General features: G+C 38.7%; 2 long non-coding RNA genes across 3 annotated transcripts; one reads left to right on the top strand and one right to left on the bottom strand.

Moving 5' to 3' along the window:
* Window positions 1-14,144: 14,144 nt before the first annotated feature.
* LOC141411505 (uncharacterized) lies at window positions 14,145-20,465 on the bottom strand. The gene is made up of 2 exons (XR_012436306.1): window positions 20,300-20,465; window positions 14,145-14,605 (listed from the first exon to the last, which is right to left on the bottom strand). It is a non-coding gene; the product is annotated as an uncharacterized lncRNA (long non-coding RNA).
* On the top strand, window positions 19,127-59,558 carry LOC141411504 (uncharacterized). Of its 2 annotated transcripts, XR_012436304.1 has the most exons (10): window positions 19,127-19,413; window positions 19,527-19,584; window positions 20,716-20,855; window positions 32,988-33,064; window positions 36,712-39,942; window positions 43,269-43,328; window positions 43,444-43,489; window positions 45,610-45,750; window positions 52,141-52,241; window positions 58,552-59,558. It is a non-coding gene; the product is annotated as an uncharacterized lncRNA (long non-coding RNA). The 2 variants fall into 2 exon arrangements; XR_012436305.1 differs by lacking the exon at window positions 32,988-33,064.
* Window positions 59,559-72,089: the final 12,531 nt, after the last annotated feature.

Raw genomic sequence — 72,089 nt, 5'->3', positions numbered from 1 at the left:
ATCTAACCACTGAAAACCTGAGCTCATTAAAGTGAATTTACTAGTGATACTGAGTTCAATACCAGACTCTTAGTTTTCTGCCTGTCCTGAGCTGCCTAAGGATTTATTTCTATTTTACCTATTGGTCCATGGAAAGAAAAAAAGACTTATGCAAGAAAGAGGGGTGGAATTTATCATCTAACAGTGGGATGTTGTCTGGGATAGATTTTACTCCTTGCCTCCTTCTTTCCTTTGAAAGTAGATTGTAAAACATTCCATATTACCAAGAATAATTCTAGATTTGATTTTTAAGAAAGAATACAATTTGAATTTGCTTAGAAAAATGAAGGACATTACAGGATTTAATTAATTTATTCATGAAATATGCAGTGGGTGTCTACTATATGTAAGGCACTGTTCTTAATGCTGGAGATTTGTGAGTAAACCAAAGCTTAGAGAAATCCTTGCTCTCATAGGACTAATACTATCCTTTTTCACCAGAAAGGGCAGGGTTAAGACTCAACTTCTGAAACCAGGGCCTCAGATCTCTTCATATCTTCCTTCATTGTTCTGTGTGCTTACCCCTATGTTTGTCACTGTGCTCCTTATGGATCAGACTCCCTGACATATTGGGGAACTTGGCTGCAAATAGCATCCAGACCATTTGATAGGTTTTCCTTCTGCTTCCCTCCCTTTTTAGTGTGAAAAACCCTGTAACCGGTCAGTCTGGGGTCACGTGATTGGGTTATGTGCTTATTTCTGACCTGTAGCTATGGCCTGCCAGAGTGGTGACTCTACAGCTTGCTACTCATTCTTCAATGTTAGGTTTTCATGAAGAGAAGTACTTTCAAAGAAGGGGGAATCCATTACCCGAGGAACGCAGTAGTGCTGGGCAAATAAAGCATCAGTCTATTTTGACATTCTTTTATGATACATACAATGCTTCCTTTTGTATTTGTATTCGCCAAGATATGATTTATGTTCCCAGACATATTCCCCAAATCCTTGAGGTCAGAGATTATTTCATTCATCTGTGTCTATTCAATTTAGGTAGCATGACACCTTGTTTATAATAGATATTTAATAAATGAGTGCCAAATTAATAAATGGCTTTGAGTTGTCAAAATTTCTGTACCATCTAGGAACACACCAAGAATTACAATAGAAGCTAATATTTATTGAGCACTTACCCTGTGTCAGGGTTCTGTTAACTACTTTATATCAATATCATTTAATCTGAGTAACAATTCTATGCTGAAAATATATTTTTAAATGATTATTTTCACATTTTGGTAAGGTTAATTAAATTTGTTCTAAGTTACACTCTTCTATGTTAACACCTCTTGCTCCGCTTTGTTTTTTATCAACATAGTTTAATGAGAAGATGAGTTTAATGCCATTCTTTATTCCTTACTAATTTATCATAGGACTAAGAGAGTTTAAAGAAAGATATGTATAATATGACTCCACATACAACACACACACACCACCAAATGGATGTGTTCAAATGTGTATATTCTAGAGACAAGGGATTAGAGAACTCATAGTAAATTAGTAGGCTACAGGAAGAACTAGCTTTGGGGCTAAAGGTCGAAGAAACTGCAGGCACTTATAAATATTTTAATTTTTAGCAGAATGAATTTATTCAAATGTTACTATGTATTTCAAACACCACGGGAGAGCCTGGCATGGTGGCGACAACATTTAGAAGACTGAGGAAGAAGGAGCTTGAGTTTAAGACCTGCCTGGGCTACACAGTCAGATCTTGTCTCAAAAACAAAACAGCTGGTTATGGGGCTACATACCTGTAATCCCAGCTACTTGGGAGGCAGGTGCAGGAGTTCAAGGCCACTCTGGGCAAAGTTAGTGAGACCCCATGTCAGAAACAAAAGTTTAGGGGTGTGGTTCAAGAGGCAGAGTGCTTCCCTAGCATTCACAGAGCTCTAGGTTCAGTCCCTAGTGCTGCAAAAGAGAGAGGAGAGAGAGAGAGAGAGAGAGAAAGAGAGAGAGAGAGAGAGAGAGAAGAGAGAGAGTGAGAGAGAGAAAAGAGAAAGAGAGATTTCAAGCTTTGTAAAAGTTTGTTAATGGGAACATTTACAGGAAGACAGTAGGACCTATATTAACAAGAATTACTCAAGAGTCAGGATAAAGTGTAGAAAGCAATACCAGTCTTACATTCCAATGTTGAAATAACCAATCAAAGGAAACGTGTAAAATATATTTTCCTCTGCCAGACAATATAGATTTGTCATTTGTTAGCATTTGTTCCCTCCTTGGAGAATTTGTAACCCAGGGGAACAGATGAGCATCCTTAGGAAATTCGAAATGTTCATTTTTGGCATTCACTTGAGCATGTCCTAACTAAAGCCATCTGTACAGACTTAACCTGGATAGTTATTATTATTTCTTACTGAGAAAGCACATATGTTATTTAAGGCATATTTTCCTTCAATTTTCAGTTTAATTTATTAACTACCCACTAGCTTCTCTTACTGGCATGGGTCTGTAGCTTTCTCTAGTATTTCTGGAAAATTTTATCTAATTTCCTCATTTGCTCCAATTTCTACTTCTCAAAGCTTTTTTCTCACATTGGTTTTTGGTACAATGTTTGCACTAGGTTTTCCAAGTGTGCCTTTAGGAATATTGACAAAGATGCCTCATAATGAATCAAATTTAAAAAAAACAAATAAATACATTTATTGACTTAGTTTGGCCTTTTCTGGCTTCAACTCAACACTCAGCAGTCCTACTTGGCTTTAAAAAACCACCTGATGATTCAAAGCCTCACTGAGGTAAACTGGAATCATTAAAATGAATAATAATAAAAAAAACTCTTGAGGTTTTCCCCATCTGTTTTCTTAGCTATATTATACAGCTTTAATCCATAATGAAGACCTGGACTTATCCACTTCCTCAGGCAAGGTCAAACTTGGTGATACCTCTGTTTGCATAGGAGGCTGTGAACTGGACCATGGTTTCCTCCCAGCCTGGGAGGTTCTGTCTCCAGCTGTGAATTTTTGCAAGTGTCTCACATTTCCTTTTGCAGTACAATCCTTCATTTCATGTTGGCTCCACTGTGTGAAAATCGAAGTAGGCAAACACCACAGGATTCTAATAAGTTTCTCACTTTTGCAAGCAGTGTGACTTTTCTTAGTGTGGAACAAGATAGCAGAATGAAACTAAACAACAAACATATTTCCAGCAACAAAATCTGTAAAACTATGCAATGTAAGCTTCAGCTCGAGAGGCCTTAATTTAGCGCACTTGAGAAAATTATCTCTTGCTTCCTGTGGCATTGGAGCCACACCCCCAGCCCAAATTTATTTCTTTGTTGCTGTCTCTCTTAATCTCTAAGAAGGCCCCTGGGTTTCAGGTAGAAAAAAATATTTGAAAACATGGTGAAGATGAAGCAGGATACAGCAGGGAAATTGAGGCTTGGGAAACATCAGCAAGAAATTTACAAATAAGTATGGTACTAATTGTTAGGGTGAACAGTAATGGCAGCCATATTAGGACCAGAGCCCCTTCCATTAGCAGGTGGCTTACCGGAAACTCCCCACTGAATTCCAAAGAATGACAAAGGGATAGTTGTTAACCTTTATCTGTAGGCCCCAAAGACAATGGAGCAAGCAAGTGACCTGAACACAGCTTATCTTCCCTAGTTGCCCAGCAACAGCATTCCTTAGTGACCCACAAGACAAATGTCCTACCCAGAAACCTTTCTGGTACTTTTCCATCAGCTCCCCTTATATCTACCCCAAGCTTGTACGCAGCAGCGGGTTCTACTTCTCTTGCTGGAATCTCCCTCCATAGGTTCCTTCTCTCAAATAAAGCTTGTCCTCACATTAAACCATCTCACGTCTACACTTGTGTGCCTTTTTTCAGCCTAACACTAATGAAAAACTTAATTAAAAACCATATAAATACTGCTTTCTATGCTCAAAGCTGTATACTCCCTCAACAAACTGCAACATTTACTGAACATAAAAAAAAGGGGGGGAGAGGGCACGAAATGCAGTTTTCTCCCTCTGACCTTGCCCACTTGCCCAAAAATAATTAGCATGCTCTGAGAACTGAGTGAAGATATCGTAAAGAAACACACTTTTTCTGGGAAATAGCTCTTGGAGAAATGACTCCTCTGAGCACACAAAGTATCCGCAAAGGAAAATACTTATCACAACGATAGACACTGTCAGGACCTGTCCTTTGTTTATAGGGGTGTTTGAACATCTAGGTCATAGTGACCCAAATTTGGTGAGTGGCCAGCCTTTGAATCTTTAGTCCCAATTGGTAAGACAATGTAACAGCAAAAGCAACTAATTATACCAGGCGACAAAGGGAAGCACTTTTCCTAAGGTAAATTCAAGCAAACCCCCAACCCACTTTTTCCCCGTACACCCTTGAAGTTAAAACACTCATTGCACCTGTTATCAGATGTGCCCTCACCCATATCTGGGTTGTATACTATGTATCTATCTTTCCTTTGCCTTGCTTTACTAGTAAAATTCTTGGTCTCTACCTCTATGTGTCCTAAAATTCTCTCCATTTTTTTTTTTTTTTTGGCTCCATCATGAACTTGGTACCCAAGGGCCAGGCAGAAGCCTCCACCCTTTTGAAGACCTTCTGGAGTATCACAGGTACTGATAACAAAAGAGACCTAAGTTGAATGTCTGTGTATGTACTGTGAAATGATGGGCCACCTATCACCTAAATCAGAGGAACTGAGAAACTGACATAAACATCATTCCTGACCACCTTTTCCTTCTTAGCACTCACATGGTTCATGGATGTCAGGCAAAGGATGAACAAAATGAACAAAGGGACGTGTTTCATAAGGATGTGTATTTTTAGCAAGCTTTCTTCCCAAAGAACAGGCTCATTTAACTGTTACCTTATAAAAGAGTGAGAGTCAATGATCACTGAATGAAGATTCAAAGAAATGTTATTACATTTAGTGAATGAAGGGAGATGCAAAAATATACTAATGGAGCCAGGTGTTGTGTATATTCTGGGAGTTCACATGGAGTGTATACAATATCTAAAAATATCTGGGCAAGAATATTACCATCTGAAGTACAATGAACTTTCTTACACTAAGCAATCCCAGGCAGTACTTCTAGAAAAATGATAGCACTTTATTTTCAAATGAGAAGTGGCCAGGAAGGTCTGCTGCTTGTCCCTTCTTTGGGAAGCTTTTTCTGCTTCCATATGGCCAAATCTGGCATGTAGTGAAAGGGTCCAACAACTAATTGAGAGTCACACAACAAAACAAAGGAAGAAATTTAGTCACAGAATGTTTTCACTCCTGTTTCACCATAAAGCTAGCGTTCCAGATTGGGGCAGCAAAACAAGGTGACCTAAGGCTCACCTGTGAAGAAGGGGAGGCAGGGTGGAAGGAGAAGCAGTTTGATGATTATTCTGGGAGTTTCAGAACCAACTCCTCCTCCCCCAAATCTCATTTTTCACTCAGGACATGGCCATAAAAGGAGCCAATCAACGTGCATTAGTCCAATACCTCTTTAGCACATAAAATTGGGTATAACTTTACTCACGTAAATAAAAACCCCTGGACATCACTGAGTTGGTGGCAACCCACTCAGTACCCCTCCCTTCCCATGGGAGCTTTCACTCCTTCACTTAATAAACTGTGCTCTCTGCTCACCTTTTGTTGTCTGTGAAGTTCATTCTTTGGCTTCATGAGGCAAGCACCCAGAATGCTGAACCTTGCTGCAGCTGACCTAAGACAGCAAGCTTGAGTGGGGTCTTTTGGTCCTACACAAGTCTCCTGTTACAGGGGGACTTTTGGTACTTTGTGTTTCCTTAATAACGCTCATCAAATTATCTTGATTTTTCTGGAGCATTGTTTACTCATATGCTTCTTCTTTTTTGAACTACTGGGGATTGAACCCAGGGCCTCGTGCTTGCTAGATAAGTTCTCTACCATTTGAGCCTCACCCCAGTCATTTTGCTTTTACTTTGTTTTCAGATGGGGTCTCCTAATTTTGCCTGGGTCAACCTCCACCCTTGATCCTCCTTCCTCGGCCTTGATCCTCGTACCTCCACCTTGATCCTCCTACCTCTGCCTTCAAGTAACTGGAATTAGAGGTGTGTGCCACCCTGCCTGGCGTTCACTCTTGTACTGTGTAATACGCTGCTCTAGGACTCAGACCCAACCATATCCTCTTTTTGCTGAGCGTGATGCCTGGCAGAGTTGAATGCTTAAAGTGTTTGTTGAAAAAAATAGACAAATAGTGACATGGCTTGTTGCCAAGTGCTAGATTCAGGACTCAGGACTCTGTTATCACCCGTGGAAAATCTTTTCACATTGGCCCCTGCTTCCTTTGTCTCTAAAATGACACAGTTGATTATCTGTAGTTTTCAATGGCTCAACCATTTTTTCAAATATATTAAGCAGATGAAAGAACTGTGTTAGTTGAGTCGGGGCAAACTGGCTCAGCTGGAACCCTAGTAACTCAGACAGATACCTTGAAAACCTTGCCTTTCTAAGGATAGTAGAACTGATCAATGCTTCTAAATTTGTGTATAGACGGTTGATAGAAAACGCTGTCTTTGTGCAGGCACATGCCTGAAATCCCAGCACTCAGGAAGTTAAGGCTGAAAGTTTGAGTTCAAAGCCAAGCCGGACTGCATGGTGACACCCTGTCTCTAACCTCCCCTGTCCACTCCCCCACAAAAAAAGAAAAAAACCCAAACTCCAAAACAAACTATGACAAAAGATCCCATTGCCTCTTGAATATTACTAATAAATGAAATGTTATTCTGAGATTTCAATTCAGTACTAAAGTGAATTCGGTATGAGTAAGGTCTAGTTCATATCATACGACTCTAAATAGTGATGGGTAAAATAACTCTTGCCTCTCCCCCTTAGGTAGAAATGGTGACTGTCACATGATTAAATGACTGGTGTTGTCCACTTGGAAGAGAAGCAGAAAGCTGAACCTCTTTTTACCAAAGATGTCAAAAAACAAAAGGGTTCCCGTTGCCTGGGAAGTATCCAGCTTGGCTCTCTACAGAGCAGATCAACTAACAGTTCTTCCATACTGGCTCACAGGAAAGGTTCTCAATTATAATGAGTCCAGTGCTCTTTGGATGTTTTTATTTTTTCTTGATGGAGGAAGAGGAACAAATTTGTAAGCAATAAAAATATACCTCTAGGCTAGGAGATGAATTTAATTGAGACCACTAGCAAAAGAGCCACTTTTGATACTTTTTGCTATTTTAGGGAGGCATTTTGTTCTTTTTGTTCCACTACTTTTATATAAATCTGACCCTGACAACCTCATCAACCTCACACTACTCATCCTTGTGTTTGTTGGCCTCCTTATTACTCCTTAAACACTCCAAACTATATCTACCAGGGCCTTTACACTTGCTATTCCTGCTACTCTTTACTTGCTCCTTCACTTTTCCCAAATTTCCATTCTAATGTCACCTTTCTAAATTTTCCCCACCATTCTGTTTCTTCATCCCCTTATTATCTTTTAACTCCTTTTTCTAATTTATTTCTCTATAGTATTGACCATTACAGATAATTATTATTTATGTATTAAATATGTATTATTTATTTCCCTCATCAGTATGCCAGCTCCACAAGGGCAGAGTCTCACTTATCACAATTCTCTTGGAATCTGGACTAGTACCTTCCACTGTTGTATGAAAGAAAGAAAGGGGGAGTGAGTGAATGCAGTCTCCAGCCTACATAGAATGACAGGTGATCTGAATGAATAAATGGTATCTGGTTGAAATAATACAATTTTGGTGATGAAGGGGAAAGAAAGCAGCTGTATATTAAGAGACATGGATTTTTTTGAAGACTCAGGAATATCTTGCTCAAATGGACTTTCTTTGCTGTCTGAGAATTAGCAGCATGAATGTTTTTGGGAAAGTATTATGGTGGTTATCGCATATTTCCTTCAAATAGTTAAAGAAAATTCTTTGAACCTTTTGTGTTTCTGTTGCTGTGTCATTCCAGTACCTGGGCAAACCACCGTTAGTGGGATTATTAGACGGGCTTGGTACCTGGCATTGTGCTTGGGCTATGGGGGACATGAGGACATCCAAGACAGCTCATATCCTCAGCGAGGTTTCAGTCTGTGGTCAGGACGTTGTAGAATCTAGGACAGCATATGTATGATTAAGAAGCAAGAGGAATACTGGAGTCTGACAATCTGGAGTGATTCGGGGGAGGAAAGTGTTACACACGTTAGCAAGTCTTGGGGAGCAGTTAGGATTTGCACCATGCTGTAAAGAAAGGGAAAGATGACCTGGAGAAATGAGTGCAATAGGTGTATGTTTACAGTGCAAAAGTGAACTGCCTGAGGTGCTTGAGAGCTGAGGATGGCAAGCTGCTTTGTCTTTGGCTACTTCATTTAAGTAGAAGCAATTGTCTATCTCTACTATAGGAAGGCCACATTTCACTGGGTCTCACCATCTGATTCCACTTCAACTCTTCAACTTTTTTGGTTAAGTCAGAGCATCTCCAGTTTGAGACATCATTTGCTCTTGAGTGAAGGTGCTACATACCACAGGTCCTACCCTTTGCTAGGTATGGACTGAGCACTTTCCTGTCTCAGGTGTGTGGTTGGCTCTGTCATCCATGTTTATTTTGGAACTTGCCTACCATTGGAAATTGTTTGACATGGAACATCACTGCTTTCCTATTTCCTCTCTCTAGGGAGGTGGCATGGGAACTACTCAGCCAGTGAAATTGCTCCATATAGGATGGTGTCTTAGTCCATTTAATGCTGTAACAAAATACCATATACTAGGTGGCCTGTGAAGAACAGAAATTTATTTCTTAAAGCTCTGAAGTCTGGTAAATCCAAGATCAAGGTGCCAGCAGATTGGATATCTGGTGATGTCTTGCTCGCTGGTGAATAAGTGGTGTACTGATTGGGGTAAGGCAACTTTCTGGGGTGTGTTTTATAAGGTCGCTAGTCCCATTCAGGAAGGCAGAACCCTCCTGACATAATTGTCTCCTATGCTCTTACCTTCTAACACTTTGGGATGAAGATGTCAACATATGAATTTAGGGGACATAAACATTCAGCTCATCAGCACATGGGGTGACAGTCTCTGAAAGTCAAAATTGCAGGGAGCGCTGAAGAGCTCCTGTCAGTTCCTGAATTGGGGCCTCATGAAAGGATCTAAAGCCAGCTGTCTCAAGCTCACTAGTCACATGGCTCTTTTACCTTGGAGAATTAAAGGTACTTTATTAGCTAGATGTTGCAATTTCTCTGATGAGGTTCTATGTGACAGATATTTCTTGAATTAAAAAATAATGTGCTGTACCTATTTGATGTTTCATCTTTTCAGTGAAACAATATTTATTTATTTACTTAATATTTACTTATTATTTTTGATCGTACTGGGATTTGAACTAAGCACTTCTTACTTGCGAGGCAGATACTCTACCACTTGAGTCACATCTCCAGCCCTTTTTTTTTTTTTGGCCCTACCCTGGCCTCAGACCACAGTCCTTCTACCTACGGCATCCCAAATAGCTGGGATTACAGATACCATAGCTTGTTGTTTTGAGATGGGGTTTTACTAACTTTTGCTGGGGCTGGACTCACACTGTACTCCTCCCAATCTCCGCTAACTGAGATTACAGGCTTGAGCCTCCACGTGCTTGGCCTCACTTTTTAAAGCAATGTGCACTACCCCTGCACATTGTCACCTGAGCTGTAAATTGGGTGAGTTAGGAGTAATTTTGGCTTTGGTGATGATGTTAGAAACAAAATGGATTTGGTTCCAGATTTTTACTGCTTCAAGAGGGATGCTCAGAGTATTCTGTTACATGTCCTGATTCTCCACCATCTTTTCACCCACAGAGGCCTTGCTGCTTACTGTGGCATCTTTGTGCCCTCTTTGTTCACTTTCTAGCTGCCCAAGGAGAACTGACTGATAGTCATGGAAGTCCAGCTTCTCTGAGCTCTTCTAAGTGCCACCAAAGGTGGTAGCAGATTGGATTGTGAGAGATTACACAGAATCATGCTCAGGGAAAGTCAGTGACTGAAATCATGATGGTGTATGGAATTTGCACTGGGGCAAACAGTGAAGCTCTAAGACCAAAGGGAACTCTTATTTGCTTCACACTATAGGAAACTGTTGCAGAAATTACTACTTTGGGGGAATAGTCACTTTAATTGAGTCTTTAAGAAGGGAATATTATTGTATGCCAGAATTTCATACTGAGACTTGTTTCTCTTTTCCTGAGAAATTTTCCTCCTTTATTTTCACAACATTCTCTTTCCGTTCACTTAGCCTCCTCCCTCTTGTCCCACAGTGGTCCTTGAGGACCTGCCACTGGGATGCACCTCTTCTCTTCCTATCCTCTCCCTCATCTTCTTTCATAGACTCACCTTTCAATCCTGAGATTCTATCTTTTATCCATGGATTCTGAAATCAGTTCCCCTCCCAAGCTGCAGCTGAGTGTTGACGCTGACCCCATGACATCTCTGTCAGCATGCCCTCTCATCTTACCTTTTCTTGTCTGTTTTTCTATATCAAGGTTTGTGGCTGCAGCTGGCTGAGTCTATGTCATCAGCATGTTTCATTTGGTGGGCACACTGTCTTTTGATTGTTTGATTTTGGACTTTTTTTTCCTTTTGGTGGGATTGGGGCTTGAACTCAGGCTTCCTGCTTGCAAAGAAGTCTCTGATTATCCAGTCCCTGATTATTTGATTTTAGAAATTGATTTTGAGTGTGCATCCTATATTTCATTGAAGTCTCCACCAATTCATGAAATTTAATACCTGCCACTCAGACCACTTATATTACATTCTTCACTCTGAAGACCTTTGAACTCATGAGGGTGTTTTTGGGTTTTTTTTCTCCCTGTTCTCTTTATTTCATATCCAAACAGGTCCCTAATCAATCTGTCCCATCTCTTCAGTACCTCCAAGTCCATGCCATCTTTTCCAGCTCCTTTTACCACTGAGTTACCTGTGGCTAATCCTTCTGAAAGCTACTTGAAGTGGTGGCACTTCCCTGAACTAACATTCTTAAACAGCTTCACAGTTTTACCAAACTAAGTGAATTCTCTTTATCTGAGCTCCCTTACTCAACCCTGCTACTATTTGTCTATTTAATGTAACTCACTCTTAAGCCCCAGAGGATTGCTCACCATTCCTTGGGTATAACATCATCTTTCTGCCTCTGTCCTTGCTCTGGTCTTTCCTCTCTAACCCTGTCTGTTCACATTCTGATTGTCCTTGAAGGCAGACTCATAAGCATGTAGGAGCATGGCAGACCAAAGGAAGGAAGGAACCAGGCCTTGGATAAGGTGGTAGGACAGTTGCAAAACTGAGAAGTCTAGGTCTGTTGTAAAGGGACCTAGTTTCCTTCAGGTAATTATTTCCAGGTTAGAATGCAGATCCCAAAGTTTTTATCTGATTTTGCAAGAGAAACGGAAATTCTAGATGTTTGTATACAACATTCCAAACTTTCAACATTGGCAACATTTACAGAAAATATTTAAAAATGTCCTGTGAACTGAACAAAACCCAGGCAGGGCCCCATTTAGCTGGCAGGTGCCCACTGGCAGTTCTGAATCCAGCCAGGTAGGAAGCTTTTCCTGCTTCTCCTTTCTTATGTGACTTCCTTTTTTTACAAAGCCTTCTGTGTCTTGCTGTGTCACACTTACCTGGCTTGTATGTAGGTGATTGCTCTGCTGTTTTACCTTACCTGTAGCCTCCCCGAAAACTGAAATTGGATCGGCTCAATTGTGTCTCAAGTTTTCCAGAAATTGGAACAGTGCTTTCCTACATTAGGCATATTTTACTAGGTCCATAAATATTCATTGTATAGCCCTAATTATTAGGGGTCAATAATGGGGCAGACTGGATATATCGTCTATTACTTTTGCCTTCTTTCCCAATCTTTTCTCCAATATTTTAAGGACCCATTCCTTTTTCATGGTTTTCTAAATCCCAAAGAGAGGCCTCTGTGACCTCTCCTCTCCTGAGTGCATATAAATTAACTTGCAGATACTACTCCTAGGGATATACTGGAAGTGAATGTAAACACTTTCACACCAATGTTTATTGCAGCACTGTTCATAATAGCTAAGTTATGGAAACAATGCAGATGCCCTACAAATGATGAATGGATTAAGACAATATGGGGGAATTTTATTCATCCATAAGGAAGAATGAAACCATGTGGTTTGAAGGTAAATGGATGCAATTGGAGGACATCATGTTCAGTGAAGTAAGCCAGGATCAGAAAGACAGAGATCACATTTTTTCTCTCATATGTGGGAGATAAGCATAATATAAATATAAAAATATTATGAAAAATAGGTCACACTAAGGGGAGGTCACTAATGGGAGAGGGAAAGTAAAAGAAGGAAGTTAAGAAAGTGTATTCACTATATTTAGTTTGTGTACTTTCTATATAAGAATGACTACAGAATTTTAAACCTATGGTGAAATCACCATAGGAAGGGAACTAAGGTAGAAAGAAGAAAAATAGAGTGGCTGATATGTATATAATACACATACACATGGAAATGTCATAATGAAACTCCCCAGATAACTATCTTAAATAAGCAAAAATGCTTTATTTCAAAAACTAAGAATAGAAAGGGAAAATAGGTACTGTCTGGAGGTTGGTACCAGTGGGATGGGTGAGGATATAAAGAAAGGGTATAGGAGGCTGAATGTAGTAGAAATATTATATTCTCCTGTATGAAAATGGAAAAATGAGACCTGTTGAAACTATTCCAGGAATGGGGGAAGGGGAATAAAGGAGAATGATGGAGGGGGTGAATGCAAATATAATATATTGAAAAAACTTTTGTAAATGTCACAATGTACCCCAAGTACAGCAATAATATGATAATAAAAGCCTAATAAAAATAAATGAACTTGCAGAAAAGTAATGCAGATGTTGGAAAGAAAAATGCATATGCTGGCTCCAGAAGGTCAAAGGACAAGTGCATGAGCTGGTGCTCTGGAGAGAAAGATCCTGCTCAGGAACAGGATTTCCTGCCCATTGTCTCACTGTAATCCTTTGTGTCCCTTAAAAGTGAAACCAAAGTGGCAGATCAGACACACAGTTCTTGGGTTTCCAAGTGTCAGGTTGGCAACTCATCCTAGTAGCCCAAATAAATAGACAGTGCAGAAGTGGTGAAGCGCGGAGAAAAGAGATTCAGTAATGTGGGATGGGCACACTGTGGGAAGAGGCAAAGGAAGCACTTCAGCCCATCTTCAGGATACAGACGTGGACTTGAAGTTTGCATAGAGGAAGAATTAGGATAGAGGTGGCTAAAAGTATGCATAATTATTAAACTGACCTGTCACAGATGTGACCTGGTTGATCATTATGGAGAGGTTCTGGAGAAGTGATCTCTGTCATCACTTGGGAAGGCACTCTGGTTAGAATAAGCACATCATTGTTGCCCAGTGGGTGTTCTGTTATGCAGAGGCTCTGCTGTTTCTTTCCTTCGGGACAGTTTCCATTTTTCATAGTAAAGATGATATTGGTCAGTCCTGTCATTTCTGGATTCCAGGGTGGTTGCAAGGTGACAGCAAAGAGGACATCTCAGAGAAAAGGACACATAAAAAATGGAGCCAGACATCCTAAGCTTCCATACTGCTCTCAGTTACTGTTTGCACATTTGCAGGCCCAAGGGAGCAATCAGCGCTTTTAGCAAAAGCAGTTTCTAAAGTTAACAGTTATAAAAGCCCATTGTACCCCTTGCAAAGATGGAGGTTTGAGACAGAAAAGTCTCCTCTATTTTCCTCAGGGTCTTTTGTGAATAAATCTATTTCCTGCCTCTAATTTCTGTCTCTTAGGTCTTTGGTAGAGTGGTATGAACCTTAGACTCTGGTGACAAAATTAGGTAACGAAAATGTACATGTGCTTCCTAATCTTCAACCTCACATCAAAATTTTGTACTTGCTTTCAACACACCCTCAGCCTTGGGAACAACCCCCTTCTCTAAGTAGAGATTCTACTCCTTGGGGAAATAATTCATACTCAGTTTTTCCTCAGGTCTACACACTTTTTCCAGTTCACTTGGATTCTGGATCCCTAATAGAGAAATATGGATTTGAAAAATCTATTTTTCATCTTTCTGTTGTAAAGAAAGGTTGCTTTGCCTTCCATAGTAAAAAATTTAAGGACAATGTCTTAAATATCAGTCTTAAAATGGGTATTTTATTATAGGCTTAGGTTTGAGATTTTTTTTTTGTTAGTCTTGGATATTTAATGCATTTTAGAATACTGAAATCCAGAACTAGAGGTATTTTGAGGTGAACCTAATAAGAATCCATTTTCTCTGCCTCTTTTGTTCTGTTTTTTATGAAAGGAAGAGTGAGAATATAAGGTCAAACTTGAGAGCTTGGTATTAACATTAAAATTCAGTGAAGTCTCATGTCTCATGAAGTACAGAAAAATGAAAGATTTCTGTTGCAAAGGAAAGAGCAGATGAAGAATGCTGTTCCTACAGGATGAATGGCTGAATGCAGCTTCTGAGCCTCACTTTCCATAGCCTGCCAAGACTGAGGAATGGAAATGCCAAACAGCCATCTTGTTTGCTTGGGCTGTGAGATTTCTCATGGTTACCCCAATGCCAAGGGTAACAGCTGAGGGAAGCCTGAAAAAAATGAAATGTGATTGATTATACTTGGGGAATATATCAAGGCTTGTTGAAGCTAGTATAAAAATAATTTAACATATAACAGACCCAGAACTAATCAGTGCAGGACTTAGGTCACATTGTATGAAATAACTGAGGTATTTATGATTAATTTTGTCTCTGGCTACATTCGCTAGTTTTACAGAACTCCCGGCCATAAATCTGGTTCTTAATGCTTGTTCACCCCTATTAGGAGAAAAAGACATGGCAAAATGAAGTTCTTTACAGTTTTGACCAAACCTATAATTCCTAATCTGTCTCTAACTTACTCACAGTGGTATTACAAGTTATAGAAAAGATGAAGTAAGTCAGGAAATATGCATTTGTAGATTTAGATGTGTACCCCAGTTACTGGAACTGAGAGAGGGTCTTTCTTCTACTCCAGGGCTCTTGGGGTGGACTATTTTCATTCCCAGCTTGGTATTTCCTATAGAGATCCTAATTCCTAGGGCCTCCTTAACAGTATTAAGTCTGTACGCTCTCTCTCTCTCTCTCTCTCTCTCTGGCATGCATGTGCACTGTTAAATAGTTATTAGGAATTTGGTTACTGCTCTCAGAAAGAAGAAAGCTAAAGCCCGTAACTGATATGTAGGTGATTTCTTCATCTTAATTGACCAGCCATGGTATAAATTACATTTTGTGAATGTAGAGGCTTTTGCATAAACTTCGAGTATATGTTGTATAGCCAACTCCCGTCTCCCAAGGTGCTTTACAGAGATTGAATTTTTAACATCTACTTCTTTTCTTTCTTTCCTTCCTTCCTTTCTCCCTCCCTCCCACTCTCCCTTCCTTCTCTCCCCTTTTTCTTTTATTTTTACAGAGCTGTCTCCTTCTGAACTATACCCTGGTGGTTAAAGAGGATTAGATGTGCATATCTTTCAATAGAAAGAATTATTTCAAGCACCCTTGGCATGTCTTTTTCTCATATAAGCAACAGTACTCTGACTGCCTGCAATAGACACCAATACTAGTTAACTTGAGCATAAAATGAGTTTATTGGAAGAACCGGAGTGGGATAACGGCACCATTTGTATTGCACATTGGGATGCTTGTGAAAACCCTTGATGCATAAGATTAAGAGCTCTGGGTGACACAATGAGGAGAGTTCCAGCCTGTACATGTGTCTATGGAGCTTCTCAGTGTGGACAGTGGAAAGTGGTCGTGGGGTTTCTCGTTTCATCTTCAGGAAAAGGAAGAAAGTGGTTATTCTTCTGTCCATCACATCTAATGTTGCAGAAGGCAGAGGCCCAGAATTATGCATGCAACCAGCCCTTACAAATACGCCCATGCCATCTGGATGCTCATTGGATGCAGCTTTCACCCTTCAAGGTTGCTCTTACACCTAGAAAACTAGATAGCATTTGTTGCCCTCAACTCAGAGAAACTAAAGCAGATACTTTAAAGTAACTGAGGCCAATATGAGAAGGGGACCAGGAACTACAGAAAAGGTTAGATCAAAAAGAATTAACCTAGAAGGTAACATACACGCACAGGAAATTAATGTGAGTCAACTCCCCGTATAGCTATCCTTACCTCAACTAGTAAAAACCCTTGGTCCTTCCTATTATTGCTTATACTCTCTCTTCAACAAAATTAGAGGTAAGGGCAAAATAGTTTCTGCTGGGTAGCAGGGTAACAAGAGGTAAGGGGGGGTAAGGGAGGGAGTGTGGGGGGTAAGGGAGGGGGCGGGAGAAAGGTGGGAGAAATGACCCATTGTATGCACATATGAATAAAATAAAAATTTTTAAAAAAGTTGCTCTTAGTATTCATTTTAACTCTTATTTGCAAAAAGAAGATGGAATTATAAGGATGGTTACATTGCAAACACAGTCTTCATGGATGTTCTGATTATCTATTACTGAATAACAAATTAACCTAGAACTTAATGGAAAACAGAACAGCCATTTATTATGCTCATAGATTCCATGGGTCAGTGTTTCAGACAGGGAATATCAGGAATGGTTTGCTTCTGTTCCACAATGTCTGGGGGTTCAGATAAAAGACTCCAAAAATGGAGGTGATTGACAGCTGGGAGCTAGAATCATCTGCAGGCTCTGTCACTCACAGGGTAGCTGATGGCTTTAACCTGGGTCTGTTGCCAGGGGTGGGGGTGTTGGAGAGAGAGCGAGATGACAGCTGTATTCTTTTTTCACATCTACCGTTTGAAGCTGACTACTATACAGGTATCACTTCTGAAGCATTCTGTTCATTGAGGCAGTGACAGAGGCCCACTTGGTTTCAAGTGGCAGGGAATCGATTTACCTTTTTTTTCACCCTTGTCAGTCATTTTTTTAATAAATTTTTTGTTATTATATTCATTATATGGGGGGGGGATTTGAAGTGACAATTCTGATTATAGATTTACCTCTTGATTGAGAAGTGGTAAGGTATAGAAGAACATTTGGAATCCAAAACATTGATGGAGTTATTTGTGGAAACACAATTTGCTACAGTCAGTTATCTGGCCACAACAATGAATAACGCTTCCATAAGTCTGTCCTTTTCCCTAAAGGACAGGGGCAGGGGATAATACAAGAGCAGCAGGTTCTGGGCCATGCTTACTTTCTTTAATTTTGAGGAGAGGGGTAGTGGGGATCAACCATGGGTCACACTTTTTCTCTCTCTCTGTCTCTCTCTTTCCCCTCCCCACTTCTCTCTCTCTTTCTTTTGGTAGTATTGGAGTTTGAACTCAGGGCCTCATGCTTGCTAGGCAGGTACTCTACATATTTTAGCCACTCTGCCAGCCTTAGAAGGCCAGATTTTTAGAGGTGGTTGAGGAGGTTTAAATCACATGCTTTCAGCAGAGTTGCCTCAGAGACTCAGGAAACTGAGGCATATATGATACAAAAGTGTAGAGACATCTAAATGAGGCAGGACATACTCTATGAAGCCTGATCATCGATACTCAGGCCACCCCTTCTGGGAAAGGACATGGTCTGAACAAGCAGGAGCTAATTCTTTGCTTAAATTACTGTTAATGGAAACTTTCTTCTGCCATGTTTCATGTGGGCCTGCCAGGTGTTGCTGTTACTTCAGCTTTTTAATGGAATTTACCATGTGAAAGAACTTTGTGGAGATTCCATTTGAAGTGGCATTTTAAGTGTTCCCGTGACTCAGATTCAGTGATAAAGATATTATTACTTCCGTTTAAATAGGATATTCTGCTGTCAGATTTTTCTTGATCATAATAACCTTCCAATATTTTAGTATTCAAACATTCAAAAAAACACTTAATAGGAATCAAAGACTCTCAGTGTCGGCCAGGACCTCAATGGACATGGAGCTCTGACAAGATGCTGGTTGTAAAAGTTGCATTGTTCCTCAAGAAATTTGGAGGGTTTACATCTCTGTGTTCATGTAATAGACTTAAGATGATTTACAAAATAGATCAAGCTTACTATGTTCTGCTTTCTAAAGGGAGGCTGATTGCCTCCCTCATCCACTCAGTATGGTCCATCTGACCTGGGAGCTGTTAGGAGTCAAGCAAAGAAAAGCCACTTAGCCTTGATGAAGCCATTCAGCAAAAGCACAAAAAGTCATAGCTTTTCTCTGATCTTTAAGCTCTTCACTTCTGATGTTATTTATTTATTTATTTTTGGTTGTTGTTGTTATGAACCCAGAGCAAGCACTCTATCACTGAACTACATCCCCAGCACACACTTCTGCTTTTTGTTCTGTCTGCTTTTTGTTCTGTCTGCTTTTTGTTCTGTCTGTGCTTTTTGTTCTGATACTAAAGTATCTCGGCCCACCCAGAGTATGAAGTCCAAAGTCATGACTGGGAAATTCTAAACCCTACTCAGCCTGGGCCCAGCCACCTTCTGTCCCATTCCCACCTCATCTCCATGGTGTCTAATTTCTAGTCTCACCAGATAGGTCTCTGCTCACACTTGTCTTTGGCAAACACGTCACCTATGTTAGTCTAAGCCTTTCCTGACTCACCTGCCTCCCTGTAGCAGTGGCTACCACCCCTCTCTGCCTGTTGAGAACCTTTCATTTAAAGATTAACATATCACTTCCTTTGTGAAGTCTTCCAATTTTTCTCATCAGAAGTAATCACTGTCCTCATTGGTGTCCATAACATTTAAATCAATAAACAAAGTCATAGTAGTCATTAGCCCCTCTATCTGTTTGATAATTAGTTCTATGTTTGTATTGGAGACTACAATGTTGGAAGTTGAAGGAATAGAAGGAATGCAACCCACAAACCTACCCTTTTCATTCAAATTTGTTATGCTGTCAGATTTTCTTTATTGGGATATGTGTATATAAATATATACACAAATGTATTTTTCCCCAAAAAGCCAATTAAATGTGTCAGAAATCATGACATTTTACTCCCAACTGCCTCAGCACACAGTGCTCGAAAATAAGAAAAACTGTCATTAATAACCATCACATTAGCTAACACCTAGGAAAATAGTAATTCTCTTGTGTCATCCAATCTACATTTCAGATTCAGTTTTCTCAACTGAGGGATGACCATGTTTGCATTCCTGTTTGTGTCTTGGTAGAGAATATATTCTGCTGAAATGAAGGATTGTGAGTCTTTCTCTCTTGAGAGCTGCTGATATTGTTAGGAGGATTTTTCCTACAGAAATTAGCTTTGGTTGTCTCTTTTTTCTTTCTTTCTCTTCACTCTGAATGGTGGGAATGAAGCTAAATGGTTTCATGTTGAGATAGGAATTTTAGGAAGACTTATTTGCAGTTTTGTTCTATTGCACAGCAATCCTGCTCACCTTTCTGAGGATTCTTGTGTTTTCCATAAGGTAATAGTACTGAAGGCTGTGACAATATAATCAATCCTAATCTGGGGATTTGTTGTTCAGCCAGTGGATTATGCTGAGATTTTATTTCTTGTATTTTCTTCTGTCGCCTCCAGGCTATTTTACTGATTGAAGTATTTTCATCGCAGTGGAATTCAAAGGAAAGGAAACTAAGTATGTATTTCCTTTTTTTTTTTTTTCTTTTAGCAGTGCTGGTCAGAGTTAATGGTAATTGAGTATCAGGCTAATTTTAAATTTGTGTACTATGAAAATTTTCCTTTCCCAGAATTGCCTTGTTCTCAATAGAGTAATGAGTTACTTTTGATAAATAAAATAATTAAGTAACTTAAGAAATGATTATTATACAGACTGTCAGTGAAGAAATTGCTACTAAGAGTAAGAATGGTGTCTGACACAAGTCAGAGATACCTTTCCAATTTCATATGTTGAAGAAGGCTGACAATTCCTTTTCGTGCTATTATTCCACTTTTAGTTTTCATGACTTTGTATAACAAATACTCAGCACTATATCCAAAATATATTAGAATTACTAAAAACATATATTTTTATATTCTCAGGTAACCTAGTGAAAAATGGATATTTTTAGTTGTGCTATTTGCAAAAGCAAAGCTCCCAATCAACCATTGAATCTACAACTTTCACCTTAGCTTACTTAGACATAAACTCCAGCACTAAAATACTACTGTATTTTGAGATTATCCAAGATACAGACAGTCCATCCCAGAAGAAATTAGTCATTTTTGACATTTATTCAATGCATAAAAGCAAACTGAATGCCTAAAATGACAAGAAAGGGAAATGGCAGTAGAAAGAAAATACTTAGTAAGAAGCCAGTTTTAAGACATTCAAAAATGAAACCAACACTTACCTCATCAAAGTACAGATGCATCAGAGAATGTATGTTTTATTATATTAACATGGCTTTATTTTTCAGTGTTCTTTGCAGAGCATGAAAATGCCATTAGTGTTTTGGTAACTTTTATACTGTGTATCTTCCTGTCTTGAGTTAAGCCCATGAAAACAAGCATTGTCTTGTTCTTACTGTGTTCCCAGTGTCTGGTAGAAGAAAGTCTGGCTCAGAGCTTATGCTGAATGAGGCTCTTTGAATACATGGATGAATGAGGCTTGTGTAGTCAGATACTTTTTATTAAGAACTTAATAATTAAATGACATACAGTTACATTAGTTAAGATAGTCTTTCAGTAGTGGCTCAGGTTCATTGTTGTTGAAAACTTATTTTTCTTATTTTAATGAGAATTTACCAAGATGTCTTTGTGTTTAAAGCTCCCAGAATTAGTTATGAAATTGAAAGCAGGCATCTAAGAACTCAGTCCTCTTAAGTTACCCTGTAAGTGAAAACTACGTGTTGACATTCCTGACCTTCCAAACTTCCAAGAAAACAGAGTTCATAGGAAGCTCAAGAGGTAGGACATTTCTGCTTAACTTTGTACTTTGAATTATTTTGAGTTATGACATTGTCTCTTTCTCCCATGCAATAAAAAGGGGTAAGGAATTGAACATCTCATGAATTCTGGGGCACAGACATTTCTCAGTTTTCCCTCAACTGAATCTTCATTATGGAGATTAATCATGAGGTCTGTGGCAGTTGGAACATAGGATTTATAACAAGTGCTCTGATCTTGGAGTAATGATCTTTGGATAATCCTATTATAGAGCCTTCCTACCTATAGTTTTCGTCATTAAAAAAGAACTGTAGAACTTGTGATGTCCTGAGATTTAAGGAAACTCAGGCTCAAGGCTATTGTCTTGTTTCTCTCTTGTGAGGATTCATAATACACTTTTTAATTCACAAGAAAAAGGAAGTCTAGATTGTTTATCTAAAACTCTCTGCTAGGAACACAAAACAAGATATATTGAGCTCTGCATGGTAGTCATAAAAATAAAATATTTCATATGAGTTTTGCTTTGAGTTTCTTACAAGAATATGGTTGGTCCTTTTAAAAATTCCATTCTTGCTTTTTTGACAGGGGCTGCTGATTTCTAGGGTCTTCCTCATCTTTCTTTATCTGAGTAGCTTCCTTATTCTTTCAGTGATGAGCTAGTTTGAATTATACCTCTTGGAGCTTGACCTTGCAAGTGATAGAAATAAGCTTGCTTTGCCCAGAGTCTTAATCTCATAGTGGAGGTCCTATTTTGAACCCAGATGAACATCAAATTGCTCCAACTTCAATGAAATATGGTCTTGTGAATGCCATTAGTTACAGGATCAATGAGGTCCAGAGAAAAGCCATGGCTTCTCCAATATCTATTTTTTTCACATTAAGCCTAAATAATGCTTTTAAAATGAAATTTCTTCCTACACCTTCATGGTCAAGGAAGTGCTGTCATAAATCTTCTATCTTAATGATGGCAATTTCCTTTTAACCCTCAATTATCTGATCCTTCTTTCTCCCTTCTTTCACCCAAATAGCATGCTCTTTTCCACCCCCTGCTTCTTTCAGGGGGTTCTGAGATTCTGAGTCTAAAAAAGAACCAGGATCTCCCGTTCATAACACTGTCTTCAAAATCACCCAGCTTTTCTCTGAAAACAGAAGGTAATTGGAGGGCAGGGTACTTTACCTTCTGTTCCCTATGAAAGGAAAATTTCTCTGTGTGCGTCTGCCTAGACCCACAGGATCAGATAGGGTACTCCTTGTCCAGTACCAGAGGCATGCTTGTCCCTTGGTTTCATGAAGAAAAGGAGAGCTCAAGTTTTAAAATTCTACTCAGACACTAAAGCAATGTATGGTCCAGCCAGATAAGCTTTGAGGATGACAAAGAAGTGCTTGTTCTCTCAAGGAAAGGAGGGAGAGAGAACAGGAGTCAGCATAGAGACCTTCCTGACTTTCTTATACATCTTTTTTATTTTTATTCACGCAAGAAGCAATGATGCTTATTCTGTGTGTAGCATGGCTCTGTTCCTTGTCACTCTAATTTAAGATGTTGAGCCTGCAGAAACTCTTCACAGCCACCCCAAATCTCCCTCCCACTTCCTTCACAAACATCAAGGGAGATGCTCGGCTTTGCTGTTTAAACCCCGTTTCTGCCACATACAAAGATCCCGGATGCTGATGATATTTTGAACCTTCTTGTCCAATAGTGCATGATTTCCCTTGGGGAATTAACTTGTCCCTTTTGTGGTCTGTCTTGGTGGGACATAAGTCTAAGTGCACCACCCTTTTCTCTAGTCAGGATAGGAATCTAACTTCTTCTTCTAGGATTTGAATTATTGAATTTGAGCAATGCGTGATGATAATAGTGGATCCTATTTATTCCTACTGATATTTGAGTAGCTGGGAATTTTCCTGGCTCTTGTCTGGTTTCCTGATTCTCTGTGGATTCAGGGAGCCACCAGTATCCTGTTTCCTTTTTCTGCAAAAGTTTGGCAGAGTTGGTGTCTGTACTCTGACCAAATTCTTTAGTTAGCTGTCTTTAACCCTCTCTGAGTCTTAGTTTCTGCATTTTTGAAATTGGAGAAATAATACCTGTGTGGGTGGGGTGTGGATCAAATGGGCTGGCACAGTAAAGAGCTTGGCCCAGTGCTGGCACATGGGAGGTGCACAATAAACGCTAGGTACTAGCTACTAGAATGATTGGCTCTTCTCACTTAAGAGCCCTGCCTTGGGGTGATCTATTTTGAGTCTCCCCACCTGAAGTACACTTTCCTCCTTCAGGGATGACCTGGAAACCTGGATTTATTAAGGAAAGACAGGCTCAGAGCAGAAAAAGTAGAAACTGAGTTTGAACCTCAGAGGCAGTAAGGAAGCTGACAGAGAAAGAAGAGAGTCAGGAGGAAGCATGGGGTTCATGGCATACACATCTGACTTAGTCTGCCTGGGCTAGCTGTGTGACTTTAAGAAAAAAGTGAAACCTGTCTATACCTTAGTTTTCTCATCTGTAAAATAGATGATGATAAGGGTACCATACTGGGGACATTAATAGATGAGAGCATATAGCACAGTGTGAGACTTGGGAGTGCTCAGTGCTTGTTAGGATCGTACTTGCTGCCACCTGAGAAATGGACATAAATTAAGGAAAATGGAGGAAAGGATTGGAAACATTCTGGGGCATTTGCAGAATTAAATACAGAGCAGACATAGGAACATGGGACAGGGCTGGACTGTCAGCACGAGTTCCTGGTTAATTCCTCTAGGGCCTGCTGCCCAAGTGACACCCTGAAAAGTGCAGTGGGCTTGCTGTACCTCTTTTCAAATGCACCATATCCTAAATGTCAAGTGATAGAAAAAATGAAACCCCAGATTATGTGAAAGCACTTCAGGCCCAGACACTGCTTTACCCTTTTGAAAAACCATGAACTTTGCATTCTTTTTCCTGTTTATCAAAAGTGAAATCACTGTTAGCAAAGGGCAAAGCATAAGCTGAGCCTGGAGAGACAGACAGAACCCCTGCAAAGCCTCAGCTTCTTTGAAATCCTTGCTCAAGGCCTAATCCCCATAGAGAAAAGTGATTTATTAGCTCTGAGATGGTGTAGGGAAATTCAGAATTCTGTACAATTTCTTTCATCCCAAAGGCCTCGACCAAACAAAAAGTTTTCATATTCTCTCTGTGATATTGCTAAGCCAGAGTCTCAGTGGTTGAAATGTTTTTGATTTGTTTTATGATGTTTTAAATGTAGTATGTACCTTGGGTGTTAGAAATACAGATGAAGGAGACAGATTTTGAAAAAATTTGTTTTAGAGTTCATAAATAATGAAGTAGATCCCATTAGTATGTAAATTCGGAATAATAATTTAGAAACATTTTTTGGGGTGGGAAACCTTGAAGTAAAATGTGTTATTAAATATCACATGTGGTGTCCTACTGAGTTAAACGCAATTTCCAAAAATGTAAAAGGGGTGATGATGATCACTTATCAACCTTAATCCATGCCATGTTAAGTGCATTACACATTTTAATTTGTCATCTCCTCCCTACAGCCCTGTGAAGTAGTTACTGTTGTGTCTGCATTTTAGGTATGGGTATGGAGGCACTGAGAGGTGTGGTAATTCACCTAAGATCACACAGCAGGTAAATGGCAGGAATGGGCATAAACTCAGGTCAGATAAGGCAGTACTCTGCACAGTATTTATAGCTTAGGGACACCAGACTCTGGAACGAGGAGACAAAGGAACTAAGAAGTGAAATGAATTTATTTAGTGCATACCACATGCCAAATCATACCATTCCCCTGTGTGTCCCAGCATACTTTTGAGGAACACAGCAGCGAATGTGATTCACAGAAGTAGCTTAACGTGACACAGTTAGCTGATACGGGAAGTAGAAAAGCTGGTGTTTGAACCAAGACATGCCAGACTCCACAGAATTTGCTTTTTTTATTAACATATAATAGTTATACAAGAGGATACATTGTGATGCTTACATATGTGCTTACAATATATCTTAATTAAAGTCAACCCTTCAATTGTTCTCCCTCCTTCCTCCTTAGAACAACGTCAGCAGTTTTCTTGTTCTATTTTCATATGCGTATGTGAAGGCAGCCACCATATTTGCCCTAAACTTTCCCTTTATTTATACCCCCACTACTACCCACCCTGGCAAAGGATCTGTTTTACCTACCCATCCTTCATTTTTCAGAAGTCTATATTGATAGTCCAAGCAGAGGTTTACTTTGTCATTTCAGACATGTATAATCAGATTATGCTTTAATCAGATTACCTCCCCTTATTAATCTTTATTGCCCCATTCCCCTATTAGTCAGTGGTTTACAGTGCATTATGTTCACACATGGATGGAATGTTTCAATATTTTTCAATTCTCTAACATTCTCTTTTCCTCTCCTACCTCCTATAGTCCCTTCAGACCCACGAATGCAATATTGTTCTTTATCTACCTACCTACCTATATATCTATCATCTATCTATCTCTAAAATATATGTATATAAGATCATATATGTATTAATGTGTGTATTTATCTTATAGGTCTAGCTTCCACATATGAGGGAGAACATGCAACCTTTGAACTTTTGAGCCTGGCTTACTTTGCTTAACATGATATTCTCCTGTTCCATCTATTTACCTGCAAATGACATAATTTCATCTTTGTGGCTGAATAATATTCCATTGTGTATATATACCATATTTTCTTGATCCATTCATCAGATGTGGGGCATCTAGGCTGTTTCCAAAGCTTGGTTATTGTGAACAGTGCTGTGATGAACATGGGTGTGCAAGTAGCTGTGTTCTTTCAGATACCTGCCCAGGAGTTATATGTGGTTTTTTGAGGAATCACCACACCACTTTCATAGTGGTTGCACTAATTTACATTCCTACTAACAGTGTATAAGTGTTCCCTTTTACCCGCATCCTTGTCAGCATTTGTTGTTATTTGTGCTATTGGTGATAACCATTCTGGAAGGAGTGAGGTGGAATCTCAATGCAATTTTGATTTGCATTTCTTTTATGGCCAGGATATTGAGCATTTCTTCATATAGTTATTGGCCATTGGTACTTCTTCTTTTGAGAATTGTCTGTTCATTTATTCACTGGGTTCTTGACTTTTTGGGAGTTTAGTTTTTTGAGCTTCTTATATATTCTGCTTATTAATTCCTTGTCAGATGTATAGCTGGCAAAGATTTTCTCTTATTCTAGAGGCTGAAAGTCGTCAGTCTAGTGACTGTTTTTTAAAAAGCAGAAGCAACCCATTTGTCAATCCTTTTTCTTAGCTGCTGAGCTATTGGAGTTCTACTCATAATGTTTGTTACTTATGCCTATGCATTCCAGTGTATTCTATATTTTATCCTGGAGTAGTCTCAGCATTTCAGATCTCACATTAAGATCTTTTTTTTTAATTTTATTTTTTTTCATTTTCCTTTTATTATTCATATGTGCATACAAGGCTTGGTTCATTTCTCCCCCCTGCCCCCACCCCCTCCCTTACCACCCACTCCGCTCCCTCCCTCTCCCCGCCCCCCTCACATTAAGATCTTATAGTAGTATAAGGCAAGAGAGTGGGATCTAGCTTCAATCTTATGCAGGTGGAAACCCACCACCATTTGTTGAAGAGCTATCTTTTTTCTCCAACACATGTTTTGGGGCTCCATTGTTGAAAATCAAATGACTGTAGCTGTGTGGGTTTATCAGGGTCCTCTATTCTATTCCATTGGTCTTCATGTCTGCTTTTGTGACAGTACCATGCTGTTTTCATTACTATAGCTCTGTAGTATAGCTTGAAATCAGGTATTATGACACCTACAGCATTGCTCTTTTGGCTCAGGATTGCTTTGGCTATTTGAGATCTTTTGTGCTTCGATATAAACATTAGGATTGACTTTTCTATCTCAAGAAGAATGTCATTGGAATTTTGATAAGGAGTGCATTGGATATAATGACTGCTTTCAGTAGTCTAGTCATTTTCACAATATTGATTCAGCCGATCCATGAACATGGGATGTTCTTTCATCTTCTAATGTCTTCATTGATGTCTTTTTTAGTGATTTTTGATTTTCATTGTATAGGTCTTTCACCTCCTTCATTAAGTTTGTTCCTATGTATTTTAATTTTTTTGAAGCTATTGTGATGTTATTGTTTTCCTGATTTCTTTCTAAAGAAATCATTGTTTGTGAATAGGAATGCTGATTTTATATATTGACTTTGTATCCTGCTATTTTGCTGAATATGTTTATGAGAACTAAGAAGTTTTTTTGGTTGAGTTTTTAGGATTTTTAGGTATAAGATTATATCATCTTCAAGTACAGACAATTCAACTTCTTCCTTCCTTATTTGAATCCCCTTTATTTTTTTTCCCCTGTCTTATTGCTCTAGCTAGTAATTCCAGCACTGTTCGATAAGAGTGAGAAGAATTGTAACCTTGTCTCATTTCTGGTTTTAGAGGAAGTGACTTCAGTTTTCTCCATTTACTATGATGTTGGTTTTAGGTTTGTTGTAGATATCCTTTATTATGTTGAAGTAGTTTCATTGTCTTCCTAGTTTCATCAGAGTTCTTGACAAGAAAGCATGTTGTATTTTGTCAAAAAAAATTTTCTGCATCTATTGAGATTATCTTGTGGTTTTTGTCCTTGCTTCTGTTTATATGCTATATTACATTAGTTGATTTGCATATGTTGAACCATCCCTGGATCCCAGGAATGAAACTGACTTGATCATATGTATGATCTTTTTGATATGTTGTTGAATTCAGTTTCCCAGTATTTTATTGAGAATTTCTGCATCTATGTTATATGGTTAACTGACACAGGAAATAGAGGGGCTGGTGTTTGAATCAAGGCATGTCAGATTCCATAGCATGTGCTTTATTCTTTAAAAAATTATATAATTTACTGAATAAAAATGACTATTATTTGTTATATATAGTATATCAGTTAATTGAATAAAGGACCCTGAGAAGTGGGGTCTTAGAGATGTGATCCAGACTGAAGTCATAAGGGCACAGTTTCTGAGATACTATTTTCTTGTAGTTTGGAATTAAGTCTATCCAAAGAGTTTTGATACAACCTTTTGAACAAACAAGTTGATAAAATTTCTCCTGATCAAACATGTACTTTTTAAAAAATGGCAAAGGTGAATACCTGAGTTTAAACCCTAGTACTGCCAAAAAAGAAAGAAAGAAAGAAAGAAAGAAAGGAAGGAAGGAAGGAAGGAAGGAAGGAAGGAAGGAAGGAAGGAAGGAAAGAAAAAGAAAGAAAGAAAGAAAGAAAGAAGGAAGGAAGGAAGGAAGGAAGGAAGGAAGGAAGAGAAGAGAAGAGAAGAGAAGAGAAGAGAAGAGAAGAGAAGAGAAAGAAGAGAAGAGAAGAGAAGAGAAGAGAAGAGAAGAGAAGAGAAGAGAAGAGAAGAGAGAAGAGAAAGAAAGAAAGAAAGAAAGAAAGAAAGAAAGAAAGAAAGAAAGAAAGAAAGAAAAGAAAAGAAAAGAAAAGAAAAGAAAAGAAAAGAAAAGAAATTTTAGGATCAGGCATGGTTGCCTGTGTCTGTAACTCCAGCTGCATGGGGGTAAAGATCAGGAGGTTCATGGTTTGAGGTCACTGAGCAAAAAATTAGTAAAAGCCCAGATCAACCAACATGACAAGCATGGTGGCACTTGTCTCTAATGCCAACATGGGAGACATAGATAGGAGGGTCATAATCCAGGCTGTTTCTAGGTAAAAAAATGCTAGACCTTATCCCCCAGATAACCAAAGCTAAAAAGTTCTGATGGTGTGGCTCAAGTGGTGTAATTCTAGTGTAGCAAGTGCCATTCCTGAGTTCAAACCTTAATAGCACCAAAAAAAAAAGATAAAAAATATCTTAAGAGAATATAAATTTGTCAATTTCCTTAAAAACAAATGAAACAAAATTCCAATGCTTTTAAAATTGGAATATTAACTAATAAAGGAATGTGTGGATGCCCAAGAACATAAACCATGAGATCTACAGATGTAAAAAAGGTTTGACCTTGACACAGTATATCTAATTTTCCCATTTGAAAAATGGAATCATAATACCAACTCATTTTCTATGACAAGATGAGTACATAAGATGGCATACTTCTCTATGGTATGTTATTTCAGAATGGATTGCACACTTCTAATGATACTCAAAGGAAGCTTTACAAAAAGAAAATAATGGCCATAGAAAGAGGATTTTCTTGAGACTCAGAATTTGGCATTTTTATAACCATGAGCTGATCAAACATGGGGCCTACTTCAGTGTAAGAGGCCTGTATCTGGTTGTGATGAAAGAGTTTGTGCTCAACAGTTCTTTCTACATACAAATAACATTATTACCAGGGGAGGCTGGAGTGGGTCTGGCTTTGGGCTTTTTTCAGGTGTGTTCCTCACTGTGAGCAAGGCTTGGAAATGACAGCTGGCACCACCTGTGCCTGCAAACATCCTTTTTTTATCTCACTTGTCAATGTTTTTGTGTGAACTAAGATTCAAGATCAAATAAAGGAGTATTAAATGTACAAGAGAGATATTTAGTCTCCAAATATGCCACCTCCAATTTAAGCCATCAAATAGGCACTGAGGGGAATTCTAGAAAGACCCAGGCAAAGTAACATAACTTGTTAATGGACACAGGGACAGGGTGAGTAGGTTCTGTTTGACTCATTTATTCTTTGATCTATTCATCCCATTCTTCTTCAGAAACATCTCTATGAATGTTTACCTTATGACTTCACATTTTTCTCTCTACCATGACTTATGAAGCAAAAATGTACAATGTTCCCATCTTATGCATATGGAAACAGAGGCTCAGAGATGGGAAGTACCTTGGCCAAGGTCACATGATAGAACCTGTGTTTGAGTGTTGGGCTTTTCCATTTTTAAGCCCACACTGATTCTGCCAGGCCAATGTGTCTCAAACTTTCTCTGGTGGAAGCTTTCATGAGTACAGATTCCAAGGCTCTAACCCTAGTCATATTGATTTGTTTTTTCTGGAGATGGGGTTATAAAGCTTATGTGATGCCTTTCGTTAGTGGATTGCACTTTGATAAACATTGCCCTATATCATGTTGTCATCTACCATTTAGATTCTTTCTGAATAGTTGTAAGATCACTCCGTATCACCCTGAGTTTTCCACCTTGATTCCTGGTGGGAAGAGTAAAGAAGACACTGCATGGAGAGCAGTGTCAGATTGCTCTCTTTCCCAACAAGGCAGAAGGGCCACAACTTTTAAGAATGACCAATTTATGAGATGACTTACTGGCTTTACCTAACTCAAAGATGAGGAAAGATGGGGAAAGAGATATAGCAATGGAGCTTGCCTAGCCAAAAAATCATGGGAATGGAAGTACAGTAGCCCAGAGACATGTGAATACCGACTCCACTGCTGGGCATTGTGTGGCTGTGATCAAGTTAATTCTTGATTCACTTAATTCAGTTACAAGTCTGAGACAATAAAATCTTATTCATAGAATTATTGTGAGGATTAAATGAAGTAGTGTACAGAGAAGTTGCCATAGAACTAGCACGTCTTTTGGCACAGAGTGGACATGGGAAAAGAAGTAGCTCTGGAGATTATGGTCATGGTATGCTTTAAGCGAGTTGTCATTATGATATCATCAAACCTGAAGAAGTAGTACAGGTCCGTGTGCTCTATACAAAGCCCTTTGCACCAGAGGTGTATGAGAACTTCAGTAGTTTAGAGAGATAATGTGGTATATTCGGGGACCAGGGTCAGGAGAGATCCCTGTAGTCAATCACACTGATATGTCTGCAGTGAGACTGATGAATATTCACACTGAGTGGTAAGAGTACCTTTGTGTCAGTTCAGGTCAGGTTTTGCCACCAAATGTTTTACCAAAACTTTGGCTTTTATAGATTTTTGGATCTCAAAAGTGCAGACAAAGATTGTGGAGCTATCAGTTCCAACAACATTATTCTCCCTGGATGCTACTTTTCAAATCTATGAAGTAAGCTCAACATTAGCAGCAACCTTTATGTCTAAATTCATTTACTGTAGTTTATAAAATGGAAATCTTAGAGATTTCCATGGGCTAAGTTAGAGGATTTGATTATACTATTTCTTTTATCCTTTTTTTGCAAATTATAAAAAAAAAAGTAAAATCAGAAAACTTAGAAATCTGAGAGAACATTATCCTCAGTATGTAAACACTATAAAATACAACTACTATCATTTGTTGCACATTTATAGTTTTTATATAATTTTGTCTAAATATAAATATACTGGTTGTATAACATTGAATCTTGCTTCTATTTAAGATTTCCATTCTTACAATATTTTCTGTCTAGTCACTTTAAAGTTTGTTTATCATTAACTACTATTATATTTATGTAACAGTTCCCTTAGTAGTACAAGTTTTCACTGTTGCTAAGATGGTCTAATGAAGCCCTTTCACTATTAGTGTTTATCTTAGCATGATTATGTAAATATTTTGCACAAAAATATAAAAACTTTGGACCCAAACTAGAAAAGGTGTTGGAACAAATAAAGAGCTGAATGTCTTTAATTTCATGAAATGAAAGCCTGGGGAATTATCCCAATTTTAGGTGGAAGAAAAAAAATTACTCAACAAAATTTATTCAAAGATGAAGAAAACTGAGCTTTGAGAGATAAGGGGTGAGCAAGAGCCACAGGAGGTAATCTACACAATTGTGTAGGACAGGAATTTCAACAAAGTGGTCTGTGATTGACATGCTTGCAATATTTTTTTTGCTCTAGAACAACCTTTATCCCTGTGAGATGATTGCTCAAAGTTGGCTTTGTTTTACCTGATCTTATTATAAGTTATCATCTCCTCTCATCTGGAAAATTGCAAAACCATCCTAACTTGTTTCCAACACACAACCTGGAGCTTCTCCAACCCATTTCCCACACAATAGACAAAGGATTTTTTGGAATTAAAATTGTACTCATCCATTCCCTGCTTAAAAACTTTTAGTGTCTTCCTAGTGTCCCTTGGATAAAGACAAAAATCCTAATTGTGCATCAGATCATATTTTTTTGATTGGAGTAACTAGAAGTCTGATTCAAGCTGACTTAGCTAAAAAAGAAAATGTTACCAGGTAATTATATTCAACAATCAAGGTTCAGATGGGTATAGGACTAAAAAAATTCAGTACAGATCAGCTTCTTCTCTCTGTGTGATGGTTAAACTTGATTGTCAACTTGATGGGATTAAGAAGTGCCTAGGAGATTAGTAAAGCACACCTCTGGGTGTGATTGTGAGGGCATTTCCAGAGAAGATTAACTGAGAAAGGAAGAACTGCCCTGATTGTGGGTGGCATCATCACATAGGCTGGGAATCTGGATGGAATAAAAGAGGAAGAAGTAAGAGAAAATGGGATCGCACGGGTACTTTCCCTCTCTGCTTCCTGGCCACCATGATGTAAGCTGCTCTACTCTACTGCTATTTCATGGTAGACTGAAACTTCTGAAACTGTGAGCCAAAATAAATCCTTCTTCCGTTAAACTTATTTCCCTCATGTTTGTCACATTGATGAAGAAGTCTGATTAACGTGTTCTGCTTCCTCTATGTTGAGTCTTTTCTTAAATGAGTTCTCTTCCTGTGGCCATAACATAATGACTGGTGATTATTATCAATGTGCTATGTGATAAACCCTTACACTCTCAACCAAAGCCTTGCAATTTACTATGATTAGATGACTAGGCCACATATTCTTCTCTGAAGTAATTACTGAGGTCAGAGAATAGGATAAACCGATTGGGCAAGAACTGGGTCACTTGCTTTATTTGGATTACTAGCTCGCAAAAAACACACAGACTGAGAGTGAGGAAGCACAGATATCAGCAGGAAAAGTGGGAGCCTCATTTTAAGAAAATATGTAGTGTGGGTGGGAAGTACAAATGCTCACTACCATGTATGTATACCAGCTTCTACCTTGTCTGTTTCTCCTCCTTCATGTAGCACCACATTCCCCTGTAATCTACATCGATCTGTAATCCGGTCACATTGGTTCTTGGAAGAGATAGCTACTGCCACAGAATAAGCAACCTTCAAACTTAGTGCCTTAAAACAGTAATAAGTGTTTCTCCTTAGACCACCCATCAGCTGGTAGTTGTGCTGGTCTGAGCCAGGCTTGGCTGATTCTTCCTGGCTTCACTCTGGATTTCTGCTCAGGTCAGCAGTGGTCTGGAAGAGCCTTGGCTGTGAAAACAATGACACAGCTCTGCTTCATGTGGCCTATTATCCAACAGGTAAGCACAATTTTGTTTTCATAGTGGATTCAGTGATCCGAGAGAGCAAGCAGTGTTCAAGATGTCTTGAGCGGGCCTAGAGGTGTGGCTCAAGCAGTAGAATTTTAAGTCCTGAATTCAAACACCAGTTCCACCAAAAAAAAATTTCTTGGGTGTTTGTGCTTGGAACTGGCACTTTTACCATGAGCAAGTCACACAACCAAGTCCAGAATCAGCATGGTAGAGGACTAACAAATTTCACAATCAATGTAGCTAACTTTCTCTCTCCCTCATTCTCTCTCTTTTCTGGGGTTATACTTGGGTTTGAACTCAGGGCCTTGCACTTGAAGGCAGGTGCTCTACCACTTGAGCCAGACACATAGCCGCTTTTGCCTTGTTGTTATTTTTGGAGCAGGTCTCACTTTTATACCTGGGCTGGCCTGGAACATGACCCTCTTGTTTATACCTCCCGTGCAGCTGGGGTGACAGGCACATATCACCATGTCAGCTTTTTAATTGAGATGGAGTCTCACAAACATATTTCCCAGGCTGTCCTTGGATCACAGTCTTCCCAACCTCTGCCTCCAAAATAGCTGGGATTATAGGCATGAACCACAATGGCCAGCTGCATGACTCTTTTCCTATGGCCATTATTGATTGAGAATTAATGGATTCGTGTGCCTATGCTAACTTATTTAGTCAATAAATACTTATTGAAAACCAACTGTATACTCAAATATATGCATAAAATCATGGATCTCTATGTATGCAAGTGAAATCTAGAAGAAAAAAAGTTTGGTGAGAAAAACAGCATATGAATGCACTTGTAATATTGTTAATATCTTTTTATTTAAATAAAGAGAACTCCTTACTGAGATTTCTAAAATATGTTGGTTTAGGTATAAGCTATTGAAGTGATGCTGAATCACAGTATCAAAATGAAAAATTAAATCTCTGCTAAAATATGAAGAAAAATATTGCAACATGGGGGAAAAGAGAAATATGGTTCGATGTAAATGATTCTGTCTGCTACAGTAAAAAATGTATGCATTTCTCCATTCCACAAGTACTACTTCTATATTTCTAAAATGATGACCCTTTCATTCTGAATAGGCTCAAGCCTTATGTGAAAGCCAGCCATAGAATTACAAGAAGTTTCAAAATTTATTGAGAGACTGCAGGAAGACCATTTATTGGACTTGGAGGGGAGGCAATAAATGTCAGGTATTCAGTGGTTCTGTAGTCCTGCTGATGCCTCTAAACTTTTGGACACTTAAAGGTGGCTGGGCACTTGCCTAGCATGTGCAAGGCCCTCAGTTTAAGCCTCAGCACTGTAGGTTAAAAAACAAAGAAACAAATGAGACTGGCCAGAAGTAGAAGGAAACTATCATACACACCAAAGGCAACAAAAGAAACTGAAAGGAGAGTTCCAATTATTGTGCCCTTTGTTTTGTTAAATTGAAATTCTCTCCCTGTGTTCCTATGTGGGTAGTGTGGCCTGCCCTGTCCTTGACTCTAAGGTCAACTCTGGAAGTTGCCTTGAATAAAGGGATATTAGCAGCCATGATGGGCACATAAGCCTGTCCTATCTGATGTGGGCTTTCACATTAGGACTGACTTCCCTCCTGAACCTCTACCATCACCAGGCAAATAGCCTGGGTCCAGCTTGATGGTCTCAGAGGAAGCAGAAAGGACAAGCATCCCAGATCAGTTAACAGCCAGCCAGAGCCAGAAATGTGGGTGATTCCACCATGTGGTTCTGCTATCTGAATGTCCCTGTGGTTTTGTAGTTGCTATGCAACAACGGCTAACTTAAGCAGAATAAGTTGGCTTTTGGACCATCATTTGGCTGCTTAACTGACCCTAGAAATGCAGAATGGGATACTTGGAACTTTGACCTTGGGCACCACATCCTCTGAAAAATGTTCTCCCTAAACTCAAGGGTGGAGTGATATAATTTGAAAGGCAGTGGATGGGATTCAGAAAACCTAATTCAAGCTCTGACTGTGAAGTAGCTCTGTTATTTTTGATAGTTCCCCTAACTTCCATCACATAGACTTCCTTATTTCTGAAATGGGTCTATTAACACTTACTTCAGGCATCTTATGGCAGTAATTAGTAACACACAGATGATATTTACCTAAAGCAAAATGTATGTGTATTTCCCAAACAGAGATACTGAGGTGCTGACACCCTGGACATGTGAATAGGACCTTACTTAGAAATACGGATATTACAGAAAAAAACTGAGTTAAGATTAGGGGAGCCTTCATCCATTGTCTAGCATCCTTGAAAGTGGAGAGAAGTTTGGGTGCACAAAGGGAAATGGGCTGTGTGAAATGGGGCAATCACCAGACATGAGGAAGAGGCAAGGACAGATTGCTCCCAACAGTTTTTAGCACCAGCACAGCTCTGCCAACACCTTGGGTGCAGACTTCCAGCTTCTAGAACTGTGAGAGAATTCATTTCGGTTGTTTTAAGCCACTCCATGAGATATTGCATGGAGAGCTCACACAATATCCATGTTAGGTGTTATGCTGACTTGTGAATTTTACACAAAAGGCGTAATTTCTTGGGGAGTGCATGTAATCACCTCTGGAGACCTGAGATATATTGAGGTTCTGAGTCCCCCCACAGATGAAGTAATTAAGCTTGAGAATTTGAGTATCAAAGTTAATGTGAACTTAATTGTATGCCCAGAAATGCAAAAGTCAGGGAGTTTCTATTACTTAGATGAATAATAACATGCAAAAATAGTTAATGATCATTAATATTTGCCAAGTTCAGTACTATTCTCAGTGTTTTAATGTATTAATTTATTTACATCTCCCAGTAACCCTGGAAGGCATTCAATCACTCAGGCTCCAACCAGGTCTGACCAAGACAAGTCTATCTTATATATTTAGAACAAGAGACTTAATGCAGAAAATGATTTATACTAGAGATGGCATTGATAAGAAGCCTTCATGGGATGTTGAACAGCAATGCAGGAAGCTGCTGCTGCTGCCCTTAGGCTGGAAGGACAAAAGAAGGAGGTAGTGTTGCAGAAGGCCAGAGACGGGGTCATTTGGATAAGGTCAGAAGCTGTGGGGGAAAGGCAGCTCCTGCTGGAGAGCCTGCCTAACAAAGAGAGTATTCCGCCCCAGGATTTTTCCTTCATCCCACCCTGCTCTCTCCCATTGGCGCCACCCATGGACTGAACCCAGTGGAAGCTAGTTGATATCATGAGGGGAACAAATGACAGTGGTGTCTCCACTTCAGATGAGGGAGACATTTTAGAAGCAACCATCTGAAGGGGCACAAGAAACAACAGGCTTCTTAGAGAAATACTCAGCCTCTTACCAAGATAACAGAATGCAGCTGCAAGATGTGGGTGGCGGGCCCCATGGCCAGGATGAGATAACCTGCCCTTCTTGGAATGTTCTGTTCAATGAGGAAGTGGTCTGACAGGTGGCTGGGTTCAATGGGAAGTTGAAAAGGTGTTAACCAATCACAAATAGTAGTAAGTTTAAAGAGAGAATAGTTGGCTCTAAGGCAGGCAGAGCCCTGTATCACTCCTTAGACTCCAACTGCACTACAGCTCAGTCCCTCTAAGCCCCTCCTGTGCGGAAGCTTTGCTATCCTTTCAATAAACCTTGCACTTGCTTTACTCTTGACTGCTGCTCTAGTGTCTTCACTCACCAATTTCGTCTGGACACGAATTCAGGATCAGTAATCCAGTATCAATATGGGGTCTTGAGAAACAACCTAAGGAGGAAGCATCCTTTGTGATACAGACCACGGTCATTTAGGTTTGTACTACTGTTGCCTCCATGTTGAGATGAAAAACACAAGGGTGAAGTAACATGCATGAGGTCTTGCCTGAAGTCGAGAGTTGAACCTGGGCCATCTGACTCGATAGCCTGTGCTTAACCATTGCCTGGGTGGTTAACACTGCTGGGATCAAGAGGGCAGTAGAGGAACAGGCTCGGTGTGGAGATTCCTATGATCATGCACCAATCAGGACTTAAGGGTTTACATTAGATCATATCTGAAATTGAATAAAATAGATTTCCTTGAGAAATACCACAAAGGAAAGAATTATTTTCTGAAGAAAATGAGAAAGGAAATAGCTTTTGGTCATACAAAAATATTTGAAAAGAGAGAGACTATTTATTTTAACTGCAACAGTATTCAATTTCAAGTCAGAAAATGAGTGAGGCCCCAGGATGAGATAAAAAAAAAATCCCATATTCATTATCATAAATTTCACCTCCACAAAATAGTTTAAGGTATCTCTGAAAGCCTGCTTTTTCCTTTTGTGAAGCTTCCAAAGTCTCCTCTTTTTATGGTTTCCTTTTATCACCTGCCTTGAGATACAAGCTGCTTTTGCTATTCTCAATAAATAACAGGATAGTAAGGTAATTTTTTTTTTCTTGACAACAAGGAACTATGGATTTAGGATGGCAACAGTAAAATTACAAGTGTTGCTGTATGCACAATTTGCTTTCTAGTCTGGGGTATAGAATAAAATAAGGACTATAACTGGACAAGGGAAAACTGTTGCATTTTTCTTTTCTTTTTTAAATTATTTGCTAACTAAGTTTAATTAAGAAAAATCAACAAGTCTGCTGGAAACTGATAATTACTTGAATAATGGGCAATACAAATCCTTTCTAAAAATATAAAGTTGCCAAAGAAGGAAAACAACAGCTAACGAAGGCATAAGTGTTCTTTCTAATGAACGTGACATATGGGAGGAAGACTGCATTTAGACTGTTGAGACTTAGCAGTTATTTCAATTTAACCAAAACAAATGCCAATCTGGATGATTTAGACAGTCCCAAATTCCCTTTTACTTTAACAAATAATAGCATTTTCCCGTTGGCCTGGATTCTGCAGGTGATTGCTTTCACTGTCTCCTTTTCTCTGCTTGTGCAGATAAACAAAGGTTGTGCTGATTCCCATCTCACGCACATGAGCTAAAGCAAAACTCTGCAGTAAATGCAGTTGAGTGAAGCTGAGCATTCTTTCAGAATTAAATATTATTTAATGGCTGCCTTCTTTGTGTCAGTAATGGGATAGAAATAAGAATACTAATCTTGGGCTCAGGCAATAGAAATATGTGTTGGGGACAGTTGTCTGCATAGTTTGAAAGATGAACATCACTGTAAGTTGGATTTGTTCAAGTATAGTTTGGACAACCTTTGCCCAGGGCCATTGTAAGGATCCAGTGGGATTAATTAATTGAAATCCCTTTCAGCATTGTGGCTATATGAATATATAAAATATCAAAACTACCTTTTCAAACATGATTGAATTTTGTGGGACCAGATGTAGTCACTTGGTGGACTTATATTTTATGGGAGTAATCCAGAAAGTGATTCCGAAGGAAAGAGAAGTGTGTATCCATTTGGTTCCATTCGATGTTGGTTCCTGAGAAGTACATTTGGATCACAATTCAGGTTAAAGACTGCTTCTGTGACATAAACTGTGGAATTCACCTGAGAGGACAGAGTTAAGAAGCCAGATGGATTCTAGTGGGACCAGAATGCCTGCAGAGACTCAGAGCGTAATAATGGCGCCACTGACGACACTCAACATTTTGAAGAAGTTGAAGTTTATTTAAAAATGAAAAGAAATCTGAAAATTGAAATCTTATTGAAAGTTATATATTTAGTAAATATTGAGAAATCCAAATTTAAATGTACTCTTACGAGACTTTTTTTTAAATACAAGGTTTATGAGAAAAGGGAAAGAAAAATATGCCTTTAATGTTTGAGTTGGACTCACTGATCTTGTCTCACCCCTTGTTTTTTGCAGAGGAGATGACAGAGGTTAGAGAGGTAAATTGGATGACCTATGGGCCCAGGATCTGTAGTGGTTTGGCTGGTAGTAGACATGAAGTTTAGATGTCTAGTGAACAAAGGCTAGGCTCACATATTAATTACAACATTCTGAAAGAGAAATTTCAAATCTAGGAAACTCTGTCATCCTCATTGACATTTGAATTTACACAAGATAATTGAAAAGCAGGAGAATATTTTGTCATATACATTTTTAAAATTATCTCTTCTATTTCTATCAAGATTTATCTTCAATAGAAAGTTTCAAAATACAGGCACAGTTTATACTTGGGAAAATCTGTGTGTGTATCCCTTTGTATATGACGCCTTCCATGGATAAAGTGAATGAGAGTGTTAGAAGCCACACAAACAATATACAACCAATATGTATTATTGTGAAACTGTAAAGACTAAATCGAGTGCCTAAAAAATAAACTCTCAATCTCCAAATTTAAAAAGTGGATCACTAAGGCCTGAGGATGTAGTTCAGTGATAGAGCCCTTGCCTAGCAGGCACAAGGCCTTGGATTTGATCCCCAGCATTGCAAGAAAACAAAACAACAACAAAAGAATTGAGTAATTGAGGTAAAGTATCTACACGATGTTTGAACTCCTAAAATTAAAGATCAATAGATCTTTTAAATGCAATTAAATATTACGGAAATACTGTATTAGTTATATGGTCTATACCAGAAAAAATAAATTGTGCCAGGTATTTCAAATTGAGACAAGGTAATCTAGGAAACTGGCTATATAGGTGTTGGAAGGCTAAAAGTGCCAAGCATGGATGCCAAGGTTACCTCATTATGGTACCTGTAGTAAGGGAATAAAAAGAGGTAGATTTATTGGCCAGGGACCTTGGCCCTGTATGCCTGGTGCTAGAACCTCTGAGGGGCTACAATGTGAAGCATGGCCAGTCATAGTGCTCTCTGTCTCTGACTCTGTCTCTGTCTTTGTCTCTGTCTCTCTCTCTCTCTATGTGCTATGTAACTGGAACTGCCAAAACAACCTGGAGGCTGGACCTACAACTATCTTCTGTTATCTGAGCAATGCTGACAGGACCAGGAGGCAGAGAGTAAGTCCTTGCCCCTCTCCTCTACCTTTTAGTCTCCCTGATGGGAGACTCCTGTTGGCAGAGTTACCTGGCAGACATGAGCAGGGAAGTGGGGATATGTGGTTTCCAAGCCCTACCTCTCACATCACCGAGGCTGAGAAGAAAAGGTTCTTCACAAATGCTCCTGATTGTAGATACCTCATTATGTTATCTGCCATTGGGAAAGAAAAACTGACAAAGTACTATGAATTTTCCCACAATTAATCACTTTGTGAACAGCATTTCTCTGTCTTTTGGGCTTTTTCTCCCAGTTGAAGATACCCAAGTTTTGGTGTTCGTGGCATCACAATTTTTCTGATGATTTTCAGAAAACATCCAGGATTAGAGGCTGAGGTGTGCATCCCTTGGATTCATATGTTGAAGTCCAACATATGAAGTCATATGAACATATGAACATATGTTCAACATATGAAGTCCTAACCCTCAGTACCTCCTAATGTATTTGGAGATACGGCCTTTACAGAGATGATTAATGAGAGGCTGTTTGGTAAGCCATATTCCAATGTGACTGGAGTCCTTATAAGAAGAAATTTGGACACGCAGAAAAGAAAAGGGAAAGGGAAAAAAGACATAGCAAGAAGCTGTCCACCTGCCAGGAAAGCAAGAGAGGCCTGAGGACAAACCAGCCCTGCAGCACCTTGCCTTGGACTTCAGACTATGGTACCCAGACTATGGTATTTTGCTATGGCAGTCCTAACAAAACACTACCAGGAAGAAATTTTAAACATTATTTAAACCCAACATAGGGAGGTCTAACAATTCACGTAACTCCAGTCAGTGGCCAACAATGTTCTCATCTGTGATAAGGTTCTGAATATGCAGGCAATCAGAACTACATCACCATAGCCTGGCTAGCTGTAAGTTGAGACCTCAAACGGGTAAGCAATATGCATCTTATTCTTAATGAAGTGCAGTCATTCCTTCAGCTCTCACTTTCTGAGTACCATAATTTCCTTATCATGTCTATTCTGTTTAAATTTTGGCCTTTGTTTTTTGTAAACTCTTAATATTTAATGAATTTTAAACACAAGTGTTTATGTGAATTTAAAAGCTGTATTCTTCATGTAGCCATTGACTCAGGAATAGGAATTTCAATAAGAAGAAATAGGTAATAATGAATTGCAAATTATAAGCAACCTGTGTAGATGCAATTTTAGAATTTCACCACAGAATAAATTCATCTTTCTAGCAAGTGAATTCTAATGTTTCCAACAATGGGAGAGTTACATGTGAGGGAAGAAATGAATGCAAAGGTCCAATCCATAGATTGACCCAGCTTTTATCGAGGCAGAAAGATGACTGGAGTGGGGATGTTTGCTCAGAAGCATAAAACAGCAATTTATGTTGTATTATTTTATCCAGAAGCTCAAGCTTTAGCACTTAAAATGACTGGCAAATATAAGATTCTGCCATACCTGGATTGTTTATGAAGATAGACACTTTAAGTCACTTCATCTTGTCCCAATTCATCTAAAAGGCTCTTGGGGAAAAATATATGCTTTTCAAAAAAATGTATAAGCAAGTCAACAGAATATTATGCAGTCATCACAGAGAACAGTAATACTGAGACAAGGGATTTCTGCTTTTGCCAAGTTTAGGACAGTGAGTAGTTTTCTTGTCTACAGCTCCATTGGGATGAAATGCCCCCCTTTACAAGTGCTGTCTGTGCTCAAACTGTAATTAAGCAATTATCTCCTACTTTCCAGCCCTGAAATTTTTCTTTGATTGTCTCTGGACTCTGCTTGAATATGATTATTTTTAGATTCATTCAGTCCTTGTCCCTGGTGTCCCAAACTCCATCACCTTTTGGCATTTAATACATTCTGGTACGTTGCCAGAAACTTTGGTTGGAAGTAAAAAAAAATGAGAGTCAAACTGGTTTTAAAAATATAAAGAGAATTGATTGATTCACATTGTCTAACAGTCTAGAACCACGGCAGTTCTCAGGCATGGCTTATTCTGGGCTCTGGTTTCTTTGTGATTGTTTATATTTCACTTTTCTATGTTAGCCTTTTGGGCCCTCATAGGCACAAGATGGCAACTAAAAGGGTATACTGTTTCACAACTGTGGAAGAAAATTGACTACTGTACCTACTGGAATACCACAAAATGAATTTTGTCCTAATATCTCCAGAGATCCAAGCCATGTATCCTGGCTGTGGGTCCCAACACTCTCCTGCATTAAGAGAAAATGACAGGATATATAGAGAAATGAAAAATGAGCTTATTTACAGTTTTGGCCAAAACTGGGGAGAGACAAATTCTCACTCTGTATCTGTCATATCTCTCACTGTCTCGTTGCAGTGTCAGAACTCATGGAAAGTTGAAGAAAAAAAAAAAGCCCGAATATACACAAATGTAGCAAGCCTTTCTCCTAGGAGATGAGTCTTTCTTCTGGCTTCAGCTCCTGTGGGTAACCCATATTCACTCCCAACATGGAATTTCCCTAGAGGAAACCTAATTCCCCATCTCCTTACAATAACATAGTGAAAGTCCTAGTTGGTTTATCTAGAAAATTTCCTTTGATAAAGGAGTTGGGGTTTCCATGATTGTCTCTCTCAATCAAACCCTGCTCTAGAACTGGAGTTACTATCTAACCTCAAGATTACTTCGTGTTCCTCTTTGTGTTTTCTCTTATACTGTGCAATTTTTTTCCTATTTTTTTCTTGTAATTGATACCTCAAGCTTTTCTCCAATTTGCATTTATTAAATTTCTTGTCACTGAGATTCTGGAGTGATGAAGGACATCCTGGCTAGGAATCCTTTATCCTAAAAAGATGTGACCAGCTGATCCTGGCCATGTTATAAGCTTCCTGCCTAGTTTTTACTGACAGAAAATTCCTTTTCCTCTAATGGAGTGAGCACAAAAGGAAAGAGAAAAGCAAAAGCAAGCATTTGTGTTCTTTCTCTTACTCCATAGTCACAGGGAGAGCAGAAGGAATTATGATGAGCATATTCAAGCATCCTGCAAGTCCTCAGGACCTAACTGTGTCTTTCCTGGTCAGGGAAGTTCATTAATGGTGCCAAAGGCCTGCAAGTAAAATGGAGAGAATGGAACCTCATGGTGTCTGGACTCAGAGCCCCTTTCAATGATATTTAATTAAAGTCAAGAAAAATGGTTAACAATGGCCAAGAACACAGGATCTACTCTGGGAAAATGAGCACAATGCAACTATCTTGTCAAATTATGTTAAAGTGCCAATTATATTCTTATAATTTAAATCCAGTATTCATTGTGAAATATAAATTATAGCATAAACATGTTGCTTTTTTTTTTTTTCTTGTAGCTGAAGTCTGGCAGGCTTCAACTTTTTGGTGAATGGCCTGGTAACCATATGCTTTTAGAGGTAAAATGTTAGCCATACAGTAGAGCCAAAGGATTAATCCTAAAATACTAATCCATTTAATTTGTACATTGCTATATTTTATTGCAAACACTACTATCTGTCTTGTTCTTTTCAGAATCAAGACTCGGTGAGGGGAGGATAAATGAAGAGCGTAAAGGAGGGTGAATATGGTTGATGTACTTTGTACACATGTGTAAATATAGAACATTGAAATCTGTTGAAGTGATTTTAAGAAGGGGGAGGAGGAAAAGGAAGAATAATGGAGGGGATGAACCAAACCAGGGTATATTGTTTGTATATATGGAAATGTAACAATAAAACCCCCTGTACAATTATTATGTACTAATAAAAACATTACAAAAAAGACTTAGTGAGGTTGAAGATTAATACATTTTAAATTTGGTGTTTTTATCAGAATAGTACATGTATTTATTTTTAAAATAAGATAATATTGCAAATCTAATAATTCATTCAAGCTTCTTATCTCTAAATTTAGCTTCTATCAATTCTTTTAGATTTTCATTGGGTCTTTACTGCTATAGCTCATATAATAATTTTACTGCTACTTAAAAAAATGTTTTTTTACTAAAAAAGATTTGGTTTTATTGCCTACTCTTCCTAATCCAGATCAAAAGCGCATACATTTTTCTTTCTTTCTCTGTTTCTTTCACACTCTGTCTCCCTGCTCAACTCTCCCAATGCAGTATAGTGATATTGTCAGTTTGTATTAAATCAGTATTGTGTTTTTCATGATCCTATATTACTCCCAGCTGAACCAAGTTGTGTAAAATGATTGTACTACTTTTCTTATATCCCCCACTTATGTTCCCCTAGAGTTTTACAGTCTGAGTTATAAAGCTCTTTGCTACAATGTTTATCACACCATTACCCATCAGCTCCATGTTTCCCCAAGGAAGCCCTTCCTGAGCCTGCCTCCTGCCCTTCCCAGCTTGGGATGCTCCTTAGGGGCAGCACAACTATGACCCAGGACCTCCTGTCTCTAATGCCAGTATTCCTGAGAGGGCAAAGTATTAACATTACCTTGGGAGGTACAAATGGATTTTATCAAAAATCTGTCCTTGTGACTGTGGATGCTCATTGGAAAGCTGAAGACTTAGAAAATGACTATCAAAGGCATGTTTTATTAGAAGAATGAGACTTATATGCAGGCTCAAAGTTGAAATAAACAAATCCATGCTATGCTTTCCCATATTATTATAGCTTGCTGACCAGGCACATTTAGTATTTCTATTGGGTTGATCCAAGTTTATTTTTTCCTTTCTAGCTATGGATTTTGACATCATTCCTGTAATCTAGTTAATCTCTCCACCAAGACCTCAAGGCTATCATATACAGTGTTGAAGCTGAGAATATACCTTAAAGTATAGCACCTTAACAGACTGAGTATTTTTGAGCTGAAGGGGACTGGTAGGTTCACATAAGGAAGGTCTCTCTAACCTTCTCCCTACCTCTTTTCTCTCCTAAAGCAAGTTATAGAATAGTAGAATTTCTTTCCTGTTTGATTCACCCCCACTTGGTCCCCTGAAGATCCTCATATGATAGGTATACTGCCCTATGGCCAGGGAAAGGAATGTCATACAGAGATTTAGGTGAGAATCTGAACAAACAGAACTTGTTGACGTCCCCCTAGTTTATCACCATTCCATCATCCTTCTTTTTGCCCAATCATGTTTGTCCATTACTGTTTGCTTCTTTCATCAGACGCAGCATGAACATACATGGCTTCCTGTGTTGTTAGGCTTTCGTTTCTGAAAGCTCTGTGTCTGTATAACTTTTAGCTAAATAACATCTATTGTTACACTTTTTCTTTTCCTTTTGTTATAGGGATGTCAGTCATGAATCTTATGATGAGTGAGAAAAAATATATTTCTCTTCTCCAGCAAGTTTAGTGTCTTTTATATTCCTCCTAACTTTTAAAGCTTTGATTAAATTATCAAGGCTCGAAATAAATGAAAATCCCTGATTAAACAAGTGTTCAGCTATGCATACAATTAATCTAAATATTTTATGTACTATATTGAATTCAAAATAACACATTTAATGAAGACATTATCAGTACTCCAAGTTTAACTTAAACAAATTAGAAAGATAGGCGTTCAGAAATACATACAGCCGTGCATGGGATAGCAATGTTTTGGTCAACAATGGGCTGCATGGGCAGTGATAGACAAGCAGACAGCAAACCTGAAAAATTCCCATTGCTTTTTGTCATCATGTCCATACTTTTCTTTCAACATTGCAAACAAACTTTGTGCTTTAGCCCTGAACATTCGAGTTCTGAGAAGAATCTACTGTGTCTGGTCTTCAGTCCAGGTCATTGGAAGTTTCTCCATATCTGATAGAAGCCTTTCTCACATTTTTGTTTGTCTTGTTGTCTTCAATGAAGGAGATCTTTTAAGAGGTTTGTAACTTTATTCTTCTCTTTAAGATCATGGTGTGAACATAATGGTGATGTTTAGTTTACTGCTATCTCTGGATGGTTTAAACAATTCAACAATTATTATTCATTACATGCTGTGAATGTGAGTTGAGTGCCAGGGCTGATGTGAAAAATTTTTAGAAACCTTAGATTAGCTGAGTATGGAGGAAAATTACTTCCCAGGATAAATCTTCAATATGGATGAAAGAAAATTCACAGTAAAGGGTGTAACAGAAGATTTTTCAGATTTCAGTAAACTCCTTAAAAAGTTTAGAAAGATGGACCTCAACATAGAAAGATTTCATTAATAGAGAAATGTTCATGGCAAATTATCTGCTTCTAAGAAAATGTATGATAATCGAGGAAACTACCATAGGAGTAATGTCACCCCAATAAGAGCCTCTGTCAGGTCCTCAGGAGGATTCAGAAAGAAAGCCCTGTCATCATGCTCCATGTATGGTATTGTCTGTGAAGACAGGTGGAGGTGGAGGACAGTGATATTGATGGTCCTGACCTAGTGTGGGCCTCAGCTAATGTGTGTATTTGACCTTAGGGGTTTTTTTTTTTTACAGGGTTACAGAAAGATTAATTTATTACTTAAGAAAGAAAAACAGTTTTCCTAAATTTTGTACAGCCTCAATGTACAGTGTTCATAAAATCTGCAGTGGTGTAAGTGATGTTCTAGGCTTCTTATTACTCACGACTCATTTGCTGACTTGCTCAGAACAACTTCCTGTCCTGCAAGATCCTTTCATATTAATGTGCTCTATGAAAGTGTGCCATTTTTTTATCTTTTATACTCTATGGTGTATGGTATAAAATACCATATTTTTACTCTATTTTTTCTGTTCAAGTACACAAATACTTACCATTGTGTTACCTCAGTATGGTCTATAGTGCTCAGTATAGTATGTGCTGTACAGGTTCATATTCTAGGAACTGCAGCCAGTACCATATAATCTAGGTATGTCTAGGCTCTACCACCCAGGTTTGTGTAAGTTTATGATGTTGGCACAAGATGAAATCACCCAATGGTGCATTTTTCAGAATGTTGTTGTTAAACAATGCATGGCTGCATATTCTTATAAAGTTACCTCCTATGACACCTACTAACGTCAGCACGTTTAAATCAACAAACTTGATTTTCACAACATCACTGGATGCTTACCTTTCCACTGATTTGAGATGTTCATATAAAATTCACCCCAACAAGACCTACCTGAATATACCTGAAATATACCTGAGCATATAGGTATACAATTATGGAGAGATTTGGCTGATAGCCATATAAATTCATGGAACGTTGGCTGTACACTAGCCATTCTAACTAGTAGTTCACAAGCATCATTCTAACTAGTACACTGTACACTAGCACCATTCTAACTGTGCTACTTCTATTAATTTGTTGCATAGAATGTATAGAAGGCCACTGAGTTAGTCTGAGCTCTTGCATTAGGTTCCAACAGACCAACCCAAAATGGAGTCACTCATGTTAAGGTTCTATGTCACCAAACCAAAACCGACCTGCTTACTTATAACAGCTTACCTTCTGGAAAATCAGAGAGATGATAGCCAAATCCTCAAGTAGGCCAATTTTGTTTTTAAAGGAGTAGATCCACAACTACTTAGTTGGGACCTAATCAACCTGAGACCCCATGATTAAAAAAAAAGTCACTTGTGTTTGAATCCATACAAGGACAGTAACTTTGAAATGAACAATCTGATTTTTATCCCTTGTTTCTGATTTTGCCTGCCTTTTCTGCTGTGCTCAGCTCAGGAGTCTTTGTATTTTATAGATGAGATGCTGTCCAGTTCATGAATTACTTTAATAAAAGACATTAAATTTTTTTTTGAAAAATTTTGTTCTTTGAAAAACTTAGAAAGGACTGGGGTTATAGCTCAGTGCTACAGTGCTTACTTAGCATTCATGAGGACTTGGATTGAATCCCAGCATTGCAAAACAAAACAACCTTAGTAAGTTTTCATTTATAATCTCAAGAAATAGGCTATGCTATGATTTCCATTTTAAAGACGGGAAAACTGGTGCTTAAAAGTCTTATCCAAAACAGCATAGGTAATAGAGTGGTAAATGCAGATTTCTAATCCCATGGCCTAAGAGTCCTGCAAGGACCTGGACGTTACTTGTTGGGGCTTATATATGGAGTGTTAAATCTCAAGCACCACATTACAGTTAACATATGTATGAACCCTCTTTTATATGTCTCTTGGTTAATGTATGTGTACATTTTTGTTGGATATACTTGATAGTGCAATTGTTAGGTCATGCACTAAGGTTTTGTTCAAATGCTGTAAAAATGTATCAAAGAGTACTGATTTATGCTTCCATCCTTGTGAGCACTTGATGGTTGTTCTCACTCTAGCTTTGTTGGTGGGTGTCAGTGGTATCTCAGTGGGGTTTCTTTTTTTTTTTTGAATTTTATCAGACCTTTATTTTTTATTTTTTTTTCTTTTATTATTCATATGTGCATACAAGGCTTGGGTCATTTCTCCCCCCTGCCCCCACCCCCTCTCTTAATACCCACTCCGCCCCCTCCCTCTCCCCCCGACCCCCTCAATACCCAGCAGAAACTATTTTGCCCTTATTTCTAATTTTGTTGAAGAGAGAGTATAAGCAATAATAGGAAGGAACAAGGGTTTTTGCTGGTTGAGATAAGGATAGCTATACAGGGCATTGACTCACATTGATTTCCTGTGCATGTGTGTTACCTTCTAGGTTAATTCTTTTTGATCTAAACTTTTCTCTAGTTCCAGGTCCCCTTTTCCTATTGGCCTCAGTTGCTTTTAAGGTATCTGCTTTAGTTTCTCTGCGTTAAAGGCAACAAATGCTTGCTAGTTTTTTAGGTGTCTTATCTTTCCTCACCCCTCCCTTGTGTGCTTTCACTTTATCATGTGCTCAAAGTCCAATCCCATTGTTGTGTTTGCCCTTGATCTAATGTCCGCATATGAGGGAGAACATACGATTTTTGGTCTTTTGGGCCAGGCGAACCTCACTCAGAATGATGTTCTCCAATTCCACCCGTTTACCAGTGATTGATAACATTTCGTTCTTCTTCGTGGCTGCATAAAATTCCATTGTGTATAGATACTACATTTTCTTAATCCATTCATCAGTGGTGGGGCATTTTGGCTGTTTCCATAACTTGGCTATTGTGAATAGTGCCACAATAAACATGGGTGTGCAGGTGCCTCTGGAGTAACCTGTGTCACAGTCTTTTGGGTATATCCCCAAGAGTGGTATTGCTGGATCAAATGGTAGATCGATGTCTAGCTTTTTAAGTAGCCTCCAAATTTTTTTCCAGAGTGGTTGTACTAGTTTACATTCCCACCAACAGTGTAAGAGGGTTCCTTTTTCCCTGTATCCTCGCCAACACCTGTTGTTCGTGGTGTTGCTGATGATGGCTATTCTAACAGGGGTGAGGTGGAATCTTAGCTTGGTTTTAATTTGCATTTCCTTTATTGCTAGAGATGGTGAGCATTTTTTCATGTGTTTTTTGGCCATTTGAATTTCTTCTTTGAGAAAGTTCTGTTTAGTTCACTTGCCCATTTCTTTATTGGTTCATTAGTTTTGGGAGAATTTAGTTTTTTAAGTTCCCTGTATATTCTGGTTATCAGTCCTTTGTCTGATGTATAGTTGGCAAATATTTTCTCCCACTCTGTGGGTGTTCTCTTCAGTTTAGAGACCATTTCTTTTGATGAACAGAAGCTTTTTAGTTTTATGAGGTCCCATTTATCTATGCTATCTCTTAGTTGCTGTGCTGCTGGGGTTTCGTTGAGAAAGTTCTTACCTATACCTACTAACTCCAGAGTATCTCCTACTCTTTCCTGTATCAACTTTAGAGTTTGGGGTCTGATATGAAGATCCTTGATCCATTTTGAGTTAATCTTGGTATAGGGTGATATACATGGATCCAGTTTCAGTTTTTTGCAGACTGCTAACCAGTTTTCCCAGCAGTTTTTGTTGAAGAGGCTGCTATTTCTCCATCGTATATTTTTAGCTCCTTTGTCAAAGACAAGTTGGTTATAGTTGTGTGGCTTCATATCTGGGTCCTCTATTCTGTTCCACTGGTCTTCATGTCTGTGTTTGTGCCAGTACCATGCTGTTTTTATTGTTATTGCTTTGTAGTATAGTTTGAAGTCAGGTATTGTGATACCTCCTGCATTGTTCTTTTGACTGAGTATTGCCTTGGCTGTTCTTGGCCTCTTGTGTTTCCATATAAATTTAACAGTAGATTTTTCAATCTCTTTAATGAATGTCATTGGAATTTTGATGGGAATTGCATTAAACATGTAGATTTCTTTTGGGAGTGTGGACATTTTTACTATGTTGATTCTACCAATCCATGAGCATGGGAGATCTCTCCACTTTCTATAGTCTTCCTCAATCTCTTTCTTCAGAAGTTTATAGTTTTCCTTGTTGAGGACTTTCAATTTGCATTTCACAGATGTTTAATGAAGGTGAGCCCCTTTTAATTGACTTATAGGTCATGTGGATTCCTTTTGTGAGGTGCCCTGATTGTAATCGTCAATCGCTTAGATTGTAATTTGGAGACAAATTTCTAAGAGCATGAACAATACCACTTTTGTTGGACCAGGCACTTTCCTGTGTATAGTTGTGGCAGTTTGTTGAGTATGATTGAGTAGTTTCACAAAGCTGCCTATGGGAAAAATGCCTCTCTGTCTTTCTTCCTAAATTTGAAGCTGACCTAAGCAACATATATTTAGCCACTGGTATTTAACACTTGACATGTTAGTGAAGAATTTTCCTCAATCCCAAATGGCCATATGCTCCCAGGTGACACTTTTGAGAATGCTTACCTCTTGGACTAAAGCTGACCTGTTACTGCCTGACATATGGTGAGTGGTAGGTGGACCCTTACTACCCCATAGGGTGTTTTGTCCCTACTGCTTTCCTGGCAAGGTCAGTGTGTTTGGGGGCATGTGTCTATCGAAGTCGAACAGCAGTAACACTTCCCTTTCCAACAAGGCAAGAGACTGGACCTGTATTAGTGTCTGCGATGGAATTTCTTTTGAATGCCTGATTTGCGTAAGACAGATCTAAGAGGGAGACAAGGAAGAGCCTTACTGTTTTCAGGACTAGCTTATGACATAGTTAGGAAGAAAAAAAATGCACATAATACAGACTGTGGCCAATGACAGTTGGTAGAATTATCTGCTGAGGGATATAGTCAAACATGATTTAAATGTTTAGATGTTTAACTACTGTTACATGTTAAATGTTTACAGGCTTAACTACTGTTAAGCCTGTAGTGGAGGAAGTGGAGAAAGTGTATTTGATTTGGGTCTCAGTGGGTGAGTAAAATTTGAATACCTGCTATGGAGGATAAAGCTAACCTTAGAAAAGTAAAATGAACTGAAAGTACTAAGATGAGAAATAGTATGTGAATAGAGAAATAAAAGAACAAAAATGTCATTTGTTTGGTTCAGAGGAAAGAATGACATATTTGGAAATGCAAGCTGGAATCCATTTGTGGAGGTTCTAGAATTTCAGTACAGAGGGCTGGACTATATCTTATGGATAACAGGAGGTGGAAGAGATGGTTAGCACCCAGCCCACACCTGCTGGATGCTGATGGTTAGCACCCAGCCCACATTCCTTAGACTATTTCAGTATGTTCAGCAGGTTCCGACTGCATCTCTGTGCCTGAGGACCTTTCTGGAAACTTGAAAACCTATTGTAACTATGTATGAAGTCATGAAAGTATGGTGGACTCTCTTCCCCAGGGAACAATCCTTACCCAGTGACTGATGGAAAGGTACCATGTCAATATCCTCACTGAGTATGTTAGTTTACCAGAATTTCTATAACAAAGAATCAAGAATTTGGGGACTTACAACGAAAGAAATTCTTTGTCTCAGAGTACTGAAGTTTACAAGTTCAAAATCAAGGTGTCACCTAGGTGATGCCAGGCTCTGAGACTCTGGGTTAAGCTTTTTTTGCCTCTTTCTAGCTTTGGTAGCAGCTGTCAATCCTCAGTGTTTGCTATGTTGTAGGTGCGTAAGTATAATCTCTGTCTCCATCTTCACATGGCATTCTTCTTTTGTGTCTTCTCATCTTTTTTCTTTTTAATAATGACACCAGTTATATTGGGTTAGGGGCCACTCTACTCTAGTATGACCACATCTTAACTAATTACACCTGCAGTGACCCTATTACCAAATAAAGTCATATGCTAAGATACATCTGGAGGGGAATATTCAGTCCATAACATTTCAGTGGGAAAATTTAGAGTTTTATGTCATTTCCTAGAATTTCCTCACAGGGCTCCGGGTGTCCACTAAGCTGTATGAATCTATGACTTGCTCTTACTGACTGCCTTCCCTTCCCCATAGCACTGTCCTACTCCTTTGCTGGCATTCCCTGTATCACCTAAGGAAACCCTGCAATGGCCCTTTTCTTGAGATCTGTTTCTGAGCAAACCCAAGCAAAAGAGGTGAGTCCCTGAGGATTATTGATGGTGAACTGATACATTCAAAACTCACATTTTGGACTTTAGTTTGGGGTCAGTGGGTGGTATTTAGAGTGTCCTGGAGCTGAACAGGGGCAAAGCGATGCCATATTTACTTCTGTCCTGCACTGATGTGAAAGAGGCTTATGGCTACACAGGAGTGTGTCTTGCTTTTTACAAATCTTATTGGTGTGTGCTTCTCAATTTCTGATCAGAAGTAGAAGACTGCATGTGTCAACCAAGTACACTGACAAAATTACATATTATTTGAGGTAATATGAGATTTATACTGTTTCTAAAAACAGTCTTGGTAGAATTGAGGTTAAACTTAGTCAATTTAAGAATTATGCCTTTATGCGGTTGACCTCAGGGTTTCTTATATTCCTAGCTCACCTAAGGATCCCTAAACAGATAATTTCTGAAAAATTATCCTTGTTCCAATTCCTTTATCAATTTAGTTTAGCTCTTACTAAATATATTGAAAAGAACTATTATTTCAAAGCAAAACAATAGAAAAAAATGCTTATTCCTTAAGAAAAACTGACATTAACAAAAATAACCTCCATAATCTCAAAGGTGGCTGTGATGTGAAGTCAAAGGGTGGGGAAGAAGAGTAGGGCTGATAAATAGCAAAGTGATGTTATTTTGACAACTCAGTCTGTGCCTCCCTTGTCTGTCAGAGACTCCTCCAGTGATCATGAATGCAGTGGTCACAAATCCCTTTCACATGTGAAGAATCACTTGTGACAACCTTGAGGCTGAGATCTCGATGAGTGAAGAAGTATGTAATCAACCCTTTGATCCCTGTGTGCTGGTCCTCTCTGATTCATTTAGCAACTGAATCCCCTGTTTTCTTTGCCAGCTCTCTGGCCAGGAGTAGATTTGTTTTCCTGTAAGGTCATGTCTGTTTGGAGCATTGCATCTAGATCGTGCCTCCCACACTTATCCAGCTGTGACTGCATTTGCATTGGAACCAAGGCGAAGGGGCCCACAGGTTCACTTTCTGATTAGATGCACTGTTTCTATGCTGCATGGCTTATGGCTCATGTGGTTAATTATCTCAGCTGTTCTATTCTGTGTTCCAGCAATGGCTCATTTATATATGTATCCTCAGCTCTTAGTGTCAAGACTAATTCATAGGAAATGCTTAACATATGCTTGTTAAAGCAAAGGGTTGCTTAGAAATCTCCTAAGATGAGGTTTATGACAGGGTATAAAATCCTGAGCAGTGTGCTTAGAGCTGAACACACATACTAAAGATGAGATTGACCACTTGTGAAAACAAGGCAAATAATCAGATGCTAAAAGTTCTTGAATGTGCATAAAGGAAAAATGAAAATAACCCCAAGGAATCATAGCCTTGTCTAGGTCCCTTTTTATTGGTGATGTGTTTGTGAACTACGTATTTATTTTGGATGGGCAAATGGCATTTTCTGGATATGTGAACTAGGGAGTAATGAAGTAAGAAAAAGGAAATAAAGTGAAGAGATCTGGACAAATATGTTTTGTTCAGTAGAGAGGGATGTTTTGTTTCAAGTAGAGCTCAATTCCTAGAGGAGGTGCCCTCATTTGGAATAGGATCTGTTTTGAATACATATGTGTGTGTGTGTCTCCACAGTCCATAACCACATAAATACTGTGTACTGCATTGTGCTACGTGTTATAGTGCTGTGCAGTCTATACACATGTATAGCTCACTGTTAACATCACATTAAGCAATTACACAGCCATAACCATACATGTACTGGACATGTAATGATTAAACCTTCACATCTCAAGCATGTTTGCATGTTCTCATGGATTCTTATGGTGTTGTCTGGGAAGTGACACCATATCATCCAAACAGGGAGCCAACATGGTATGGGAACGTACCTTGCTGGAAGAGGTTGCAGGATCAAACAGAGAGACCCCAGTCATCCCTGGCTTAACAAAGTAGGCAACTAGCATTTTGTTAAGAGTATGGGAGAGGCAAAGCCTCTGTAAAGATTACATTGGAAGAGAATGTTATATGGTGGGTAGATACAGAAACCAAGGATTATTTTTGAATAGCAAGGAAAGACCCCCAAACAAAAACAATAGGGTTTCTCCATTGTTGAGCTTCTACTCTGTGCCAAATATTACCTGAGTCTCACTGTAAATGTCAGTACAATGTTATCTGATAGAGATGAAAAAGAGATGTGAAATGTGTGAGAGATCACAATTTGTAGGAGGCAGAGCAAAGATTCCAAACCAGTTTGTAAGATCCCACAAATCTCCAATCTTTGCAGCATACTTCCATGCATACTTTAACACAGAATAGATGGGGACAAAGTTTTGTTTGATATGTCAGAGGGTCAGCAAGCTTGTAAAATGGAAGAGGAGCCAGACTAGAAAATTATCACCATAGAAGTTGGGGTCTCTAATGAGGAACAGTGTGGATTAGTATTGGAACCTACCAACTATCTTTATATTTATAAATGAATAGCTCTACTCTTGTCATTTAGAATGCATACATTTGAAGACTCTCCCTCAGATCTTATTGATCTTGCTCTACCAGATTCTGTCCTCCAAAGCAGCCAGAGCTCTTTGATAAGTGAACCACTGTCCTGTCATTCTGCAGCCTACAGTTGCCTCAAACAGACAAAGGTTGGTGTCCTCAGGAAATTCTGTTCTATGAAAAACAGCCTTAAACTAATGAGAGCTGACTAGACTCATCTTATTTACACGTGAACACCAAGCATTTTATCTCACCAGTAGATTTAAAGGCTGCAAGCTTATAATACATGTAGCTGGTCTCCTCATAGGCTATACAACAGGTCATTTGGGACTCATGGGACAAGTTAGTGTTGGTAGAGAAGCAGTAAGATTTATAAAAGGGATTAACATTTAAACAAATAAAAATAGCCTCTATGGTCCCATCAGAGAAACCATGGTTTATAAACATGATTAGAGGTGAGCAACTTTCTGGACAGAAAGTACTCATTAGCTAAATAAGGATGAAATCTCTTCCTCGCACAATCAGGACAAGATATTACACATCTCCTTTTCCTGTTCTCCACCTGGCTTTGGCAGTTAGCAGACCTCACTCTGTGACCCATAGGTCAGTGTCTGTGAGCAGCAGAAAATGGAAAGTGTTTCTCGTCAAGCTAGGAGGAGCTGTTTCAAGGCTGAATTTACCAGGGATCTTCAGAAAGGGCAGAATGAAAGCCAAGGTATGCAAATAGAGCCAGGTAGGGAGAAAGATTAAATGTTGCTGTTTGAATGTATAAACCTCTTCATGTTTAATAAGTACTCACAGAACTGGAAAAGAAGTTTTCAGAGAAAATAGTGTAAAGAGTATACCATCCGGGCAGCTTGTGTCCTGGGGCCAGTCTTAGGCCTTAGCATTTATATCAATACTGGGTACCTTGCTTTGGTTTCTGGTTCAGTATCCTAGCTTTTTCAGGCAGGGGCTGCCAACTTACACTGCTAGCCAGCGTCTGTCACCACCCCAATCAATATCATCTTGAGTTTTAGATAACCATTCTGCACCCAAATATTAACGAAGGTACTTTGAATGGAGTTGGCCTGTTCCTTGCTTCCAAATCTGGCAGCAGGCTTGGGAATTAAATATGAGCATTCCTTTTTCTATAACTGGTCAGCTCTCAAGCGCTGCAAAGTCGGAGGTGGGCGTGTGCCAAGATTTCCAAGAGATTCGAATGTGAGAATTTTCTTTCTCTAGAATTATTGGGAAGAAGCCCTTTTTCTTGTCAGAGTTGGTTTCTCAGCTGGTAGGCAGAAGACATGGAGTAGCGAGCACTTTGCTACCATAAGATGGAGCTGTCCTGCAGAAAAGCAGAGAGAGGCAGTGGAGAGAAACTGAGTCCTGATGATAGGGTTTATGTTCCTAGAATTTGCCAGACCCAAAGCTTGCCTGTCTCTGAATTTTTTAGGTACTAATCTAATGGCTTATTTTTCATTGCTCAGACTACATTGAGTTAAGCCACATTCAACTAGTAGAGGTTTCAAGTCTTTTCTAGAGTTTGCCCCTAAATTTCAGCTGCCTGTCCTGGGTTCCTGCTGTTAGGCCTTTCTGATACTGACCATTTCTCTGTATCTTCTCCCAACTGAGGATGGTTCTCAACTGAGGATGGTTTTGTCTCCTAAGGGATGTTTTGGCAAAAATGGAAACATTTTTGGTTGCCACAAATGGTAGTAGGTGGGTATAGTTTATATCAGCATCCCTGATAAACTCTGTAAAATGCATAGGACAGTCACCTACAAGGACGAATTATGGAGTCAAACTGTCTGTCATGCTGCTGTTGAGAAATTACCTTTTACGTGTTGAGTCAGCTCGCTTGCCAGGCACTAATACTTTCTGGCATTCATTAATTTTTTTATTCAACAATTGTATATCAGAGGACTGTGCTAACAATCATAATACTGCCCACAGCAGCGATCAGGTCACAGTCCTGGCTGTCAGGGTATGTAGAGAAGCAGGGACCCCAGTGGTCTCATTCCCTTCCTTCCTGCCTCAGTTAACCCCCAAACCTCAGATCCACCCTGCAACTTGTTTAGTCTTGAGATTTTAGGTATCCTCAACACAGTCCATTCTTGCAGTGGATCATGACAAGTGATAACTCATTATCCCAAATAACTCTCCCTTCACTCAGCAATGTGTCACCTGTAATGGCATGGAAGATTTTGAGAGGCAAAAGGAACTTGAACTTTTTCAGTCTTTCTTTTTTCTGTTTTGGCTTTATGGAAATCTTTCTCTGGAGAAGCAGCAGACCATAATTATGACTTTTTGGCTCTGTGATGTGGTGAGTAATGGATGCTGGTTGAAAGGAGACCATTTATAAAGGCAGTTGAAGTGAATGCAAATGTGGTATCGTCTAGGGTATTTGTGGTATATAATTTTGGCAAACTGCTTGTTCATGTCAGGTGGGTAACCTCTCAAGGTGTCCCTTCAGCATTGTTATGCTGGTTGCATATTTCAGGTCTCAGAAATTCTATCTAAAGAGCAGGATTTTTGAGAGTGAACAAGGGGTCTGAGAACAATTACAGAAGAACATCTCTCTCCTTACCCCCAAGTGAATCTGATGCATAAATCAGGTTACTGTGAAATGCTTTGTGACTGCTATTTTGAAAACCTGGTTGTGTATTTTTAGTCTGAAAAACCTCTGCTCTGACACGTGTCCTCATGGGGCCATGCAGCTGCAGAGAGAGGGGAAGCCCCAGCACTGTTCCCTTACCTTGTCACAGCAGGCCACACAGGCAGGCAAGGAAAGCCCTTCCTAATCCTAGCTGTGATACTTGAGAGTATACATGGCAGCAGACTCCAGCCACACAAAGTCATTTTTTAACATAAAATAAAGGTGCCCTGGGGTCAGGCCAGCTGCTAGGAAGGTGCAGGCAGGGGAGGCTGAGGTGGCAGAGGTGTGAAGACTGAGATCTAATAAAGGTAAGTCAGAGTAACATGATTCTAGAACATAAGTGAAGGTGGTTGGAGGATCAACACCCCTGAGTTTCTTAATTTATCATCATTAAATAGCTTTACCCTCTGTGAAACCAGAAACAGAGTTTAGTTTTCCATGATTTCTACAGAACAGAGGGATCACAGGGAAAGGAGTCTCACAGGCCTTTTAGCCAGATCATTTGTCAATAGTAGAACCGAGACATGCCTCATTGCTCCGATCATTTATGAACTGCAAGTGCTGCCTGGTTAAAAATGTATTCTCCTTTCTTTTCACTTTGTGCTAGTGCACAGATTATTAAAATGGAGTTCAGTTTTCTGTTCTTGCACACACAGTACCAATGAAGACAGCTAAGTTATGGAAGGCATAGATAATGACTAAGATATATTTCATGCTTATTACTATGTTTCAAGCATTTTGCTGTACAGGCTACATTCATGATCTAATGTCTGTGAAAATGACTCAATTATTATTTTCATTTTATTGGTGCAAATGCAGTGCCTTTGAGCTAATTCAGCACTGCACCTCTCCTGGAATACAGCCGGTAATGTTGGGAGTGTTCAATTTATATTTGTTGAGTAATTTCTAAACCAAACGATGAAATAATTCTAGATAAGAAAAATGAAGTCAGTTTGCTCCCCACAAGAAAATATTTGCTCCCAACTTACTTTTTGTGGTGACCCTATTTAACTGAGAACTAACTGGACAAAATATTGAAAAATGTAATCTATTGAAAGTTAAAAAACAGATAATCACCAAGTCAGGTGTCTCTCAGAGAAGCCATAGAGACAAAATCCTGACTTGAAGGGAAGCATAAAGACAGGTATCCCAAACTGATTTTTCTTTTCCTCTTGAGACAGGTACCTTCCAAAGCAGTGACTCTATGCCTGAGAAGCTGGGAAAGTGTCCATAAATTTTACAGACTGAAGTAAAATACTGGAGTTCATAGCCCATCAAGACAAAGAGGCCCTGCAAACACTCTGAGGATGCTGAGGATCTGCAGACCAGATTCAAATCACATTTTCACCATTTTCCAGCTGGGCATGTTTGTGCACATTTGTTGTTGTTCATAAAGTTTTATTGAAGCATCTTCAATGTATTCTTTGAATTAACACAAAGTGAACATATTCATAAACAGAAGCCTGGAAACCTTATTCATGTCCCCATTCTCCAAAGTAAACACTATCCTGACTTCTAATAATATAAAGACAACCTGTCTGAGGTTACTCCAGAGGCACCTGCACACCCATGTTTATTGCAGCACTATTCACAATAGCCAAGTTATGGAAACAGCCAAAATGCCCCACTACTGATAAATGGATTAAGAAAATGTGGTATTTATACATAATGGAATTTCATGCAGCCATGAAGAAGAACGAAATGTTACAATTCACTGGTAAATGGATCGAATTGGAGAACATCATTCTGAGTGAGGTTAGCCTGGCTCAAAAGACCAAAAATCGTATGTTTTCCCTCATATGCAGACATTAGATCAAGGACAAACACAACAAGGGGATTGAACTTTGATCACAAGATAAAAGCGAGAGCACACAAGGGAGGGGTGAGGATAGGTAAGACACCTAAAAATCTAGATAGCATTTGTTGCCCTCAACGCAGAGAAACTAAAGCAGATACCTTAAAAGCAACTGAGGCCAATAGGAAAAGGGGAACAGGTACTAGAGAAAAGGTTAGATCAAAAAGAATTAACCTAGAAGGTAACACACATGCACAGGAAATCAATGCGAGTTAACTTCCTGTATAGCTATCCTTATCTCAACTAGCAAAAACCCTTGGTCCTTCCTATTATTGCTTATACTCTCTCTTCAACAAAATTAGAGATAAGGGCAAAATAGTTTCTGCCGGGTAGCGAGGAGTAAGGAGGGGTAAGGGAGGGAACGTGGGCGGGTGTGGGGGGGTGGCAAGGTAGGGGGTGGAGGTAAGGGGGGAGAAATGACCCAATCATTGTATGCACATATGAATAAAATAAAAATTAAAAAAGAAGACAGCCTGTCTGTTTATAAACTTTATATAAATGTCTGGCTTTTTCATTTGTTTTTTGTTGAGAGATTCATCTACATTGTTGCATGTGGCTGTGTTTTGTTCATTTTTTACTGCAGTATATAATATCACTTTATGGCCTACAATTAGCTTAATCTTGGCACATTTTCTGACACACAGCTGACAGGAATGCATATTGCACAAGTGTTGGGTGCAGTTGTCAACAAATGACACTTACCTAAAGTTTGTTGGTTGTGTCACTTAGCTCTCCTTTATCTTTTCTGATTTTCATGGCTTTTTTTCTATGTTACTGATAATTCTGTGCTAGAATCTCTCATTATGAGTCAGTAGCAATTTAGGAATCTTAGAAACCATCTAATTTGTTTTATTAGTTTTATAAATTATACACTGCGGCTTAGAGAAGGAAACAGATGGATTCCATGGGTCAGGCAATGATCTGGGTCCTCTGTACATATTGTCTCAATAAATCCTCACAAGAATATTGGTAGGTAAATTCTTAAACATTTTAAAGGCAAGAAAACTGAGACACCTTGAGGTTAAATAACTTATTCAGATCTCTCCTGTGCTAAAACATACCACACTGCATCCTTGAATTTCAATACCTTGCTCAAGTATTCACAGAACCTTGCACTGACTGCCAGTCATGCCGTAGGCCTTCATCCAGGGTCTTCTTGTGCTGTTCAGTATGTCAGGAACTAGGGCATTACAATAATAGTAACAATAACAATAACAATAATTATAACTGCATTTTTCTGGAAAGCTCACAGGTAAATAGGGGAAACAGCATCAAATGAACACAGACCCAAGGCGAAACTTTCCATCATATAAATGAGTTTGGATTTTATCTGGAAGGTATTGTAGAAACTTTAAGGAATTTTTGCAAGGAATAAAGACTGAGCATTTATTCCAGACAAAGCTGATGGCAACCTGAGTTGTGGTTGTGGCAGTGGGGATTGAGATCAGAGTGTACATTCAAGAGGGAAGTAGAAAGCAGAGTGGGAGTAGTCAAAGCAGTGCTTTTCTATCTCTCCAGCCCAGTCAGCAACGTGGACAAAATCCTCTGGAAAGGCATTTCTTACCACTGGAAAACCAGGGTAGGATTAGGGGTATGGATCCAGTGGTAGAGCACTTTTCTAACAAGTGTGAGGCACTGAGTTCAATTCCCAGTACTGGAAAAAAAAAAAAAGAAAGAAAACCAGTGGAAATTAAAGCAGATTCAACTAGTACATTTGTATAATCAACATTAACACTAGTTTTTCAAGGTCGTTCTCCTTCCTGGAGGTGGCAAGGAGGGCTTCTCTGTGGTAGATAAAGACACCCAGGAAGAGCATCTGAATGTAGAGTAAATTTGAGCACAAAGTGTGGGGTTGTGGGTGGTGGGTTGGGGATAGCTTTCCTTCCTGACCACACCCTTTCCCACCAAAATTCCAGACGGTATAAGAAGCTTACTTCATGCTCCAAATGAAGCTGCTGATTCCTGTTTAGTAAGTGCTCAGCCATGCATGTTTTCTTTTCTTTTCCAACACTTGGTCAACTCATGAACTGGGATGTGCAGATTCTCCTGTATTACTGAGAACAGAGCATTTCTGAATGGAGCTAGCTATAGACTAGGGAGTCACTGTGAGGACCTATTCATGTTACAAGTGGTAGGACTGGGATCTACTACATCCTTTCTGGCTTCAGAGTGAATATTCTTTGAGTGCACCAGTCCTTTCTACATGGTGTTAGTGAGCTTTCTGTCACTATAATAAATACCCGAGACAATCAACTTATAAAGAGAAAAGGTTGAGTTTTGTCTTTCAGTTTTGGAGGTCCTAGTCTATGATTGCTTGATCCTGTTACTTGGGTCTGTCATGACCCATCAGGATGGGTCACTAATGGCCAGGAAATGAAAGAAAGGAAGAAAAAGGGACTGGAGTCCCATTATTCCTTTCAAAGCCATGCCTCCAGTGACCTGACTTCTAGGCCCACCCACTAGGCATACCTCAAGGTTCCATCACCTCCTGGCACCAAGCCTTAATACACGGGCCTTTGATAGGACATTCAAGATCCAAACTAAAGCATGTACCTAGCAATGTATACATATTTCAGCTCCCATACAGCAATTCTTTACTTGGCTTCACTCCACAATTCAGTTCCCCACTTGTCTTTTAAAAACCTTATCTGTTTTATATTTTATTATCTTCTAATTCCTTCAAATAGAGCTATTTCTAAAATATTCTATTTATTTTCTCTATTACAAAGCATAACTGAAAATTGTGGAATTTTTTTAATGATGTGAAAATTATCGTCATGGTCATTAATGTTTTCTTGGCTGTCCTTGTTGCTGTTGAACGTTGATGTTATACAAAAATATCCCCAGTCTACTGCATTTTAACATGGATGGCTCTGTCTCTGGCTTTGCACAGGTGCCCGATAGTAGTCGTGGTAATCTCTAACTTCCAGACTGATGCTCTGTTGAACCCAACAGGGTCATACTTCTGTCTCCTCCGGCAAAGAGCACGGGTTTGTGATAGCTGTGGTCACATCGTTACTTTAGATGGTTGAGTTTGCTATAATGCTGAAACCTGTCTTAGAAAGTTTGAGTGTAACTTGTAACAGAGCAGCAGGTGATCTTCCAAAGGGAGGCACTCTATGCCTAGATTTTCAGCGAATTGTCTCCCTAAATTATAGCTAGAGGTTCATTGTAAGCTAGGTAAAGGACTTTGAAAACCACAAGTGAACATTACCTGATCTTCTTACTCTAATCCCTAAATAAACTGAAAGAAGTAACAATTCATTTTCAATAACTGAAAGAATTGCTCTCCATGGAGGAGGTATTGAACCTTCAAGATTCTGACTTAGAGCCAGGCATGGGGTACACATCTGTAATCCCAGCTCCTCCAAAGGTAGAGGCAAGAGGATTGTGAGTTTGAAGTAAGACTAGGTATGTGAGACCCTATCTCAAAAAATAAAACAAAGACCAGGTACCAGTGGCTCACACCTGTAATCCTAGCAGGTGTGCCAATCCTAGCAGGTGTGCCAATCTCCTGCCAGGAGAATGGCAGTTCGAAGCCAGCTCAGGCAGATAGTTTGTGAGACTCCATCTGGAAAATACCCAACAGAAAACAAGGCTAGTGGAGTAGCTCAAGTGGTAGAGGGCCTACCTAACAATCATGAAGCCCTGAGTTTAAATGTCAGTACCACCAAAAATAAATAAATAAAATAAAAATAAAAGGAAGGGGGGTGTAGCTCAAGTGATAGAGCACTTGCTTAGCAAGTGTGAGGACTTGGGTTCAACCCCCAGTACTACAAAAAAATGTTTGATTTAGTCAATCCACATCATTCATTCCCCAATTTCTGTTTTGGGGTGAGGATGTTTTATGGATCCAAGAAAGAAAAGGCACCAAGGGATAGTAAAACTGAGTTGGTGAGCAAAGCTGAAAGGATGTCAGGATGCCAAGGTGTGTGTGGACCTGGGGGAGGGGAAGGAGACTTGCCAGCATGGAGTGGGCAGAGGTAGACATTGAAGTCTGTAACTAGAAGAGAAAAAGCAACAGAGTTAGGAAACAACATGAGGGGGGATGGAGGAATGGGGAGGATCCTGCGTGGCCAGTGTATTTGAACTTTGCTAAGATCTCCTGTCAGTAATAAAGAACCTTCCCAGCTGCTGATAGTTGTCTGTCTTCTTCGGGAATGGGCATCCCTTATTCAGTACTTGCCCCAACTTAGGACAACTGTGAAGGGCCCTCCCAGCCCCAGAGCTCTGCAAGGCGTTGCCTGAATCCTTTTTTGGGACTATAATAGTCCAGCTTCTCCCTTTTTCTGTTCCTGCTTCCTTCCTTTCTCTTCTACATGTGTTGAACCCCAAAGCATTTCATAAGCAATATCCTACAGGCCCATCTCTGTCTCAGGGCTGCTTTCTAGGGAGCCCATCCCGAAGCAATCACTTAGAACATCCTTTTGTGTTTGCGGTGTGCTTTTATGAGGTGTAATGGGAGGGTTAAAGAACTCAGGTAAATCTCAAATTACAAGTCTTTCATGTCTTTATGTGCCAACAATGCTGAACATGGACAAAAGTAGTGTCTACCCAGGTAAACTTGAATGTGGGCAGCCCTAGGGACATGCAAACCTTTATTCTAATATTTCCTAGATTAAATCATGCTCAGCTTCAGAACTGACAAAAACTGGACTTCAGAGAGGTAGTGAGTTGGTTCTTCACGCTAAGGTGCTGAGGAGACATTGTTCCAGAGCATGGACTGTGGTCTATGATGAGATGCAAGAATCAGTGGTTATGAGCTACTTGTGGATGCAGTCTGCCGGGGTAGACTTGATATTTATAGGAGTCAAAACAGTAGACATTCTATGCATTACTGAAACCCGGAAGTAAGTGATAGATACCAATCAAAAGGAAGGCGGTCTTCAGCACCTAAAATTGCTAGCAGTTTATGAGAAGCTTGCCACGGAAGATGGGACAGATACAGTTGGCATCCTGGCAATCCTAGGAAGAGCACAGTCAGGCAACGACAGAGGCTGAGTACTCCAGCACTGCCTCTCCATGTCTACAAAGGCTGACTAGCCAAGCTCAAAGATATCTAGGTGGAAATTTTTTGTGGGCTATTTTGCCCCATTAATTCTTTATAGTATACTACTTTGTAGTATTTGTAACAGTGTGTGCTGAAATAGAGTGTAGTGGGATGGACACAATATATTCCCTTTCTTGATCTTCTCAGAGCAGAATAAAACGTTCTAGACATTGACCTTGGTGCATTACACTTGGAAGTTACTCTTCTGTATGATGTGCTCAGCTCCTGTGCATGCTCCCAAAATGCCTCCCCAACCCCTTTAACTTCAGCTTGTTTGTTTCCATGGATATGTGCAGCTGTATTCATGATTAACTGGAGATAGATCAAATGCCTAAAAGTGATAGTGTTGGGGGCTAGGAAAATGGTACCCAACTTTCTGGTACATGACAGATATCAAATATTTTTATGTTTCACTAACACAAAATTCAAAATGACACTAGCCAAAACAGACATAATTGTAGTACAGTCACATGTACAGAACAGCAGTGTCTTGCAGCATCTGTAAAAACTTGCAGTATTCATTTTTGTTCTCTATTAGCATCAGGCTGTGGTAAAATAAAAGCGCTATTGCCTGGATGTCAGACTCTTATATTTTGAAGGCAGAGCAACCATGTTCCAGGAGACAAAATCTTCCAGCTCTCCAGTTCTTACACTTATGCTTTTTCCTCAGTTGCACAGCAGTTGTGCATATGTACAGAAGAAATAAGATAATGGAAGATGTGTTGATCACAAGAACTGTATGCTGGTGCACAACATTTGCTCAGTATTATATACAGTTTGTGGGAAAAAAATCTATAATTGACTGTGAATTCCTACTTTTAAATGCTCTGTTTCATATCCTCCGAAGGTCCTAATAAGAATCAGCTTGTTCATTTTCACAGATGAAAGAAAAAGAATGAGAAAATAAAATGAGTTTTTTTAAAAAAAACAAAAACCTGCGATTTATTTTGTGTGTTGTAGGTCATAACGTAGTAATGTGCCTATCATTTAAACATTGTCCCACAAAAGGCAGTATGCGCATAACCAGCCAGCCCCTTGTTTTTTTGCTGTAGGTTTTGCTTTCTTTGTTTTTCCATTGAATATTATATTCCAAAACAAGGTTCATTTTAGTTATAGAGCACTGCTTATTTTTTAAACAACTGTACACTCTTGCATTTTTTAAACAGACCCAAAATGCTGAACATGTAGGTTGTTTCTACTGTAAACGACATAGGTAATGAAAGTTTGTCTATTAACTTATAGTCTACAAAATACCTACAAGTATAAAATCTTAATTTTCCCATGTTCTGTAAAATTACTCTGGCTCTCTATAGAACTCCAAGGGTAAGTGAGGACACACTGAGATGGTAGATGTTACGCCCTCCATAATGTAAACCTGACCTGCATATTTATTTTCCATGGGTACCTCACTAGTTAGAATTTCCCTTGACCTGCCACACTGCCTCATGCTCTCTGCTTGACTCTAGGATTGCTCTTCTGGATCCAACACCTGACAGGTGTCTACTCATCTTCAAAACCTATTTGCACATCACCACTTGAGTGAAGATCCTTCTTTCCACATTAGTTAATCATCGCCTTCAACCAGTAACCTATACCTTATGCACACTTCATTGTGGTCATACATATACAGGTTTGTCTTCTTGCTGGGACTCTAAGACCCTAGTGCACTGGGACTGTGACTTGTCTTCCCATCTTTAATGACTCATTTTTTTTGTTATTAATTATCTCTGTCCCTGGCACAGAACGTCCTTGCCTGGTGTTTGTTAAATGGCGAGTGAAAAAATTCTAAGTGAACGTGTCTGGATTTTTAAAAGAACCACACTTACTTCTGGGAGTCAATAGTGAATTGTAGATCTGAACTGTGCTGGAAAGGCCTCTGACATGCTGGTGACCTCAAGTTTCTTCTTGCCTGTGCTCTGACATTTTTCAACTGTTGATATTGTGACTTCTGGATGTTTGTTAAGCTTTTGTAAAAATTTTAAGTTGTGGGCTGGCAGAGTGGTTCAAGTGGTAGAGTGCTTGTTTAGTAAGCATGAGGCCCTGATTCAAACCTCAGTACCATCATAAAAAATTAAGTTGCAACAACACATAATAAATTTGATAGACAACATTGATAACAAATTCAAAATCTTGTGCAAGAAGGAAAAACTGAGAGAAAAAAAAGGGCTAAACAGACCTAAAATACACCACGTGTAACAAGTTTTGGAAAGGAATACATACCCTATGTAAGATTACTCAGGAGGAAATCCTTGTTCCAAGAAGGCTAAATTCTCAGTAATTCTATTGAGTGTGGTTTTCTTTAGTGTGATTAACCTCTAAATTCCAGCATTCACACAAATGATCTGAATGAAAAATTGAAAACCAAGGATTACAGCAAAATTAATTCTCAATTAAAAAAAAACATATCTTCTTTCAAATGTGAGCTTGATTTTTTTTTTTAGTTTCTGCTTTGTGAAGCACCAACTTCAAATTAAATAGCTTTCCTGATAATTAAATGAAATGTCTTTTAGACATTGCACTTAAGCCAAACTTGTCACTTGCTATAATGACAAGAAATAACTTGTAAACCAATATATTAGTGTCTCAGTGTCTTAGATTAAAACTAAAACTCTATGCTAATTAAACAATTCCTCATTCCCCACTTATTCTCCTTTCTTTCCCCATGATTTTGCTTATTTTAAGCACCTCATATAAGTGGAGTAATATAGTGTTTGTCTTGTTGTGATTGGCTTATTTCACTTAGCATAATGTTCTCAGAGTTCACCCATATATACCATATGAAAGAATTTCCTTCCCTTTTAAGTCTAAATAATATTCTACTTTGCTTATCCATTCACCCACTGAGTAGTCTCCACATTTTAGCTATTGTGAAAGCTGCCACAATGAACATGGATGTACAGACATTTCATTTCTACTTTCAGTCCTTTTGAGTGTATAGTCAGAAACGGAATTACTGGATCACATGGTAATTGTTTGAGGAACTCCATATTGTTTTCCAAAGCTACTGTGCTATTTTATGTTCTCATCAACAGTGCCCAAATGTTGGTTGCTCCCTTTCCCCACTTGTTAATTTTCTGTTTTTTAAAAATAGTAGTCATGTTAATAGGTCTGAGGTGGCATCTCACTGTGGTTTTCATTTCATTTTTCTAAGAATTAATTATTTTGAGCATCTTTTCATGTGTACCTTGGCCATTTGTGTATCATCTTTGGAGAAATTTCTATTCAAGCCCTTTGCTTGTGTGTGTGTGTGGTTTGAACTCAGGGCTTCCCACTTGTTAGGCAGGTACTCTACCAATTGAACTATGTCCAGCCCTTTTTGCTTTGGTTAATTTTGAGATAACCAAGTCTGAACTATGATCCTCCTATTATTTTTGCTTCCTGTATAGCAGATATGACAGGCATGTGCCATTGCAGCCAGCTTTTTATTGGTTGAGATGGAGTCTCATGGACTTTATCCTAGGCTGTCCTCAAACCACAACCCTCCTGATCTCTGCCTCCCAAGTAGCTAAGATTATAGCCTTGAGCTACCCCCACCTGGCTCTTGTCAGTGAGTCTTGATACATAAAAGTTTTAATTTTGTGAAGTCCATTTTTTCTGTTTTTCCTTTTATTGCCTTTTGCCTTTGGTGTTGTATCCAAGAAATTACTGCCAAATTTAAGCTTTGAAGGTTTGCTCTGTATTTTCATCTAGTGTTTTATGGTATTAAATCTTATATTTAGATCTTTGATCGCGTTTAAGTTAAGTTTTGGATATGGAGTTAGGTGTAGATAAGAGTCCAATTTCATTCTCCTGCCTGTGCCTATCCAGTTCTCCCAACATAATTTGTGGAAAAGGCCATCCTATCCCCATTGAGTGTTTTGGCATTCTTGTGAAAAACTGTTTGCCTATATTTGTTTCTGGATTCTCTATTCTATACCGTTGGGTTATAAGTCTATCATTATGCCAGTATGTTTTGATTATCGTTGCTTTGTACTAAGTTTGTAGTAAGTTTTGAAGTTAAAAAATGAGTCAATCAGTTCTATTGTTTTTAAAAACATTTTCATTTACATATATTAGCTATATAGAAGATTTCATTGTGACACTTACACATGTGCTTATAATGTATCTTGATTAGCGTCACCCCTGCCATCTTTCTCCCTCATCTCCTCTCCCTCTTAAAACAATTTCAACTGATTTCATTGTTCATACAAGCATCTAAAGTACATTGACCATTGACCATATTCACCTTCCCTCACCCTCTCCTTTCACCTTACCCCCCTTCCAGTGACATCTACCCCCAAACAGAACCTGTTTTACTTTCCTGGCCTTCATTTTTAAGTGTATCTTCATTGTTTAAGAGGGTTTTGCTGTGGTATTTCACAATGCATATACTGTATTTTAACCAGATTAACTAACCCCCTGTATTACTCTTGCTACAGTTTTGTTATTTATTATTTGTAATATACTTGATTTTTAAGATCAGTTTCAGGTTTTAAAGGAGAAAACAGAGATTTTTCCACAGTTCTCCTATTCTCCCATATGCTTGCCTCCCCCATTATGAATAGCCTTCCTTTTCTACAGGAATGTTTCGGTTATTTTGGGTTGCTTGGGATTCCATATGAATTTTAGGATGACATTTTCATTTGGTTTGAACTCAGGGCCTCACGCTTGCAAGGCAGGCATTCTTACCACTTAAGCAACTCCATCAGCCCCAAATTTTATATTTCTGCAAAAAAATGCCATTAGGATGTTAATGCAGACTGTGTCAACTCTTTAGGTCATTTTGGGTGATACAACATCTTACTAGTTTTAATTCTTCCAATCAGCCCCAAATTTTATATTTCTGCAAAAAAATGTCATTAGGATGTTAATGCAGACTGTGTCAACTCTTTAGGTCATTTTGGGTGATATGACATCTTACTAGTTTTAACTCTTCCAATACAGAAACATGATATGTGTTTTCATTTGAATTTATTTCAACAGTGTTTTGTAGTTTCCATTATGCAACTCTTTCACCTTCATATTTTGTTTTTTATTTCTTAGTACTTTTTTGATGCTATTGTAAATGAAATTGTGTTTGTAATTCACGTTTCAGATTGCTCATTGTTAATATATAGAATGCAACTGATTTTTGTGTGTTGAACTCATATCCTGCTACTTAACTGAATTTGTTTTCTAGTTCTAGTAATTTAGAGAGATTTCAACATATCAAATCATATTACTTTTGACCTGCATTACTTGTACAGTGCATTACATTCCACTCATTGGTTATAGTATAATATGTCTTAGGCTTCTATTTATAGCCTTTTGGATTGTTTGTGATCTTTTGCTTGTAACAAATATAATGTAAATAAATCATTTTGCATCAGTGGGAGTAAGAGTGTAATTACCGAGTCAAGAAATATGTAATTTTAAGTTTGATATATGAAGCCATATTTCTCCTCATAGAGAAAATACTAAGTTATATTCCTCCCTGTCATAAATTGGTGCTTATTGCTCATCTTATTATTAACTGGGTGTGCTACAAACATTTTAATCTTAGCAAACTTGAATTGAAAAACTACATCTCATACTTTTAATTTGCATTCTTCTTTTTACAGGAAATCAATCATTTTTATTCAAACAGAGCCATTTGTATTTTCCTTTCTTGTTATATTTGTATTTTCCTTTCCTGTTCATATACTACAAAATTAACCTACACTATGACTATAGTCATTCTAGTGTGTGTGTGTAGTAGTATCTTATGATTTTACTCATAACATTTTCACATGTAGATTGTCCATCTATTTTTTGTGTTATGACTGTTCAAATCACTGCCCACTATTTCCAATAATTTATCCATTTCATCTTATTTGTCTTAATTTTTGGCATAGTTGTTTATGAATTCTCTTACAAACTTTTAAATTTTTATTTAATGTAGTGGTATTTCCTCTTTTATTTCTGGATTTGTTAACTTGTATTTTCATTCTTTTTGCCCTTGGTTAGTGCAGTTAAAGATTTGTCAATTTTGTTGAGCTTTAGAAAGAAACAACTTTTAATTCCATTTCTTTTCTCCTAATGTTTCTTGTGGTTTTTGTGTTTTGGTTCATTGGCTTCTTCTCTAGTCGTTACTATTTCTATTCTTCTGTGTACTTTGGATTAATTTGCTCTTCATTTACTGCTTTGCCAGGAGGAAGCATAGGTTTTGATTGGACAGCTTTCTTTTCTGATATATGCCTTTAAATATAAGTACTTCTGTACACACTTCTGTAACTGCACACCATAAACTTTGGTATGTTGATTTTTTTCCAAGGAAAAAACATTTCCTCATGATTTCTTCTATGACCTGAACATGGTATTCTGTGTTTTTTTCTGTCTCTTACTGGTTCATGTAAGAAAAGATTTGTCAACTTTATTAATCTTCTCAAAGAACTAACTTTGGTTTTGTTGGATTTTTTAAACTTAAAAATATGTTGTTTAAATAACAAATGTTGGTGAGGATGTGGAGTAAAAGGGACCTTCATACATTGTTGGTGAGAATGTAAATTAGTAAAACCACTGTGGGAAACAGTATGGAAGCTCCTCAAAAAACTAAAACTAGAACTGCTATATGATCTTGCACACTCCTAGGGATATACCCAAAAGAATGTAAGTCAGGTTACAATAAAAACTTCTATATACCCATGTTTAATGCAGCATTATTCACAATAGCTAAGCTATAGAAACAGCCAAGATAACCCACAACTGATGAATGGATTAAGAAAATGTGATATTTATATACAATGGAATTTTATTCATCCATAAAGAAGAATGAAATTTTGTTGCTTGCAGGTAGATGAATGGAACTGGAGAACATCATCTTTTTTGTTTATTATTACTCATATGTACATACAATGTTTGGGTCATTTCTCCCCCCTTCTGCCACCCCCTCCCTAATCCCCTCCACCCCCTCCCTCTCCCCCTAACCCCCTCAATACCAGGCAGAAACTGTTTTGCCCTTACTTCTAATTTTGTTGAAGAGAGAGTATAAGCAATAATAGGAAGGACCAAGGGTTTTTGCTAGATGAGATAAGGATAGCAATACAGGGAGTTGACTCGTATTGACTTCCTGTGCATGTGTGTTACCTTCTAGGTTAATTCTTCTTGATCTAACCTTTTCTCTAGTTGGAGAACATCATCTTAAGTAAAGTTAGCCAGGTTCAGAAAGCCAAAAGCTGCATGTTTTCTCGTATGTGGAATACAGACCCAGTACAAATACAAGCAATATTATATGTACATACAAATATATACAGACTATGTACCCAAAAGTGGGACTGCTAGAGGAGACCAAGGGAGGAGAAAAGAAGGAAAGATAGTAAATAATAATGAGATATATCACATCTGTGTAGGAATAAGACCAAGAAAACACACTGAAAACTGTCAAACAACACAGCATAGGGGGAAAAGGTTAAGAAAACTCAGAGGAGGAGGTTGCATTGACTTAAGCACAATGCACATACAGGTACAATAAGGCAAAAATCTTACAATGGACAGACATGTAAACAACAAAGGACAAGGGGAGGGTTCTAAAGGAAGGGGCAAGATAAAAGAAGGAAGTAAAAAAAGGTGAATATGGTTTATGTACATTCTCTACAAAAATGAATATAGAATATTTAAACCTGTTGAAATTACCATAAAGAAGTGGCTAAAGTAGAAAGGAAAAAAATGGAGGGGATGAACCAAGTTGGAATATAATACATATATACATGGAAATGTCATAATGAAACCCTCTGTATAGCTATCTTAAACAAACAAAAAAGACTTTTTCCAAAAATAAAAGACAGGAAGGTAAAGTAGGTCATGTCTAGAGGTAGATA

The sequence above is a fragment of the Castor canadensis genome, chromosome 10, assembly GCF_047511655.1.
Source record: "Castor canadensis chromosome 10, mCasCan1.hap1v2, whole genome shotgun sequence".
Taxonomy (NCBI): Eukaryota; Metazoa; Chordata; class Mammalia; order Rodentia; family Castoridae; genus Castor; species Castor canadensis.
The sequence above is the reverse complement of the archived record's forward strand: the minus strand, read 5'-3'. Positions and strand labels throughout refer to the sequence as shown.